The 72,089-nt window shown below is 44.2% G+C and overlaps 1 protein-coding gene across 1 annotated transcript; it reads left to right on the top strand.

Annotated features, from left to right (window-relative positions):
- Positions 1–26,158: 26,158 nt before the first annotated feature.
- On the top strand, positions 26,159–57,527 carry LOC144667946 (BMP and activin membrane-bound inhibitor homolog). The gene is made up of 3 exons (XM_078529581.1): positions 26,159–26,254; positions 32,732–33,016; positions 56,677–57,527. Exons 1-3 carry the CDS (start codon positions 26,164–26,166, stop codon positions 57,093–57,095), a joined length of 795 nt encoding a protein of 264 aa, XP_078385707.1. The 5' UTR covers positions 26,159–26,163; the 3' UTR covers positions 57,096–57,527.
- The last annotated feature ends 14,562 nt before the right edge of the window (positions 57,528–72,089 follow it).

Below are 72,089 nucleotides of genomic sequence, written 5' to 3'. Positions count from 1 at the left end.
CCTCAACAACACTGCAGGTAAGTCAAATATTACGTTAATAAAAGAGTAAGATAGGATTAATTGCCTTTATCTGAGGTAGTGATTTTAAACAGATAGGTGAAATGTCAAACATCTCTGCACAAAACTATGCTACTTTTGTGCAAAAGGTCAACAATATGTTCAAAAGATGGAACAGCTTGTCTTAAAACAGAAATATCATCGTACTAACATGAGTTGGCGTGATCAGCTATCGAAATGGTGTTTCTCTTTTCTGTTTACATATTCATGAAGATCTGGCTGCTGAGGTTTGGGAACAAGGCCCATAGCTGGTGCTTTGGACTGAGGAGAAGAGAGGAGAGGGACACCTCAGTCACAGGAAAGATGGCTGCTTGCACCACAGTAGCTTTGACTTTAGTTGCTTGGTATACAGAACTTGAGTATTGCTGAGAAATGTAGTGTCTGTGGTATATGAAATTTCGTGCTGGTGTAATGCCAGGCACATAGGCCCAATGACTGGCAGATTGTATCCCTTTGGGCTGTTCGCAATAGGCAGAATACTGACCATACTCAACCATCCCATGCTTGTAAAACTCAGAACATAATATCTAACGTTAGATGTGATTCCGCAATTGGACAGCACTTGCTGAAGAATCCTGAGTGTGCTAAGAATTACACTAAGAACCAGTTTAAGATTACCAGTCAGGCTCACAATTTACACTTGCTAGAAGCTACATATATTCATATGCAGGGACCTATACCCTGCAGGCAAAAGGGACATGTCCACACATCGTACCTTCATTGAATTAAACAAAAACCTGGGGTATAAGATTTTCCTGGTGCATTTTCTGTGGCAACACCTCAACCAATGAAAGTTCACTTGCCAACCAATCAGCACCCTTTCCTCATGCAGTACAAATGTTGCTCTCTTTGAAATTTGGCATTCTTGCATTTGTCCTGATGGGTGCGAAACGAAAGCTTCGCCAGCATGTCTCTTTTTTCAGCTTTTACTTTAGTTCAGTGTGATTGACTGCTGACACATGGGCCTTGCACAGTTGACCTTAGCATTAATTTTTGTTTCACTAGCTATGATGAAAACGCTGCCCAGTTTAAAGCGTTTTTAAAGAATAAAAAACACCCCGATCAAATACAACTTTGCGCCGATGACAGAAAATCATCCCAAGGTGCTTTACAGAGGCGGAAGGAAAAAAAAAACAGTTGTATCTCTGAACCGAAACGAGAGTTTGTTCAACAAACCTCAAAACGACCTTCAGCTGCAGACACAAAGTCTCCGTTTCTCAGAAATGACGCGCACTCGAAGCTGCCAAATTCGTCAGTTTAGCAATGGACGATCCAGTGAGCCCTGCTGGAAAGTGAATGCGAATCGGATGTCAAGTACCAACAGGATTCGGCTCAGGTGTGATGCCCCCCGTGACTGAATAGGTTGGCAGTGCTCACAAATGACATGAAACGTTTAATTGGGATCATTCCCTAAAACAAATCAGCACCTTTGGAAGGGATGGATGGGTGGGGGAGGAGCGAAAATTAAAGAAGGGAAAAACTATCTGATCTATTTCTGTAAAACTAGTAAACTTTTAGCTGGTTCGGAAACCGCCAAATTTGTCAGTTTTAACCCCGAGCAGCATTACAAAAAGGATAACTACTTTTGTTTTGGAGTCCTCAGCTCTCTACATTTTTAATAAGTTCTGTAGGTTTCCAAAACTAGGCAACTGTTTAGGGAAAAATCCTCGCAGTCCATTTTCACACAGCAGTTTCAATATTGGGGGAGCTCAGCTGGTGCAGGAGCTGGAAGGGGAGAAGTCTCCGAACCAGCGAAACGATTTTTAGTTTGACAGAAATAGGTTGTCCTTCTCCAATTTTCTCTCCCTCTCCCCATCCCCTCCAAAGGTGCTGATTTGGTTTAGGGAACGATTCCACAAGAATCAGCCAATTAAACGTTCCATGTCTTTTGTGAGCACTGGAAACCTATTCAGTCACGGGGGGCATCACACCTGAGCCGAATCCTAATGGCACTCGACATCCAATTCGCATTCACTTTCCAGCAGGGGTCACTGGATCATCCATAATGGGAGTCCTGGCTGATTACATTTTCGAACCTATTGAGATTTGAGCTGGAAGGCTAATCCATAGAATACTTGGGTGAAATATGGCTATCTTGTTGATGCCAACCAGCCTCCAAACAGAGGCTTCCTCAGGTTTGCTCACAGGGGAACAGGAGCACACTTAAAACCCCTCAATTAAAGGGCATTAAAGGAGAGGTTTATCATGTTTCAGATTGCCAGCATCCGCAGTATCTTAGCGTTTTATCATTGCTCTTTCGTTCATCAAATAACAGCGCTGCCCATTGGAGTAATTCATTGTCTTGAGGAGGGCTTTGGGACCTCCTGAGAGATGTGATGTTGAGATGCCAGTTTGGCGCTAGCTCAGGAGCAGCTCTGTCAAGTTCTCAGCTCGGCCGATCTCTGCAGGGAGGGGGCAGCACTGAGCTTTCAGTGTGAAAGCAGGAAGTCGGGGAGCGACCCCACTCGCTGCTGCTGCTGCAACACGGTCACAAGGACCTGGAAGATGGACTATTTCTAGGTGAATTTCTCTCGACACCATCACTAGCATCATCCGTGGATCTGCTCTGCTCTTGACTGTGAATGCTCTGGCGTGGCAATTAGCCAGACTTTCCGCGGGAGAAACAAAGAGATAATAGAGAGAGAGAGAGAGAGAAAAAGTTGTGACTTGGAGGAGGGAAAAGAAGTTGAGAATAAAAGTGGAGCTGGTGTTTACATGGGTTTCTTGCTGGGTACTAAGGCGCTGCTCCGACTGGATAAAAGTGCTGTGAACTGGGGGCAAAGTGACCTAAACTTAATCAATGGATCGCCATCCAAACTCGATAGCTGTGTGGCTGCAGTTGGAATTATGTGTCATTACCATCCTGTTCACAAAAGGCAAGTAGTCTGACTGTCAAATAGCACTGAAGTATCTAGTCTCTCACACTGAACAGATCGCAGGATACAACCTTTCTAACTTTTTGAAAAAAAAGTTATAAAAATGTATTTTATAAGCTTTAGTTTGAATAATTCTATTACTTTTGGTGTTCAATTTTAATCTATATTCTCTGATATTTGTCTCGTATCGAAATTTCTTAAACTGAAGTGGAAAATACAGCGAATATAGTAGAGGTCCCGCTGTTTTAACGAATAGACCAGCGTTGCCTATACTGTAAAGTGGAACGTGACAATACCCAAGGTTTTTAACTCCAGGTTGTCGGTAGCTGTCCGAGACTTGCGGTGTTTCTCGCTGGTCAGTGATTAAGGAGCAAGGGATGGAATGAGATGTGACAGGGGCTCGCTGTGGAAACTCGCTAATGAATGTTGAGTGAGTTTCCTGGAGTGTGGAACCAAAAAAAACACGATTAGATTATTGACCAAGAAGAGCTTGAACTGCACTAATTGCATGAGAATATCTGTCAAAGGTTCTTGGGGCAAATTAGAACAATAGGGTCCTTTTCAAAATACAGGCACTTTTTTTCCTCTCCTTTTTCCTTTATATTATGTTTTTATTTCTTCATCTTTCCCCCCCTCAAACTGTGAAACTGAAACCCCCACCCTCTTATAAATTTCATTCTTCATTTTATTAACTTCAACTGCTTCTCCAAGGAAATCTGAAAAGGTCCTAATTAGTTACAGATGAAAGCCTCACTAATTCAAACTCTTTCCAATGACCCGAGTTAAGCCAGCCAGGCTGGCAATGATCTGATGAAAGGGGTTGTTTCGGGGTCAGTCATTGTTATAAACATTGATTCAAGTTTACAAAGCGTGTGGACAAAATTGTGTCGAAGACACGAACCATTAACGTTTCCTATTGCAGCTACTTATCCACTAGGTCCTCCTTATCATTATTAATAACAGTCCAGAAATTGCACACTGCGATATCTGCACACTAATGTTTAACACATTTATATGAAATTACCTTCTCCAGATTAATAGAAATATGTTTAGTTTTAAACAGCCCTGCTTAAATGGCAAAGTAACTTCGTAGGAACAAGTTAAGCTTCTGAGACTATTAGCGCTCATTGCAACGTTCAGGCTAATTCTGAACCACAAGTAATTATGGTCCTAAAGTCCCATTGTAGCTTGCAGAACCTCCCTCTCCTCCTTAAAACTCACCTTTTTGATCAAACATTTGGACTCCCCTTACCCCCCATATCTCCTTCTTTGACTTGACACCCGTTGGTTTTCGATTGTGCTCCTGTGAAGCAATGTGCACCATTTTTCTACATTAAAGGCATTATATAAATGCACACTGGAAGCATTTCCTACATCTATAGAATAATATAGTTGAAAATACATTGTTAAATCATAGGTACAACCATGGGTGGTAGGGGGCAGGTTGGGGGCAAAAGGATGTACTCCCATCTTATTTGGGATGGTACATGTTCCCACTCTCTCCCCCATTCCAAACACTATCAATGCCCCAATGTCTTCTCCAATTTGTTAAATGTCATTGTGCCTCTGAATGGAACAATTTGAAAAGGTAGGCTCCATTTCAGTTTATTAAAAAAAAGCTGTAGATTTAGAAGGTGATGTTTAACTTTCCTTGTGAGTTGATTTTACACGGGCTAACAATAAAGTTCAGGTTCCCCATTTTTAGGGCTGTGCAGTCCTTAACTAATTGCACGTTCTTGTATCTGGTCTGCCAATGATTTATCAAGCGTGCCCTCTGTAAATCATGCGCCTGACCATTCAGTAAATGATGAAGATATATAATCAGGAAATTTCAGTAAATGAGATCCTAAACTTCCAATGAACTCAGAGACTGCGGAGAATTGATTGTAATATTTAGTTGAAGAACACTTTATTCAATGTTGGTGAAAATGCTAAAGTTTATTTTCCTAAATAACTTGCATCGTTTTGGAAGAAAAAGCAAAATGACAGTTCCAAGAGGTAGCTCAGTGATTTGCCTTGAGTTCTTGACTCCCAACCAGAAAGCTGCTGATCTTGACTCCCTAAACTGTGGGGACGTCGCTACACTTGTGTGGTCTGGCAACTGTGGAAAAAAACAAAAAAGCAGGCTCTCCTAACACTGACCACCTTTGTCCAGTTTCTGAAAGGCATGTGCAACATCTGGCTGCATTGGGTGTTGCACAAGTTTAAAGCCCACTTTACGGGATCATAACAGCAAAAGGGGCTCTCATTCTGCGCAGCGGTCAACGTGAGTTTGTAACTATGTTTTAATTTAAGCTGTAGAGTTGCACAATAGGCAGCGTGCTTCATTTCCAAAGCTCTGTGTTGCTGGACCAGGATATAACGAAGGATCCAACAGCAAAAATGGCATCTGACCTCTTATCCCCACTCATGTCACATGCAGACTTTGCCCCTCTCGCTTATCTTAACAGCATTGCCCATTCCCAGGTCCCAACAGTTAAAATGTTCCACACAACATCCAATCACTTTGACCTGCATTGATCTATATGACTCTCACCCCTGTTCCTAATCATTCTCTTCAATGTTTCAAAGGTATTAAACAACATTTACTGCTTTAACTAGCAGTCAGTCCCTAATCTCTGTAGGGAAAATTATCCTCCTACTCACTAGTCTCACTTGAGGCTGATTAAAGTTATATTCCTGCCCTTCAGCTCTATCTTCACGGTCCAAGTTAAATAATCTGCTCACATCTATATTATTGCCATTTTAAAAACTTGCACCTTATCCTTGCACCTATAATTAGCCACACATTGACTCCTCCATTTCAATCACGATATGTGGTATGGGGTGGAGGAGCCATGGAATGGAGGTAGGTGCTTTCAAGCAGTGAGGGTTTAATTTGGACAGTCGCAGACACCCATTAACGGAGGAACTCAGAGCTACATTGGCACAAAACTAAGAGCAGGTTGCATACCTGTTCTGTTGTGGACTGCAAGGGAGGGGATTGTGGAGGAAGAGGGTATGGTGCATCAGGTTAAGTGTAGGCAATGCAGTGTGGGGCAGGATAATGCAATGGGGGTGGTGCAGTGTAGGTAAACAGTGCATAAAACCTAAAGGACAGGACTGGATTAAAATATAAAGCAATTGTAAATAAATAGCTCTCTCTTTGTCAGCAGAAGTAATAAATGAGGACAAATCAGGATTATAATACTTGTGTGCTAAAAGCTCTTATGTGATAGAGTCCAGTGGAAAAAGATTTCAATTCACACTCATTAGTTGTTGTCTGATTTATGGGAATAAAGATTGAGTCGTATACTTAAGGGGATAAACCTTACCTTTAATAATAAACAGGAACACATGGTGAATTATTGAATAATTTGGAAATGAGATTTAATTATTGAGTCACGGGTTATGCCCAAGGTATTGTACTTTGGTATAAGCCTAAATTTTTGGAGAAGGAGAGGACAAAACTGTAAATAAAAGTCATGTAAGTGATGTAGAGATTCAATGTGTGAGTATGGCAGGCCATTGGGACAGTGAATGATAGGCCACAGGATTGTAACCATGATTTCCACTCACGGTGACCTCCAGATCTTTGCAGTTGTTCGACAGGGATGTTGAATGTGAGACCCAGCATTTCTCCTCAGAGAAGGGGAACTAAAATGGCTGCTCAATCATGGTGCTCCTCACATACTTCCCACCGCAGATTGGAGAATGGCATTGGCAGACATCTGGGAGGTGATCACTTGCCTTTGTTTGAGCTCAAAAACGGTGGCCAGGATTTTCAGCTTCTGTCCTCACCAGCTCAAGATCTCCTGCCCATTCAGTTTACTAGGTAGATGAGCACAGCATTGGAATATGCCAGGCCATTGTGTGAAACAAGATAGGACATGAGAATGAAAGGGCAAGAAACAAAAGACTTCAAGCTAGAATATTTAATGGGAGTTGAGGTAATGTACCTATTTGTTCCACTCAAGTGGCTGATCATTGCTCAATCAGAGTTTGTTATCTGTGTTTTGCTCAATTGCCTCAGTCATGAGTCACTGTACAGTGATATGTAGCCACTATTGGTAAAATAAGATGAAAAATATCTCCGGGAAATAACTTGTATGACTTTAAAGCCTACAATTCGTGAATTCTTGTGCCCATCAAGGTTAAAGGTTTTAGTGACTGGGGAACTAAAAGTGTTTTCGTTATCTGCATTAGTTGACATGAAGCCCTTTCAAGTCAGGCATAGCATAGGTCAGATATAAAGTTAAGCTCATTGCCAATCACTGGGCCCTAAGACAGCCTCCGAAGGTACGTCCCTTTACATTGGGTTGTGAGTCACGTGATCAATCCATATGTTCCCTGGATCAACTGGTCAGTTTTACCAGTGCACCTTGTGAGGTTGCGCAGAACATACAATATGAGTAGGCATGTGCAGCAGACAGACACCACCATAATGTAATTATCTTGCACCAAGGATATTGGCATTCGTTCTTCAAGTCTTCACCAGGAGATAATTGTACCAAATATACAATTCTGTAGGTCTGGTGCTTGCTGTAAGTTCTCCATACACAGGATTTTGGAACCTGCTGTTTGCTGAAGGAACTTCATATGACCCTAACTGAAATCCGAATGGAGAAATGGGTCAATGATTTCACTGCACTGGGTTTTCTGCAACACAGGGGAAGACCAACCAAAGATGTTTGGATTCCATTCTAGTTTGCTCTTGGCAACCTCGTAGCCTCTTTATTGCCAAGTTACTAGATTGAGCAGGACATTTGGAATGCTCCTTTGTCTAAATGCCAGGGGAATCTGCTAAGATCGCTAACATGGACCCTACTAGGATCCGGAGTGAGACAACTCAAACTCATTTTACTCAGGACCCTTATGGCTGTCTGGAAGAGGAGACTGTTTATTCATCTGGGAAGAAATTAAAATTGGGTCTTAGAGGCAGTGATCTAATTATACTGCACCACCCAGCGCCCTTTGAAAACATGTTTGAAAAGATGTTATCTATTCCAAAGGACTTTACAAGCCAACATAAGAATTTTCAATGCTTACACTATATCATTGCGCTTTAGGTGATGGGATGTGTGGAGTACAAATTTGAAAATGATATTTTTGAAGGATTGTGCCAAATGATTACTGTTACTATTAAATATCCCTTTGGAGTTGCTAAGTTAGCTATGTTTAGCCAAGGCACTTGATTTTCAGGACACCACGCACAAATTGACCTTAACTCACATGGAATAAACGTTTAATATAATTGCCTGTTGCCTGTCCAATAAACAAAAGGTTAAGGATACATCTGTCTGTTTATTTTACTGTTGCAGTGATGCCAGCAGACTTCTGGTTGAACAGAATCTGAATGACTGGTTCAAATGCACGTAAATAACTCCATCATGGCATGGCCAGCTAAGTCAATAAGATAATTAGTCAATTATTGAATCCATTTGTGGGTCCTACGCATCTTCTGGCATTCTCCTGCATAGCTACTTGTGTGACAGCATTTGTTGGCTACCTGCTTGTTAAAATGCCAGCATTTCCACTGCCCTTTGTGAAGAAGTGCTTCCTAACATCACTTTCAATGATCGAGCTCTAATTTTAAGGCTATGCTGTCTTGTTCTGCATCCCTGCACCAGAGGAAGTAGGTTTCTCTCTACCTTCTGTCATAACCCGTTTACCTATCTTGAAAAAAAAACTTGACTAGATCATTCCTTAATCTCCCTATATTCAAGGGAGTATAAAACTAGTCCCCCAAATTTGTTTCATAATTTAACCCTTTTAGCTCTGGTATCATTCTGGTGAATCTGCACTGTACCCATCCATGGTCAAGGCACAGGAACCAATTGTAGCACCCCACTGATACCCTGGCTAGGACCTTGGCAAGACCTGTCAACAGAACTAGAACTTTCTTGGTCTGCAAGATTCATTTCCAGGTACTGTGTTTCCCAACCAAGGCGAGAAGGAGCTTTATTCAGATTTTTGAACGGCAATCCATTATCAAGACAGTGAGAGATAACCCGGAATGGATTTAGTGCCAGCTGAGGTAGACGGCACAGCTGAAGTCAGCTCAAGATACTTTTGGAATTTCAGAGGATTCCTGTTGCTGTCCCTTTCAGTTTCTGAGATAGACATGCAACAAGAAGCAGGAAATAACATTCCTGGGGCTTCTTTCCAATATCAAAGTGGTTTTCCTCTGAGATACAGTTAAGAGAAATCACTCTGCAGGAACATCACTTTTCAGGAAGTTGGATAGCTTTTACGATGAGTTCTCCTCCACATCTTGTGGTGCCCTTGATTATACTCCCTAATGAAGAGAGGCTGTGCGAGGAGTGCATCGATGATTAGAATGAAGTCATGCTGTGGGATATTGGTAACAGATGCATTAATGTATACGTATAAAAACCCACTATTTTAACAAAGGCATTTTAAGCCAGTTAACACTTCTATTAAGGAGCAGAATTTTGTAGCAACTGTTTAACCCATTGTGCACCAACAGCATTGTGGGTGTACCTACGCCCACATGGGCTGTGGTGGTTCTGGAAGACAGCTCACCACCACCTTTTCAAGGCAATTCTCAAAGATGACCAATAAATGCTGGCCTGTGGTGATACTCACATTCCATGAATGAATTAATAATAACTGATATCACTCAACTCAATTCAACCACAAAGTGTGTGGAAAGTCAACAATAAATAGCTATATCACACAAAAAAGCTGAATGGGCTTAGAAAGGATAGACACAGAGTGAAAAAGATACTTGGATTTGTAGTAAGATGTCATCTCCCATGGATCCATATTGGTGTCTATGGTCTAGATCTTTGGCAAGGAGTCTACTGTTAGGAGAGAAGGAGAGAAACTGGGAGAGATAAAAGAAATCCAATATACAGGCCACTTTATATCACCCCATATTTATTTAATTTGCTCAGTTAAGTGCATGAGCTTTGCTGGTTGACTGAGAAGATGCCATTCCCATCCCTAGTTTCTAGTTCAACTTTCAGATCAGTCACAGGGAATCTTTCTTCCTCTTCAATTCTGTCCCCATGTCTTGTTTTAATGGAAAATTAGAATGGAGGGAAACTGGCAGAAAGATATCGCATGAGCAGTCTCAAACAAGCAATAACAATGTGCAAGAATCTCCTTGACTGACATCACAAGAATGCCAGTTACAGTGTTCATTGGGAAAATTAAGATGACCAGGCTCAAAATGGGAAAGGCTCTTTTCAAATGGAACTTGCTCAGGTAGCTCGAAGATAAGTACTTACCGTTTGCAAGATTTGTCTCTTCAGTCATAAAGATCCTGTAACATAGTTGGGGAAGCTTTATTACATTACTTGTAACAGCAACTTTATTTTTTGATTTGACATCAGGATGTAGGCGACACTGGCAGACCAGGATTTATTGCCTATTGTCGTTGCCCTTAGCAGTCAACAGCACAACACAAGTTCGACTGTGCAGAGCTGGATGGGTACTGTCCCTGTAGGACGAGCATAAATCAATTGGCTTTTTATGCCAATTAAAAGGCGGCTTTCATGATCATTTTAACTTGCAATGGTGTACAATAAACTCTTAACCCTAGGGCTACTAGTGCAGCGTTAGAACCATTAGGCTATATTGAGCCATAGTAAACTTACTGTTTGCTGGAAATCATTGCATTTCTTGTGTGTGATGATATTGTGACAGAGAGGATGGCTTTGGATTCCTTCTCCTCCTTCCTATCCTCTCAAGCAATATTTCTCACTCCTCTTTACCTGGACATGTTTCCATTTGTAGTGTGAACTGTAGCTTTGGGGAAATCCTACTACCTCTCCCGAGGAATCAACTAAATTCATAGCATATAAAAGCAGCAGGGGACCCTTACCATCTATTCTGTTGAGAGGTATGTGTCTGTCTCATCTTTTATTAATATGCTGGGTTCTATACTGTTGTGACCATGCTACTTATAAATGTTTTAACCAAAAAGGTTCCTTGAGCATCACTGAGCCCTTGGTTCATGAACATAAGTAGATAAGAAATAGGAGCAGGAGTGGGCCACTTGGCCTCTCGAGCCTGCTCCGCCAGTCAATAAGATCATGGGTGATCTGACTGTGGCCTTACCTCCACTTTCCTGCCCACCCCCTATGATCCTTGACTCCCTTGTCAATCAAAAATCTGTCTAACTCAGTCTTGAACAAGATTCAATGACCCATCTTCCACTGCTCTGTGGAAGGGAATTCCAAACACTCAGGACCATCTGAGGGAAGAAATTCCTCCTCATCTCTGCCTTAAATGAGAGACCCCTTATTTTGAAATTGTGCCCCCTAATTGTAGATTCCCCCACGAGGGGAAACATCCTCTCAGCATCCATCCTGTCAAGCCCCCTCAGAATCTTATTTGTTTCAATAAGATCATCTCTCAATCTTGTAAACTCCAATGAAGAGAGGCCCATCCTGGTGAAACTGTTGGCCAGCCTATTTGTGAGTTATGAATAGTCATCTTATATGTCAATTATCCTTTACTGCATTAACAAAGTTTGGAAATGTTAAACACTGCCCCTCAAAAAAAAAAGAAAAATCCGAATTTTAACCAAAACTCCCAAAAGGAACCATGTATGTTCAGGTTCAATAGCAATTTGCATCCAGCCTGATTTTACTCTCCATTGCAGACATCTGACCTGAACCCACTCTGTTTTTGGTTTGGCTGAACCAGGGTTTGAGGTTGGGTACCCTGGTTTGTGCTGAGTTAGCTTGCCTCAGCTGTTGTGGCATTAGAGTTGGCCTCAGTGCCCATAAAATGAGGAAGAGGGAGAAAAACAATGAGTGTTGTCACTTCTGATCACTGTCCAGTGATCCCAGTTTGAAGTGTGGTGTAGATGGACATCAGTTGAGATCATTTTTGAACATGAATATGATGCCTCATGCTGGTAATATTGTCCAATATAGAGACTAGCCACTTGGATGGGGCACAGGGAGCCTCTGATGCCCTTACATAATTCAATGTTATGGCGAGATGAGAATATTGCAGGGGAATAGGGGAAGCTCTTAATGTTGGCTGGCTTCATGTTGAATGATGAACTTCCGTCGTTGAAAGAGCTATCCAGCTATTCCAAATTAAGGGACCTGAGAAGATTATGAGGAATTACCTGATTGCAGGAATAAAATCAATACTGCACTGTTCATGACAGATAAAAATATAGGTTGAAATATCTAAAATTACATCTTTCTGTCTATCTGGCTATATATCTACAAGTCATTTTAAAACAGGATTTCAATCCAGCAATTGTGGGCTATATCATAAATGATAATAATCACCCTTGGCTCAGTGGTAACAATTTCACCTCCCAGTCAGGAGGTTGAATGTTCATGCTCCTCTCCAGTGACTTGACCGCGTATTCTAGGCTGGCAGTTTTGTGCAGTACTGAAGGAGAGCTGCATTCATTGGTGGAGGTCTTTCAGGAGAGTTGTTAAACTGAGGACCTATAGACTTGTAAATTGGTTATAACCAAAAACCTGGACATTCTCCTGGTTTCTGGACAATGTTTGTTCCTTAGCCAACACCATTAAAGCAGATCATTTGGCCAGTTGTCTCTTTACTAGTCGCAGGGCCTTGGGGTATACAAATTATTTTCTGTGCTTCCCTATGTTACAATTACAATTATTTTAACAGTAATTCAATAGCTGTGTAGAAGCCTGAGATGGCCAGGAGCTGTGAAAGGTGCAATATAGAATGCAGATTCTTTCTTTTATCATATAATATTGAATTAAATGCCTATCTGTCACATTTCACACTTTAAAGTGACAGAAGATGTGACAGATGGCAAACAACCTCAACAAAAGAGAGAACAAAATAAAAACAGAAAATGCTGGAAAAACACAGCAGCTCTGGCAGCATCTGTGGAGAGAGAAACAGAGTTAACGTTTCGGGTTCCAAAGAAGAATCATGTCGGACTTCACTTTTTGTTTAACCCATGTAATAGTGATGCTAAATGAAAATTGTTCCTTTCTGCATCCTTACTGAACACAAAAAAAAACCCTTCAAAATAAATCTAAAGTGAAAATCAGATGAACCCATTATAAGATTGAAGGAATTTTTTGAACTAATGTTTTCATAGAGATTAGGATCATGTTAAAAATATTGGAATGTTTCAGATACATTTATTGAATCCAGGATACACCTTTAAAAATAGTACATAGTGAAAACTTCAATGGAAATCCTCAACATAGGATTGAAATGACATTTTCTCTTAACATAGGGAGGGAAAATTCTTTCAACAATCATCTCTCAAGTGGCCATATTCAACCAGAAATCAATGGCCTGAATCTTCTGGTCGGCGTGCAGGGGTGGGTCCCGCTCGCTGAGGCGTAAAATGACGCGTGGTAAGGTCGGGTGTGCGTCCCGACTTCACCACGCATCATTCTGATCCTCAGTTCGGCGCGCGCGCAGTGCAGTCGGCTGCACATCCGCTGAACTGTCTAAAGCCTATTAAGGCCATTTAAAAACTAATTAAACTAATTAACTGAGCTGCCCGTCCAACCTTAAGGTTGGTGGGGGGCAGGCGAAGAACCCAGGCGGCCTTCACATTTTTCATGGAACCTCATCCATGGGTGGGATGAGGTTTCATGAAGATTTTATAACTTTAATAAAAATTTTTAATGAAATTCATAGACATGTCCCAGCTCATGTGGAATTATCACATGAGGGGACACGTCCGAATAATTTTTTTCAAATTTTTTTTCAGGTTTTCACAATGAAATTAAACTCCCTGAGGCAGCTCTGTGCCTCAGGGAGATTTCTGCGCTTTTTCGCACGCATGCCCCGACTTTCCCTCCTCCCCCCGTCTGCAGAGGGAGCACTGAGTGCCTCCGGGTGCGTGTCACACTAGGCGGGCCGCTAGGCGCACGTAAAATGGCGGTGCGCAGTAGATCGCGGGCGGTGATTGGCTGCGCGCCCGCCTGCGTCCACTCTCACCCAACCCGCGTGACTGGGAGAAAATTCTACCCAATGTTGAAAAAAATCAAGTCAGCTCATCTCCTAAAATTAATAATGTAGATAAGTTTAAATATAACCAGAAAATGTTGGAGAAGTGCAGCAGGTCAATAGCATTTGAAAGGAAAAAGGTTTAGAATGTTGGGTGTAACCATTGAAGATTGATCGCAACCAATATGTTAAGCCATCCCTCTTCTCATATTTTTATGTACTCGTCCAGCATTTTCAGTATTTTTTTTCTCCCAGCAGTTGTGGTTTTCCTTTTTTCCCTCTCCACTTTAAATGTTAAACTGACTGAAATGTTGGCACAGAGCACAGTGCCACAGAGTGCTGAGGCATGCAATGTACCTACGAACCCTCATCTACGAGTTTTTGACTGTCGGCTGTTTAGATACTATGGGAGGCCGCCTCCAGTCCCTGCCGCGTGGGCACAACCATGAAGGTAAATTTGACACTATTTGCTAAGACTATTGCCTGGGCAAATTCTTCCTTTGCTTGGGACCCTGTGGTGTAGGCCTTCAAGGTTCTAGCAGGTAGCTGCACAAGACCTATTCGCTGAGATTTGGTGGCATTAGAATAAAAGCAGTTTTTTTGGCATTATTGAGGCCGAGGATTTCCTCAAAGTGAAGGGATCGTTGTTGGCAATTCACACGGAGCTCATGCAGCTCTCGTGGCCAGTTCAAAGAATGGCGGGCCCCAGGAAGTGGGATATGACAGCAAAAACCCAAAGACAGTAGAATACTACTTCAAATAAAATAAAGAGAAAGTAAGTACTTTTCTTAAGAAAATGTTGCAATGAGTGGCTTACTAATCATTTATTTCCTGAGTTGGAAAAATGGCCAAAAGATAATCAAGAGCATAAGAGAAAATCAAGATAACCAATCAGCCTGACTTAATAAAATTACAGACAAAAGGAACTAAAAAAGAAACAATCCTACCCTTTCATTAGCTCCAGTAATAAAAACGTAGAATTTAGAAAGAATTTCAAAAATCAGTTCTCTTCTCCTCCCAGTGAAAAGTTCAGCAAATTTCAGTCAGATTAGATAGAGTTACATTGAATTTACGACACTGAAACAGACCATTCACTCAACTGGCCTCCCACCCACCTTGCTTCATCTAACCCTGGCAGCATATCTTTCCATTCCTCTCTCCCTCATATGTGAATTTAGCTCCTCCTTAAATGCATCAAATGCTATTAGCTCATTTACTCCATGTGGTAGTGAGTTCCACATTCTAGTTTCCCTAAACTCCCATTTAATCCAGCTTTCAGTTTTACTGCTATGTTCCAGTCATTTGCAAAAGAGTCTGCTCCTCACTTTACATCCAAGTTAAAATTTTACCTTTACATTCTCCCTTGACGCCAGCACACACAGGCATGATTTTGATACTCTAGCCTTAAGTTTTTTTTAAACTGAAAATCTAACATGCACTATACGCTTCTTCTTCACTCTCCTTTCAGGTTTGGGAATGTGCTAGTTTGAACCATGCTACATATCGAAGGCTAAGAATGGTAATGCCTTTCAAATGGTTTCTTGATTTATTCCTTCAATAAGTCTCTGTCGGCACATTATTGTATGATATAATTCCCTTTCTTTAACAGAGACATTGAGCTGGATTTTCACTGAGTCGGATTGGGAGCCCTTTAAAAACGGGAGGTGGATTCTGATTCTGGGATTTCTGACCCCATTCCCAGGGTTTACGATTTTCAGCTCTGCCTTTTAAGGGCCCAGATTGGTTCATGTTGTGAGACCTTATCCTGCACTCCCGGCCTGGTTGGCTCCATTGCAGGGATAGGCATGTACTAGTCCTCTGCAATTTCCATGGAATCGGGCCAGCTTTTCAAAGTGTCATGGTTTACTGCACCTCAGAGGTGTCATGAACCAAATTCTGGGTGAGGGAGTCTTTTAAAAGGCCCTCCTCATGACCCCAAGCCAAGGTATGACCCTCAAACAACCCCTATGGCCCTCATGTTAAGCTATGGCACCACCCAACTCCTATGGTATCTCATCACCACCACACCCACCCATGTCAAAGTATGATCCCCACCCAGCCCCAATGGGGGGCATGAGGTGTCATAAGGGTTTTGGCCCTTTAACATTTCTTTTATTATTGTGGATTATTTTCTGTATTTGGACAATAAACAAGCCCTCATTCGGAGTTGTTTCTCATTGTGATGTATTTAATTGCTGAAATCTTCCTCTTCCATCTTCAGTTGAAATGAAGACTCATTGTACTGCCAGGACATCAGCAATGTCAAATCACTTTAGGTAACCTCTGCCCTTCCTTCCTGCTACAATTTTCAGGCTTTTAAACACCAAATTTAGAGTAATCTAATCACTGACTAACACTTGTTCATCTCCAACTCTCATGAACTTTTGTGAGGTCCCACTTTATCTGACTTAGTTCATCACATGGAATTTTTATTTGAAGAAGCAACCTTGTCAATTAATGTTTTGCTGAAAATTTTCCCGTTTATTTTGAGTGCTCAAGTGAACTGCATGGCGTTCGTTTTCCCCTGTATAATGACTACAGTTTTGTTAGGGTGGAAGATCCCCTCAGGAAGGGAGAGTAGGTGAAGGGTTGAATCCCCTCCAAGATTCTCCTGAACCTCTTGAAGCAAAATTCAAACATTAGAGAAAGTCAACTGCATTTCCAACAGATGAAGAATAATCCATGATGGAAGGAAGGGGTAAAAACAACAGCTAGAGAGAAAGAGAAAATAGAACATGGATAATAATACTTTGGTAGATTAATAAATCATGGTGGGACTGGTATTAACCTGTGTTATTTTTTCACTCTGACGTTCTTTGAATTGTAAAACTCCAGCTTCAATATCTGACCTAATGCAGTCAGCATAGATCCAGCAGATTTGGGCCACATGAGGACATATAGAGGATATCACAAAATCACAGAATGGTTACAGCACAGAAAGAGGCCATTCAGCCCATCATGTCTGTGCTGTCTCTCCGAAGGAGCAATTTATCTACTGCCACTCCCCTGTCTTCTTCCCCTAGAAATGCACCTTCTTCTTTTACAGATAATAATCCAGTTCCCTCATAAATGCCTCCACCACACTCTCAGGCAGTGCATTCCAGATCTTAACCACTCACTGCATGGAAAAGTGTTTCCTCATGTCACCATTGCTTCTTTTGCCGATCACCTTAAACCTGTGCCCTCTTGTTCTCAATCCTTCCACCAATGAGAACAGTTTATCCAAATCTACTCTGTCCAGACCCCTCATGATTTTGTGTACCTCTATCATGGCATACAAGGCTATGAGCCTAGTGCTGGAAAATGGGATTAGAATAGTTAGGTTCTTGTTTGACCGGTGCAGACTCAATGGGCCGAAGGGCCTTTTGCTGTGCTGTAGACCTCTATGACTGTATCAAATCTGCTCCAAACCTTCTCTTCTTTGAGGAAAACTGTCCCAGCCTCTCCAATCTATCTACATAACTGAAGTTCCTCATCCCTGGAACCATTCTCGTGAATCTTTTCTGCACCCTCTCTAATGCCTTCACATCCCTCCTAAAGTGGGGCACCCAGAACTGGATGCAATACTCCAGTTGAGGCACCCATATTGAAGCTGGGGGTGAGTAAGTGCTCCCAGTAATCTATCCATCGTTGCTCAAAGTGATCCTTTGGAAATGGGGAAAAGTTAGATGCAAAGCACGAACGACAAGAAATGAATCCAATGAATTTGTTTGGGCCACTTGTCAATTTTTTTGCTTTTTCTCCTTTCATTTCTGGATCATTCAAAGTGGCTTGGGTCACAGCCAAAACACTGAGTGCCAAATAACTAGATTCTTATATCTTTAATACAATATCTGAAAATGGTGATTTTTCTGTGAATTTCAAATTAATAATTTTCTGAATAAGAGTCGGAGAAATGCACAAAGACAAATCCCCTGTCGACGTTCTTAGATTAAATGGAGAACAAAAATCAGTAACTTCCTTCAGTTTTGATTTTTTAGTGCATTTCCCCAAGGTTTATCATGAGGGCTCCATAACATTTCTTGAAAGCAACTGCTGATTGAAATGTTCAAAGACAGACTAGTTGAGGCGGAACTCCCTGTCTATGTAATGTTTTTATTGGAATCATAATCGTAATAACAGAGTAATTTAAAGACCAGCAAAAGTCATAATACCAGGTAGAATGATAAACCAGGCACATCTGTATGTAACTAATTTGTGCTTCTCTGCTTTGATATCTTCGTCACCAAAGTAGTAAATCAAATACAGTTAAACGACTGACAAATAATAATTTGAAATGAGGCATTTTTTTGGATTCAGATTCTGAGGCACTGAGTGCAATCTTTTGGGCCCACCTCAAGCAGGAAGTTTAACGGGGTCGAGGGAACTTATTAAAGCGGAGGGGCCAAAATCAGTTTCCAGAGGGCGGGATGAACTTTTCCAATTGAGTTCTTGGAGCTTTAAAGGCAGGTCGCACTTCCCGATGAAGAGTGTTGGGAAGCCATTATGCATGTATTTGCATGTCATGCATGCTCATTAAAAGGCCAGCTAGCCAGAATTAAGTCCCCCCTCCAAATTAAGTTCTCCGCCAGTGAGAAATGTTTGTATTCACATTTACAACTGCACATAAGTGGCTTGCACCTGCTGAGGTAGACTCCTTCCATGATTAATGGTGAGCTGCTGCTGCAGTGTCCCCTTTGGAGAGTGTCTGGAAATGCCAGCCTGTTCTTGAGACTGCATGGTGGCAGCGGCAAGTTTCATGGAGGATGACCAAGGAATAGAGGAAGGGAGGCAGGCTTAGCGGGAAAGGGTGGAGCAGTGGCCAGGCAAGGGAGGCAGGGTTAGGTGGGAAGAGTGGAGCAGTGGCAGAGCAAAGGTGGACGAGTTAGCTGGGAAAGGTTGAACAGTGGGCAGGCAAGAGAGGAAAGGTTAGCACAGGCTCTCTGCAGCCAACAGAGCAGACTAATCTGTTCAAGTGAGGATTGGTCATGTTTTTGATTGGGGGATGGGCTGTCTGGACAGTGACGGTGGCAGAGGTGTCTAAATGGTGGGACCATGGATGTCTAGGTTTGGGTCCTGAGGGTTAAGATTAGAGTACTGGGAGGCAGAGGGTAGATTGGCAATGACGGGGCAGTTGGACCTGGTAGGGTGGGAGTGACAGGGTCATGGTCGGGTATGTAATGTTCAGGTGCATTCTCACCTCTATGGTCAAACCCCCAAGACAGTAGCATTCCTCCATAACTCGTGGGTCTCATTTCAGCAACTAGCAGCATAATAAGTATACAATGAGCATAAACACGGGGCAATTATACATAGATTTACAACCATGATTGATATTTACAGTGATCATACAGCTGTGCCTGTGCCACATTTGTGCCCTTAATGTTTTTTTGCCTTTCTTTTCCTAACACTACACTGAGGTGCAACCCTGATACCCACAGCTGAGGTGTAGGCAGCCTGCTGACTGTTAAGCCCTGTAGACTGTGAGGAGTTTGGCAGGTGCCCTCTGGTGGCCTGAGGCCTAGAGGGGCCTGGACTGCTAAGGGTCTCCTGCACAGCTGCAGGTGTAGCCCCTTTGGCTTGACCTGCTGGAGGTGATGGGGTTACTGGCAGAGGGGAGGTTGAGTGACAGGGCACCCTTGGAGTGCTCTGGGATGAAGCCCCCGATGTGCCTGGCTGGTGCTCCCCCTCCCTGTTGGTGCGTGATAGCACCTCCTTGGCTCCTTGAGGAGATGGGGCACCTGGAGGGAGGTTGAGGTGCCTCTTCCCTTTCTCGCCTAGCCATTGCTGCACTGCACTCATAGCTAGAGCGGTGGAGTGCAAGTATGAGTGTATATCTGGCAGCCACTGTGCATTCTGCTGGCCCTGGTCTCCAAGGTGTCGTCATCCTTTCCATGGAGGCAACCAAGTGCTTGCATGCCAGAGCCATGACATTAGGCAGAACGTGAACAGACTCCTTCAGCCTTCAGTCCGGCCTACGCATGGCCGCTGGCATCTCTGCCAGATGTTCCCCTGCCTGTTTCTGCATCTCCAACATGTCCCTTATGGTCCAGAGGCTCGAAATCAGCAGTGGCCTGGTCTCCAACAGCCCTCTGAGTGTTAGAGACCTCAGCTATCACTGCCTCCGCCAGCTGTGGACTCGTATCAGTGAGGTGCTCACCAGATTGTGAACCCCGAGCCTACTCTAGAATGTGTACCTGCCAAGGTGAATGTCTCTGTGCTGGTGGAGGATGCAAGTGAATCCTGTGATGGCGCATCCTCTGAGGACACACTCTCAGAGGTGGGATTGGAGCCGGAGCTGTGGGTGGGCTGGGTTCTTTAGCTCCCCCTTTTCTTGCTGGAGTGGAGAAGAGAAAGATTTAATGAATGTTTAACCAGGCTCCCTTATCTATGTCTCACTCTGTCGATGCATCTGACAACTGCAGACTGGAGCCATCCTCACTGGCTTACTGGGGAGCCCTGTCTCGCCTTCAGCCCAGGCATGGCCCCAGTCCTCCCCGGCTAGTTTGGCGGCTTCCTGTTCAAAGGTGGTGAGGACTCCTGAGGTCTGGCATGCCGCTGCCAGTCTTGGCCTGCTCCCGCTGAATGTGAAGGTTACTATCCTGCAAACAGACAGAAGGCTTGACTGACATCCCAATGGGTGCATGAGCAGTTTAGGAGCATGCATGCCTATGCCAGCTCCTGCACTCTCCCCAGTAACAAGCAACTGGTAGAACAATGAGAGCATTAAGTGGCTGGCACACATTCAGTACATATGCCCCATCTTCTGCTGAGTCCTGCAGCCCAAACTCCTGCCTGATATCCCTGTGCACTCACACACTTACACTGCCTGATGCCCTTATGTGTGTCACTTTGCAACAAGTAGGCAGTGCCACTTCCACTCCTGCCACCCAACTTAACTCCAGAATGGAAGATACCACCTGATGGTAGATTAATGGTTTGTTGACTTGCATAGGGATTGAAAATCAGGGGCAAAAGGAAGAGAGAAACTTAAAACTAGAAAAAAAGCACTAGGGAAACTAATAGGACTAAAGACTGACATGTCTCTTGGACCTGATGCCCTGCATTCTGGGGCCTTAAAGGAAGTGGTTGCAGAGATAGTGGATGCTATCCACTAAATTCCATAGATTCTGGGAAGGTCCCAAAGGATTGGAATGCTGCAAAATAACACTTCTATTCAAGAAAGTAGAAAGATATAAAGCAGAAAACTATAAGCCAGTTAGTCTAACATCTGTCATTGGGAGAATGTTAGAATCCATTATTTAGGAGATATCAGCAGGACATTTAGAAAATCAAATATAATCAGACAAAGTCAACATTGTTTTGGAGAAGGGAAATCTTGTTTAAAAATTTATTAGAGTTCATTGAGAATGTAACAAAAAGGGTGGTTAAAGGGGAACCACTAGACGTAATGTATTTGGATTTCCAAAAGGCATTCAATAAGATGCAACATGGAAGGTTACCGCTCATGGCGTTGGAGGCGATATATTAACACGGATAGAGAATTGGCTAACTAACAGGAAACAGCTGGGATAAATGGGTGATTTTTCAGGTTGGCAAACTAACTAATGGAGTGCCGCAGGGATCAGTGCTGGGTCCTCAACTTTTTACAGTCTATATTGGCCCAAATCCTCTGTTCAGCATCGGGGCCCCTGTGTCTGACACTGATCAGAGAGAAAACTACCCGCTTCCTTTCATGTGACTTTTCAGCCCAAACTTCCAATTGAGCATCTTGCAGAACCCCCTCAGTGCAGGAATCCAGGAAAGACAGCAGTGAGGAGAGTTCGTGCAGAAGCTATGCCCCCATTTTATGACACGAGCTGACATATTCTGCCACGTGTTTAAAGGTCCCGAAGCTTCTTAACATGTTAGTGAATGAGTGTGTGAGTGAATTGTTGAGTGAATGGGTGAGTGTGTAAATGGGTATGTGGGTGAGGTAGGTGGGTAGGGTGGCAGGTGGGTAGGTGGGTTGGGAGTAGGTGGTGTTCAGGGGGTAGTACTCAGGGGGTCGAGGGGGGAGGCGGGGTGAGTGATGGGGATTCCATTATAAAGTTACCCAGGAGCTAGAACAGGATTTCTGTGTCTAACATTTCATGGGTAACCATCCAGGTAAGTAAGTTGGAACCATCTGAAGTCTTGGGCTCGAGCGCAGAGCCAGACACTTTTCCGAGGGTCTCTGGGAGCAGGGGAATTGCCCATTGGAAGTTCAAACTTCCTGGGCAATTCCCATGGATTTAGTGCATCAGGGTCCCGACGTGCATCTTGGGTGTTACGTCTGGCCTCTGACAGTCCAGAGACTGGAGATCTAGGCCATTGATGACTTGGAGAAGGTAGAGACTGTATTGTAGTCAAATTTGCTGATGATACAGGAAAGCAAGTTGTGAGGAGGATTAAAAAGAGTCAGCAAAGGTATATAAATAGGTTAAGTGAGCGGGCAAAAATTTGGCAGATGGAGTATAATGTGGGAAAATGTGAGACTGCCCACTTTTGGCAGAGACTGCAGAATGCTGCGGAGAGGAACCTGGGTGTCCTTGCACATGAATCACAAAAAGTTAGTGCACAGATACAGCAAGTAATTAGGAAAGCAAATTGACTATTCACCTGTATTAAAAGGGAGAAGGAGCATAAAAGTAGGAAAGTCTTGCTACCACTGTACAAGGCATTGGCAAGACCACATCTGGAGTTTAGTGTACAGTTTCTGTCTCCTTACTTAAGGAAGGATATATTTGCATTAGAAGCAGTTCAGAAAATGTTCATTAGGCTGATGGGATGAAGGGTTTGTCTTATCAGGAAAGGTTGAGCAGTTTGGGCCTTTGCTCATTGGAGTTTCGAAGAATGAGAGGTGATCTTACTGAAACATGTAAGATTTTGAGGGGGCTTGACAGGGTAGATGAGAGGATGTTTCCCTTCATGGGAGAATCTAGAACTAGGGGGCACAGCTTAAGAATAATGAATCTCTCATTTAAGGTGGAGATAAGAAGGCATTTATTCTCTCCGAGGGTCTGTGGAATACTCTTCCACAGAAAGCAGTGGAGGATAGGTTATTGAATATATTCAAGGCTGAGTTAGACAGATTTTGATCTGCAAGGGAGTCAAGGTTTATGGGGGACATGCAGGAAAGTGGAGTTAAGGCCACAATCAGATCAGATATGATGTTATTGTATGGTGGAGCAGGCTTGAGGGGCTGAATAGCTGACTCCTGCTCCTATGAACTTATGATCTTACAAAATTGCACAATGAAAGGCCAGTGTACAAATATTTAATGTACTTATCCAAACCTTCTCTTATTGCTCTATTAACAGAAGCTTTATCTTATTTATTTTAATGGAGTTGATGCCAGTGCTAAAATAACAGAGCCAAGAACTTGGACAAACTTGTACTCCAGTATCCACTGGTGCAATATCAGTGCTATTGTGTTATGATGGCTTCATTAGGGGTTGTTCAATATATCTATTTACCAACTTGTCTTGTATTTATGTACAGTGAATCCTCACTTAAAGTTGATGTTGCCTTCCTGAAAATTGCACCTTTAAGTGAAACAACTTTAAATGAATCATGGGTTACCATAGGGATCAATGTTAAAGCTGGAGTTAGGTTCCTTAAGACATTTCTCACCTGTAATAAACAGTGCACAAGCTGAAATACCATACCAGGCATGCACAGCACTATGCATTCCTTGCTCAAATAACTTGCAAAGTAAAATAAGTCACTAAATATAAAAGAAATACTGTATAAATTGAAGGGAGAACATTGTGGGGAAAGAGCTACATGGAGTTGAATAGCTATTTCAAAGAGCCAGCACAGGCATGATAAGCCGAATGGCTTCTTTCTGTACTGTATACTTTGATTATTCTATAATTCCATGATTAGAAGCTGAAGAGAGGTTTTTTTTTAACTTATTCATTCATGAGATTTGGGCATTGCTGGTTAGTTTAGCATTTAATGTAGGAACTTCAACAGCCCAGGTATCAGAGCTGGGGCCTCAACATTTTATAATTTGTCTCAATGATTTGGGTGAAGGGACTAAAGTTTGTTGCTAAATTTGCTGATGACACTATGATAGATAGGAAAGTAAGTTATGAAGAGGAAACAAGGAGGCTGCAAAGGGACATAGGTCAAGCGAGTGGGCAAAGATCTGGCAAGTGGAGTATAATGTGGGCAAATGTGAAATTGTTCATTTTGTCGGGAAGAGTAAATAAAAGAAGCCTATTATCTAAATGGTGAGAGATTGCAGGGCACTGAGATTTAGAGGGATCTGGATGACCGAGTGCATAAATCACAAAAGATTAGTCTGCAGGTACAGCAAATAATTAGGAAAGCTAAGAGAATGTTTTCATTTAGTAGGGAGGTTAAGCTTCAGTTTTAAACGGCATTGGTGAAACCACATGTGGGGTACTGTTTACATCATTGATCACCTTATTTAAGGAAGGATGTGAATGCATTAGAAGTGGTTCAGAGAAGGTTTACTAGACTAATACCTGGAATGGACGGGTTGTTTTATGAAGATAGGTTGGACAGACCAGGCTTGTATCCACTGAAGTTTAGAAGAGTAAGAGGTGACTTGATTGAAACCTTTAAGATCCTGAAGGGTCACTGGGGTCACTGTTTAAAAATAAGGGGTTGCTCATTTAGGACAGAGATGAGGAGAATTTTTTTCTCTCAGAGGGTCATGAGTCTTTGGAATTCTTTTCCTCAAAAGGTGGTGGAAGCAGAGTATTTGAATATTTTTAAGGCGGAGTTAGATAGATTCTTGATAAGCAAGGGAATGAAAGGTTATCAGGGATAAGCAAGAATGTGGAGTTGAGGTTACAATCAGATCAACTATGATCTTATTGAATGGCAGAAGAAGCTCGAGGGGCCAAATGGCCTTTTCCTGCTCCTAATTTGTATGTTTGTACATTCCAAACTTATGACCTCTACCACCTATAAGGACAAGAGCAGCAGCTGCATGGAAACACCATTACCTGTAAGTTCCTCTCCTAGCCACACGCCACCCAGACTTGGAATCATTGTTCCTTCACTGTCGCTGAGTCAAAATCCTGGAACTCCCTCCCTGACAGCACTGTGGGTGTACCTACACCACATGGACTGCAGCAGGTAAAGAAGGCGGCCCACCATCATCTTCTCAAGGGCGATTAGGGATGGGCAATAAATGCTGGCCTAGCCAGCGAAGCCCACATCCCATGAACAAATAAAAAAGGAACACCTACAGTGCTGTTAGGAAGGGAGTTCCAGGATCTTGACCCAGTGACAGTGAAAGAACTGGGATATAGTTCCAAGTCAGGATGGTGAGTTGCTTGGAGGGGGACTTGATTTGGTGGTGTTCCAAGCATCTGCTGCCTGTTCTCCATCTAGGTGGTAGTGTTTATGAGTTTGAAAGGTGCTGTTGAAGAAGCTTTGGTGAGTTTCTGTAGTACATCTTGTAGATGGTACACACTGCTGCAACTGGGCATTGGCAGGGAGGGAGGGAGTGAATGTTTAAGGTGGTGGATGGTCTGCCAATCAAGCAGGCTGCTTTGCTGTAGATGCTGTCCAGCTTCTTGAGTGTTGATGGAGCTGTACCCATCCAGGCAAATGGAGAGTTTTCCATCACACTCCTGACTTGTGCCTTGTAGATGGTGGACAGGCTTTGGGGAGTCAGTAGGTGAGTTACTTGTTGCAGGATTCCTAGCCTCTGACCTGCTCTTGTAGCCATTGTATTTAAATGACTAGTCCAGTCAGTTTCTGGTCAATGGTAACCCCCAGGATGTTGATGGTGGGGGATTCAGTGATGGTAATGTCATTCAATTTCAAGGGGCGATAGTTAGATTCTCTCTTGTTGGAGATGGTCATTGTCTGGCACTTGTGTGGCACGAATGTTACTTGCCACTTGTCAGCCCAAGCCTGGATATTGTCCTGGTCTTGCTGCATTTGGACATGGGACTGAGTTGATCAACCTCCAACAACCACAACTATCTTTCTTTGTGCAAGGCATGACTCCAACCAATGGAGAGTTTTCCCTCTGATTCCCATTGATTTCAGTTTTGCTAGGGTTCCCTGATGCCACACTCTGTCAAATGTTGTCTTGATGTCAAGGGCAGTCACTCTCACCTTCCCTAAGTCCAGAAGTCTGGTCCTTTGACTCTTTCCCTAAACTCCACAGAAAGTCTCTGCCATATTTGCTTCTCTAAAATCTAAACGCTTTCTTCTGCAACTCTTCCAGTCTTACAGCTAAGTGCATTTAAAAAAAAATTTTTTGGTAACCTGGTGACCTTTCAATCATGAAACGCTGCATTATATTTTAACATCTCCTTTTATCTCTGCACATTATGTTTAGTTGGCCCCAATGATTTTCTTCCCGAACATTTATCACCCTTTGAAGAAAACATTTAATCCTGTGTCACAGATCGCTGCCCAAGTCTTTCAATCACCTTCAGGTGGGTTTCCAGCATTCTTTGCCTGAATTTCCATTGATTAATTTCAATCGGATTTCTATTCACTTAATGTATACTGACCTGCGATGATGACATGCAACTCTGGCTCTGCACAATTCTCACTCCAATGGACAGCTCTGGCATTGACACGTAACCCTGATGCCGACACACAACTCCGATGCCAACACTGGTGATGCCACAACTGGAGTATTGTGTGCAGTTCTGGTCACCACATTACAGGAAGGACGTAATAGCTCTGGAGAGAGTGCAGAGGAGGTTTACAAGAATGTTGCCAGGGTTAGAAAAGTGTAGCTATGAGGAGAGATTGGATAGGTTGGGGTTATTTTCCTTAGAAAAAGAAGGCTGAAAGGTGACTTGATTGAGGTGTACAAAATTATGAGGGGAATAGATAGAGTGGACAGGATAAAATTGTTTCCCTTGATGGAGAATTCTAGAACCAGGGGACATAGATTCAAGATAAGTGCCAGAAGGTGTCAGGGGGACATGAGGAAGAACTTTTTTACGCAGAGGGTAGTGGGTGTCTGGAATTCGCTGCCCAAGTTGGTAGTAGAGGCAGAAACTTTAAACTCTTTTTAAAAAGTACCTGGATCTGTACCTTAAGTGCTGTAAGCTGCAGGGCTATGGGCCGGGTGCAGGAAGGTTGGATTAGAAAAGGCACCTGGGTGTCCTTGGGCTGGCATGGACAAGATGGGCTGAATGGCCTCCTTCTGTGCTGTAACTTTTCTATGGTTCTATGGTTCTATGCAACTCTGAAGCCAATAATGCCTACAAATGACATAGAAATGAACGTGACAATGCAAATCAGAAAAGCAGGCCCTAATGAATAAGTGACTTTAAAAAGAAACAATGTTAAGCGGGGCAATTTAAAGCAAGGACTTACAGGACCAACCTTGCTCTAGTGTATTCATCACACTTGAAAATGTCACCTATACAAAGTCTCTTGCTATTGTTTCTGATTGATTCAAATCTCATATCTGTAATATCTCAAAAAATCACAACATAACAGAAACAGGGCCGATCAATGTGTAAGTGCATTTTGAAAAATACTACAACAAAAAGTGAAAGGCCAGTTAATACTGTTTCCTTTTTTCTGACCTGCAATCGGAGATTTACGAGCAGTTGCCAAGCTCCTTCAGTGACAGCAATTCATCTCTAAGTGACCTCAGGGCGTGCCCACTTGTAGCAATTATAAATTGTAGCTTTAAGTATTGCTCTGCATTATCAATAATAAATAGTATGTTACATAGTCTAATGTTTCTGTTTTGAAACAGATTTTTCTTTGACTTGCTGTAATGCCATAAGAGATCCATTAGAGCCATATAATTTTTTTTTTAAATTGCCGAAGGAGCTCTCTGCTTTTCCTTTGACATGTTGAGGTGTTGACATTGCAGTGCAGTGAGAGTTCCAGGACCAGATTCTCAATAAAGATAGATCCTGTTCCCTATTGAATGTCTCTCTCGATTTCCCCCTTACATCTCTTCTACTGAAAGTGAGAACTCATATTTGGGTATTCTTCCAGAGATGCTGATTACCTTTACCCAAGAGCTCATTCTTCTTGTGTGAGCTTGACTGTGAGTGTTGGTAGGCCAGTCAACTTTGAAGATGCAAAAGAATTGCGCCCAATTCTCTCCTTAGCATAGTGTCCACCAATATGCATTTTGCAGGGTGGGTCTTTCCTTGTGCATTTTCCAGAATAGCAACTTCTCCTCCACCTCTAGCCACTGAGCCCAAATGTCATGTCCCTTTTGAAGGGTCATCTGAAATTATCTCATTCAACACAGATGAATGATTTTAACCTTAGATTTTCCAGTTCCAAATAGTTCAGCATCACATCACATGATATACTTACCCACTGAGGTAATGGGGAACCACCTTGGTTTTGTTGGAAGTTATGTTTTCCTTTTTTTTGCCACCTGCAATCTATCCGTGATATACATTTCCTTTAGCTCACAATACAGGTTAGTGATCTGTTTTCGCACCACTGCCAATATTTATTTCCCATCCCTAATTACCCTTGAGAAGAAGATCGTGAGCCACCTTCTTGAACTGCTACAGTCCATGTGGTGCAGGTACACCCACTCTGCTGTTAGCAAGCGAGTACCAGGATTTCGAATCAGTGACAGCGAATGAATGGCGATATAGTTCCAAGTCAGGATGGTGTGTGACTTGGAGGGGGACCTGCAGGTGCTTATGTTCCCATGTGGCTGCTGCCCCTGTCCTTCAAAATGGTAGACCGCAGGTTTAGAAGGTGATGGCAAAGGAGCCTTGGCGAGTCGCTACAGTGCTTCTTGTATATGGTACACACTGCTGCCACTGTGCATTGGTGGATGAGGAAATGAATGTTGAAGGTGGTGGATGGGATGCCAATTAAGCAGGCTGCATTTTCCTGGATGGTTAAGCTTCTTGAGTGTTGTTGGAGCTGCACTCATCCAGGCAAATGAAGAGTATTTCATCACACTCCTGACTTGTGCCTTGTGGATGGGGTTTGGGGAGTCAGGAGGCAGTTATTCAACACAGAATTCCTAACACCTGACCTGCCCTTGTAGCCAAAGTATCTATAAGGCTGGTCTAGTTAAGTTACTGCATCACTGGTTGCTGGGAGGTGCATGATAGTGGTGAAGAGAATTCTCGGTCCAATCTTCCCTCCCTCCCTTCAAAGATGTACCTCATTGCAACAACATAACTGGACTCAGGGACTTACCCTGTGAGGAATAACATGTGCAAAACCACATCAGACTACATTGTGGCATAGTGTTTGGACCATCGCCCAGCAATTAGATTTGAAGAGATTCAGCGCTTAGCAGAAATCACAGCCTCTTTGAATATATATGAAATAAGGCAACACACCTTCATGCCACGGAACTTGCTTCCACATATGGCAATTGAAGCTCGATCAATTATTAATAGTAAAACTGAGATTGATCATTTTTTCCAAGCCAAAGGTATTAAGGGGATGGGAGGTGGGTGTGCAGATGGGTTCATGGCATGAGGTCACACATCAGCCACAGTTTAATTGAACGGCAGAACAGGCTTAAGGTGCAAAATGTCCTATTCCTGTTCCTATGTTTGATGGAAGCTCTGCAAAGGAAAATATAGCCAGTATCAGCCAGACGGTTCATGGTGAATTCAGGTGCAAGGATCAACAATTTTATTGATCAGGAACATAACTTATAATTGACACACACTTGATGTGAAAGTGAGCCTTAAACTACTCACCTGAGTTACATCACATTGTTCATGTTGATGCAAGGCCAAAATCACTTTCCTTCAATGCAAATAATGTGGTGTGACTGGCCTATTGTATCGTAAGAGTATATTATTCAACAACTTATTTGGAACTTAATTTCTTTCCATTTGTTGCACACCTCAACACAAATGTAAAGATTTTTCACGCTGGTGCATTTGTGCTATATGTTTAGCATTTTTCAAACTATTTAATGAAATATTTGGGATCCCAAGGCTTCTAACCATAAAAATCTTGCACTTACTGTTTAAAAATAACCTGACAGTTTAAGATACAGCAGCATATCTGAAAGTTGACTACATTGCTGAATATTGTCCCTGGCCTGGCTCCCAAACTAATCAAATATAGAAATGATGGCAATTATAAAAACAGTAAAAATGCATTCAAACACATGTTTAAAACTGGTTGCTACATTCCTGTGTTGAATACTGGGCATTTTTCCATTTGAGGTACCCACACTAGTATTCGGTACAGTATTTGATGGTGTCTGGCTTGTTAGCAACTGAGAGTTGCCAGCCTCAGACTAACAGACTGGATATCCCTGACTGACCACAGGGCCTTGGAGAATGTTCGAGTATTGGTAAAGAGACATCTGAGTTTACAATAGGAGTTCATAGAATGGACAGTGCAGAAACAAGTCATTTGAAAAAACTGTCCATCCTGATGTTTATGCCCCACAATTCTCCCACCCTACGTCATCTAACCTTCACAGCCTATAACCTTCTACTCCACTCTCCCTCATTTTTTTATCTCACATCCGTATAAGAGCTTCTATGCTATTTGCTTCAAACATTGTGGTAACATTATCAACATTCTAACAACTCACTGGGTAAAGAGGTTTCTCCTGAATTTTGGATTGATGCCCACTGTTGTTGTAGAAAGGACTTCGGCTGTATTTCCAACCAAGTTTAATGAATTTAGGAGCGTGCAATATATTTGCTATATATGGGGGAAAATACAGATAAATATAACTGAGCTCTCCCAATGTTTAATTGGGTAAATGCACTACAGTACCTGGTGATCTGTGCAGAGCCAGAGGGCTCCAGGTTTGAAACACGGTCCTTGCTGAATTAGGCGATCTCTGCCAGGGTGACATTGCAAACGTCGATGTTGCTCTGAGCATCCCCAAGCTAGTCAGGCAGAGCTCCTGATTCTGATTGCTATTCAGTCAGCAAACCCGAGATTGTGGATGTTGGTGAGGACAGGGTGAGGTTCAGCTGGATGCTCCGGACAGCCTTATGGTCTGCCGACATTTACAGTCCAGACCTCCACACCAAGAATCACCATTTGGCTGAAATCCAGGAAGGCTCCTTGGGCTGGTAAAACCAAACCCAAACATCAATCAGTGACTTCAGTATAAGGAAAACTGTTGTTTGATATGCAATTCTTCTGGATTCAGTTATGACATTGGTGGTTTATCTGTACTATGTATTGTAATTTGCACATATGTTTATTGTCCAACCCATTAGTTTGGGTAGGGAGTTGATAGGAGGTTGGAGACAGAGGGAGGGGATCATAGACATGTACTGAAATTGGCAATATAGTGGTGCCTACAGAGATTTGTTCTGGGGCCTCACCTTCTCACGATATTTACAAATGTCTTGAATGAAGGAATGGGGGGCTGTATATCTAAGCATGTTGATGTTACTAAATTAGGTGGCATATAGCATAACTAGGAACAGAAAGTTGCAAAGGGTTATTGAAAGATTAAGTGAATGAGCAGCGCTGTGGCAGTTTGAACTCAATGTGGAAAGACAAATCAGAGTATTTTCTAAATGGTGAGAAGCTAGGAACTGTGGATAAGTAGAGAGATTTAGGGATCGCAGTACAAAAGTCACTAAAATCTAGTGGGCAGGAACAAAAATGGATTTGATCTCAAGGTGGCTGGGACACAAAGGGCTGGAAGTTATGTTACAACTGTACAGAATATTGGTTAGACCCTATCTGGAGTATTATTTTGACACCACACCTCAGGAAGTATATTTAAGCCTTAGAGGGGGCAGAGTGCAGATTTGTCAGGGTAAAACCAGGACTAAAAAGTTAAATTATGTGGACAGCTCATATAAACTCAGCTTAATTCCTGTGAATGTAGAAGATTAAGGGGTGATCTAATTGAGGTGTTTAAGATGAGGAAAGTATTTGATAAGGCAAATAGAGAGAAATGATTTCTTCTGGTAGGGGAAGCCAGGACAAGGGGACATAACCTTTAAAATTAGAGCTAGGTTGTTCAGAGGTGATGTCAAATAGCATCGGTCACAGGGGGAGAGGAGCAGTGATGGAAGCCGGACCAAAAGGTAAGTGGGGAATATTTGCCGGAGCCAGTCAGTCAGTCAGGCAGGCAGGCACTGGCAATTGGGGTGGGGGGGCCACAATCAGGAGGCCAGGGGGTGGAACAGGAGGGAGTGCCAATCACCACTGGGGTAGGATGAGGAGTGTGGGGGGCATCCGTTGGGCACAGGGTGCAGGAGGGGACCGCCCCCTGAGATAAGCTTTTACCTGGCGGCCTCACCATGTGCACCCTTCGGCTGCTGCCGGTAGAATACCAGAGAGGTGGGTAGGCAATAGGCACAGTGCACCTTGTCATGCCACCCGATTTTACACCTCCCCCCACCTGCCAACCCCCTTCCTAAGTTCCAATTGTGGCATTCTGGTTTCTCTAAAGTATTAGTAAATACCTTTTGCCATTTTTTAATATTACCAATTTTGCCCTTGTTACCTCAGTTTGCTCCTTCAGGCCAGAGCATTCAAAGGTTTCAGTGTGAATAGCTCCATTGCTATCAACACCATTGCTCCAAACCAACTGTCGGGGAGATTGCACCTTTTATGGTAGTAATGATCTCTGTCAAACTCTTCCCCCAGCTCAGTTTTCCTTTCCACATTAACACAAGGGCCCTGGCAGCTCCCCATGAGTTGGTGAATCCTGAGGATGAAGGGGAGCTCAACTAGAATGGGAGCCAAATCCTGAACTGAAATCCTGAATCATTGCAGTGGTCCAAAGTAGAAATGTATTCCATCATATAGAAATTGTTAATATTTCACTGTCCTTCAAGAGATAAAAATAACATTCCAAATGATCTGAAAATCTTATTCAATGGTTCTGTGTCTTGAACCTTCAACTAACAAGGTTAGTGATGGTTCCAACTTACTTGTTGTTTATGGCTTTTGATTTCCCTCACCAAATGCTCTCACTAATCAGAACTTCTTGTCTTTTTCAGGTGAAATCAGATGCTATTGTGATGGGCCACAGTGTGTAGCAACAGGTTACATGTGCAAGTCCCAGCTCTCTGCCTGCTTTACCAGACTGCTGGACCCTCAGAATGTCAATTCCCCCTTACTGCATGGCTGCATGGACACTTTCTCCAATACAACAGAAATCTGCCATTCACAAAGATCCTACCACCATAAAGGACACTGGTCACTCTTAGAGTGCTGCTGGGAAGATATGTGTAATTATAAAGGGCTACAGGAAGTGTTGCTGCATTCTGGGAGTAGCATGTCAGGTAATGAATCTTAAAGCACTATTAGATCATAAGACATAGGAGCAGAAATTAGGCCAATCGGCCCATCAAGTCTGCTCCACCATTCAATCATGGCTGATAAGTTTCTCAACCCCATTCTCCTGCCTTCTCCCTGTAACCTTTGATCCCCTTACCAATCAAGAACCTATCTATCTTGGTCTTAAATACACAATCTGCCATGGTAGGATTTGAACCAAGGTCCCCAGTGCATTACCCTGGGTCTCTGGATTACCAGCCGTGACAATGCCACTGCCTCCCCAAGTTGCGTTGTTCATTTGAGAATAGCTTCAATAGGGTTTGTCACCTCATGCAAAGAGTGAGTAAGGGATCACACTCCACTGGTCTGGCACATAGGGCAGTATCACAATGTACTGGGACACTGAACATTCCCAATTGAATTTTTCCAAACATTTTCCTTTTTTTTGGTTACATTTTCAAGTTTTGTCTCATATTTTTCCTCACCATGTTTTATTGTCAACCTTTTTTATGAATTTAAAAACATAAATCATTCCTTAATTCATAGGTGGCACAAAGCTTGACGTAGTTTTGGTGCGTCAGAGTGAAGTTAGGAATTCTGGAATGGGCTTTCATTTACAGCCATAAAGATGTAGTGATTTGGAATGGGAAAAGAACATTTTGTCCGTTAGGGGATGTCATTCCACCCCCTAAGTTCCATTCTCGATCCAATTGGGTCATTTGTCATCCAATCCCTTGTTCTCTGTTGCCACTGAAATGGGGATTGATACAATTCCAATTTGACTATTTTAATCAAGTCAACACACATTATTAGGAGCCAGTCTAACATCATCAATCAGTCAAGTTGTGAAAAGACTATTCCACTTAGGTGTGTCCTCTTTAGGTTAGAAGCTGGCTCTATTGTTAATGTTGCAGAATCATAGGTGCAACTATCAGGATGGGATTGGGATGAATTGGAGATGGGTTTTCCCTTCCTTCAAATACTTTGACATTGCTTTTGTCTCCCTCTCCCCCTTGCCTCAAATTAAACTTAGTGCTCCCCCAAACAGCTTTCAATGTGTTGTACCTCTATTCACAAAGTGCCTTTACACTTACATCATCAATGCATTTCAAGATATTAGGTAGGGTTGCCAACCTCCAGGAGTCTCCAGGAATTGAAGATCAATCTCTAGGACATTGCTATGTGCTTTGTGAGAAAAATCATCAGGACGTTAAAAAAGATTGTTTATTTTGTCATTTTCTTTGAAAATTTTGCTTTACCAGGTATAGAAATATTGAAAAAAGGTTGTGTGACTGACAGCCAAGCATTGTCCAATTGGGTAATGAGTCTTTTTGCTTTCCAGTAGGTGTAGGAAGGTAGTGCATCACAAGGATGGATGTGTTGGCCGACTAATGGCCTGGTGTGGGGGCAAGTCATGTGATGAAGCCTCCAGAAATACATTTAATAACACTTGGCAACCCTAATTACAGTCTAGAATTCTGTTTCCTACTAGCCTATATTCTCTGATGAGAACAGATTTAATTTCTTTAGTTTATGTTCATAGCTCAACGATGTAAAACTGGAAATTATCCGTTTAATTTCATTTCCACTGCCTCTATATCCTTATATAAGAACAGTGACCACAGCTGTACACAATACTCCATGTGTGGTCTTGCTAATGCTTCATAATGATCTAAGTGTTGTACTCCTGCTGCAGGAGCAACATTCCATGGTTCCCACAGCTGAGTGGGAATGGTTTATAGAGTTATTATTTTCTGTTGTGCTCCACAAAAAAAAAAAATCTCTTCATGGGAAACAATTGTGGCTTCATTAGATTCTATTTAGAAATTAGAGACAAACCTCTCTTAATGCTCTGAAAGTGCTTCTCCAAAGCAAATTCTTATGAGGTGACACCAATGCTGTGGAGGATACAAAGACCACTTCATTAAGTTGGTGTCTATGTAGCCTTCAGAGGAAAATCAATGGCAAATGTAAACCTATGCCTCCGCTCCAGGGGCTACCATTTTGTTTTCATATCTCTGACCTATATGCACCTTTCCCTAATCCGGAGAAGGTCTAAGTCTAGAAAGAAGAACACAAGTCTTGCATTTATTTAGCGTTTTTCATGATCTCAGGACATCTAAAAATGAATTGTAGTGAATTAATTATTTTTTAAGGATAAGAACTGTTGTAATGTAAGAAACCTGGTGGGCAATTTGTGCACAGCAAGGTGCCACAAACAGAAATGTGACAATGACCAGGTAATTTGTTTTAGTGATCTTGGTTGAGGGATTAATATTGGCCAGCACAATGGGATAACCTTCAAAACCAGCATGACATCTTTTACATCTACCTGAGAGCGCAGCCTTGGTTTATTGTCTCATCTGAAGACAGTATCTCCAACACTGCAGCACTCCTTCAGTACTGGACTGGAGTGCCCACTTAGGATTTTTGCTTAAGGCTCTGGAGTAGGACCTGAATCTACCAGCTTCTGATGCAGAAGCAAGAGTGCTACCGAACTGAGTCATGGCTAACAGTTAGAAAATACAGGTTGCGATTACAACCTTTGAACAATTGCGTAACACTGCACTATCTTGCACATATGCATGAGTGTCACTGCCACCTCTTTATGTCCACTTCAGGAAATAAACAGGGTGAATTCAGAGCACTCGTTGGTGAACAGCTTCCACAAGAAGTAATGAGCATCTTGACCATCCAGTGCCCCAACAAATTGAACTTTTGTCCTGTGTCCATTGATGGCATGAGTCACTAGTTTAGATGTTCTAGATGCCAGCCAAAATACCATTAATATGCCCTATTTAACCGAATCACAAACAGGTAACACCCCGTAACAGTTCATTGTTCATGTAAAAGCACCAGGGAAAATGCCCTTTCATCTTGTTTATGTCGGTGGTTCACAAACTTTGTTCATTGAAGGACCCCTTTTCAAGAAGAGTAATAGTCACAGACCCTCATTTAAAATATTGTATTATATAACACTCAGTATGAAAGTGCGGATTATAATGAGTGTTTTAACAATGCTTTTAAGCAAACAGGAAATTACTTAGAGTAGCAATTCGAGGATAATTTCACTGATGTAGACAGTGATGAGACAAACCAGACAAGACAGAGATAAAGGGTAAGTGTGACTCGGCTAACATTCTAGTGCGTGCCAACAAAACTGCTTTAATGTGGCTGATGATTGGGTATGTCTGCCATTAACAGGCAATCAGTTCACAGATCTCATCCAATACCAACAGTATTGGCCAAATCAGTATTAACAGCAGTTTCGCCCTATTTGGTTGTTTTAACTTCTGCAGGTAACTGTTTTTAAAAAAAAAAAATCCCATAAATTTACAAATTTCATTACCTACAGTTCTATCAGAGTACTCAGTTGAACGTGACATTCACAGGAATATTTTACAGGCCTGAGCAAACCCAGGCCAGTTTCTCAGTGTTATTTAATCATGCACAGAATTCACATTATTGCAACATGGTGGAATATTTAAGTAAGCTGAGAGCTTTTCCCCAATTACAAGGATCAAACCAACAATATAAATAGAAAATACTGGAAATACTCAGTGGGCCAAGCAGCATTATGATAGCATTCTCCCTCTGCCTGGGTGGAATCCTGTGCCCTCTCTCATGGCGGGTTTGGTGGCAGGAGGGGGCATTTAATCAGGCACAAAGGTGGGGACCCCGCCATCTTCCCTCCTCCACCCTGATTAAGTCCACGATGAGAAGGCCTGTGGACAGTCTTCCCATCCCACTGCCAATTGAGGCCCTTAAGTGGGCAATTAATACTTTCATCCTGCCGCTGCTGCTAAAAAACCCAACGGCGGGGTGGGGAGCAGCCATGTGGGGAGCATGGCAAGCAAACCCTTGTGGGGTTGCCTGCAGGGTCCCTGGGGAGGGGGAATCCCTTGTTCAAAGGCACTCAGTGCCTGATTGAGGGGCCCGTCAATGGGAATGTGGCCCACTGAAGGCCACCCAACTGCTCTTGCTGCCGACCCAACTCACCCCTGTGACCCCCACACCGCAACCTCCTTCCTTCCATCACTTAACTGTGCTGGGTCCCTCCTCGGTGCAAGGCCTTGGGTGGGTGTAGTACCAGCAGCAGCCACCACCACCCCTGTGGTGCTGCTGAGTACAGAAAATTGGCCAGCAGGTCTTGGCAGTCAGGACTCCCGCCCCCGGGGTCCTTGATCCCAAGGGAAGGCCTGCCGCTTATAAATTTGAGTGAGTACATTGAAAGTCGGGTCTTTGTGCAGCATTTTTCTTTTCCAATACAGATTGTTATACATTGGAATCTTGCCCTTCTTCACAGTGATGGGCAACCATGGGTTGCCATGTTTTTCAGCAGTGAGTCTCACATTTCCTTTCAGTAAGAGGGAAGGTGGGAGGCTAGCTGCTGCCTTGATAGTTGGGTACATTTAATTTCAACTCATGGGGTGGAATATTGTGCAGATGATGAGGTGCTGGCTGGAGAGTCACCTCCTTTCAGGAAGGCCTGCCATATTTTGTGCCACTCAGGCACTTGAAAGGCCAGTGGAATATACATTGCAATCTAGGGTGGACATCTTGCCAGCTACTTGTGCGAGACTAACACTAACTATTTTTAATTTATTCAAATTTTACAAAATCCACAGACCCATTTGAGAACCACTGGCTTAGATGGAGGATATTTAGTTGTCAAAATCAGGGCCTGACTGACATGAAAATAGAGATGAGGCTACCCAAATGTTGACTTGAGTGCCTCCGAACCCAAGATAAAGTAGAAAAGTAAATAAAAAGCTGGAAACAGAGAAATGTTACTAGCTGGTGAATAGTACTACACAGTGCAAGATGTCAAATAGTGAACCTTCATAACAAAATTGGAAGCAATATTTAGCGACATAAGGGAGGAAGTCTATTAAAGGAAAATTGCCAATTTCTCTGTTGGCTTGTTTTTCAAACCCCTTCTGCCTTTCCTCCCTGTCTCTCCTCTCCTCTATAAAGTATTATGATGTTCCTCTCAGAATGAGGAAATTATGCATCTCAATGTAGTACCCTATATGTGCAAATGTTACCTCTATGTGATGTCCCCATATTGGATTTTAACAAATTTGAGTGAGTACAGGGCTGGTTTACGTCACAAACAAGCAGGAAAGTCGGGTCTTTGTGCAGCATTTTTCTTTTCCAATACAGATTGTTATACATTGGAATCTTTTGAAAATTATTCATAAGAATTGTTTATGTAAGCAGAAAAAGCTGGAAAATCACAAGTAATGCATTGTCAGAACCCTGACTTAATTGATTACGTTCTGCTGTTCATAAAATGTAAGTCATCCAGAGTACTGTGGCTTGAGTCTTCACTCATTCTAAAGCCTGTCCTCATCTCCTCCCCTCTTCCTCATCACCCCTTCCTTATCAACTTCCACAGACTTCCCAAAACCCAGAAAAGCAACTTTATGCAGTGGCAACATGAGTGGTATTCACCACTAACAGGATGCTGCCGTCAAGCCAAAAAGACATTCTGCCTTTCACACAAGTGAGTAATGTGGTATATGAAATTCAGTGCCAGTGTGATGCTACGTATGTAGGCCATACGTCCCAAAGACTGGCGGATCACACCGAACAGCATCTCTCAGCTGCTGTTCGCAACAGGCAGGGTACAGACCGAACCCAACCAGCCCGTGCTTGCAAAACTCAAAACACAGTGTCCAACATGAGATGTGATTCTGTGATTGGACAACATTTGCTAAATAATCCTTAGTGCGCGAAGAATTACGCTGACAATCAATTTAAGATTGTCAGTCAGGCTTGCAGTGTGGTGCATTTGCATGTACTGGAAGCTACATATATTCATACACAAGGCCCTGTTCTTTGCAGACAGGAAGAAAATGCACACACATTGTGCCTGTTTCAGCTAAACAAGATGTGACAGCCATTCGCTGACTAATTCTTCACGGCAATGCGCCTTGATCAATCAGGGTCAAGCTGCTTGGTTTAAATTTCAAACAATGCTTGGCAGTTAACTGTCAGTCACCATCACTGGTGCATTCTCCATGGCGACACCACTTGCCAACCAATCAGCACTCTCATCACATACAGTATAAATTGTTGTTTTTCCCCTTATATTTGTATTCTTGCAAAGTGTCCTGGTGAGTGCAAGACGAAAAGCTTAGACGTGTCTCTTTTTCAGCAAGACTTTTAAGATTCTTGTCCTCAACTTCAAAATTTTTTATTGCCAATTTTCCCCCAGTCTTCATGATGCTCTCCACTCCCGTGTCCCTTTGCATGTCTTTTAGTCCTCCAGTACTTCTGCTTCCTCAATCTCTCTACTCCTGTATTAGTGGTCTATCCTTTAACTAACTTCCTTTCCCCCTCTGAGCCTCTTTCCCCAGTATCCCTGCCTTAACAAATGGGCAATTTGGATTCAGCCAACAATTATGTGTAGCTCCTTGATAGGAGCATTGACATATGTTGACCACATTCCTAAAGGTTACATTACATGACCTCCTGCCGCCAACCATTTCAACTATCCCACCCCCTCCCCACACCACACTCCCACCCTCGGTTGCCCAACATGTCTATCCTTGCAGTGCCATTCTTTCCAATGGCCAATCAGAAAGTGAATAGACTCCTTGTTACCCAATTGGATGATCCTTCATGTCAGTCAAGCAGTCTTTAATCGCATGTATTAAACAGAAGTGTTCAAAGAAATCATATCACAGAATGACAGAATCTTTACGGTGCAGAAGGAGGACATTCGGCCCATCGTGTCTGCACCAGCTCTCCAAATGAGCATCATGACCTAGTGCCATTCTCCTGCTTTTTCCCTGTATCCTTGCATATTGTTTCTATTCAAATAATCATCTAATGCCCTCTTGAATGCCTCGATTGAACCTGCTTCCACCAAATTTCCAGGCAGTGCATTCCAGACTCGAACCATTCAGAAAACACAAGATTTTTCTGAGTTCCTTACAGCAATGTCCTGGAGATTAATATTTAATTCCTGAAGATGGAAGGTTGGAAATGCTATTCCCTGATTTTCATTTCTATTCACTTCCATTGGGGGAGACAAACAACAAACAAATGGATTGATATCACCATTTTACATTATCACCAAAATCAAAATTATCAGTGCAAATGGTATGTTGGCCTTCATCACAAGGGGATTTGAGTACAGGAGTAAAGATGTCTTGCTCCAATTGTATATAGCCTTGGTGAGACTGCACCTGGAGTATTGTGTACTTGGTCTTGGTCTCCTTATCTAAGGAAGGATATACTTGCCATAGAGGCAGTGCAATGGAGTTTCACCAGACTAATCCCAGGGATGGTGGGTTTGTCTTATGAGGATAGATTGAGGAAACTGGGCCTGAATTCTCTAGAGTTTTGAAGAATGAGAGGCGATCTCATTGAAACTTACAAAATTCTGACAGGCGTGACAGGGTAGCTGTTGTTGGCTGCTTCCCCTGGCTGGTGAATCTAGAACCAGGGAACAATGTCTCAGAATAAAGGTCAGGCCATTTAAGACTGAGATGAGGAGGAATTTCTTCACTCAGAGGATGGTGAATATTTGGGATTCTTTACCCCAGAGGGCTGTGGAAGCTCAATCATTGAGCATGTTTAAGACAGATAGATTTCTGGATACTAATGATATTAAGGGATATGGGGACAGTGGGGGAAAATGGCGTAAGAGATAGATGATCAGCCATGACCTGTTTGCATGGCGGAGCAGGCTCGACAGGCCAAATGGCCCACTCCTATCTTCTATGTTCCTAACTCTATACCTCAAGATAGAAGAAGGTACTTTTCACTACAAAAACAAAACAACCTTAAACTATCACTCTTGAAACAGAATCATTGAACAGAATCGATAAGAAAACGACTAATTTTTGTATAATATTAATTATGCCAGCTGGTTGGTGGCAGGTAACCGAATTCAAGGCCTTGCTTCAGCCTCGAGTTCTGACATAAGGAGGGAGAGGAATCTCTTGAACGATCCTACGCTTTGTGTAGGTGTCCTGTTGTTCGAGTGAACATCAGTGTAACGGTGATGATAATTGGGCCCTGATCTGATTGTTGAGCGCAATAGAATCAAGCCATCCTACATTTATTTAGATTTGCACTGTGTGGAGTATAACTCCTGTCTGATATGCAGAGCCCGCTGTGTATGGGTAGCTGGCAGAGTAAGAGCCGGAACCAGCCACAGCCCACAGTGTAGCTTCAAACTGGCCAAATTGTTTCTTGCACTCTGCAGACACCGGTAGTGTAGCACTGATACAGCCTTAGAATAGAAAGCAATCTAATGGGTCTTGAGTTCAACTCTGAGAGAATGCAGGAAGAACATGCAAGGCTTTCTAATCAGAGTGTGCGAATGCATGCATGTGTTGCATGTATGTGCAATTTATATGAATGCGCACACATGTGTGTACAACATTTATCACATTCCAATTTTAAAATTTAAAGGCTATACCTGTAATCTTAAACATCTGTGGGTTCCAGAGACTAGCAGAGGGGATTCAACAAGGAGAGGGTTAATGTGTTACCAACTGTAATAGTTTAAAGATGGGTCGTTGATATTGAACACAAACATCCTGTCATTTTTATTTTAAATACTAAGCTTTATGTCGTTTTTCTGAAGAAATACGATTTTACAAATATAAATCTTTACAAACGGAGTCTGTTTAAAGTAATGAATAACAGTAATTTGAATGCTAACCATCAACTTTAAACTGTAACAATTAGAAACCACTGATTTATAGGCCATGGTGAACCAATTATAGGGCTTTAATTACTTCACCCTGATCCTCCTTCTGTTTAAAAGATCTTTAACTGCTACAGAAATCATTTTACCAATTGTTCTGCCTCTTAAAGAAGAACTTGCCCTGTTTAAATTGTGCAGTCACCGTCTCCACGGAGCTTCAGATTGTGGACTAGCTGCCTCCATGTTTCACAACCATGGCCTAAGCTACTGGTGTGAGGCTGCACTCTCAAGCTGAGTCGCCTAGTATGGAAGAGTTGGTGGGCCTGATTGTGTTCCCGATCACAAGAACGTTGCAGTGCTAAAACTCATTGGCGCTCTGACACCCTGAACAGAATGGCATTACTGTGCGATGAAGCTCTGGTTCCCTTATGGTGAGTTCCTGACCCTCAGCTGCACTGTATTTGGGGCAAGGGCTAGAACTGAGTCGAAGGGAGACGCTTGCACAAAGAAAGAGGGAAAAACAATCGGAGACTGAGTCATCCCAGGCCATCAGCATTCAGTTACGAGTGGCAGTGATAGAGACTTTCATAGTAGTCTTAATCTCCACTATCCCTTTCAGGGATCTGCCCATGTTGCAGAAAGTCCTAAAGAAAGAGAGTGAGAGGGAAATAAAAATAACATAGACCAGCTTTACAAAAAATCTGGGATAGATTCTGACTGGGAGCAGGTTTTGAGTGGCTAGCTGATGTATTGCGACCATCAGCCATCTGGTAGCCCTGACAACAGCAAAAACAATTCATATTTATATAGGGTCTTTAACATGATAAAAAGCCTCAAGATGCTTCACAGGAGGGTGATAAAGACATAAGACATTATTAGGGCTGCTGGCCAAAAGCTTGGTCAAAAAGGTATGTTTTAAGGAACAACTTAAAAGAGGAGAGAGAGTTAGAGAGGTTTAGGTTGGGAATTTGGGAGCTTAGTGCCCAGGCAGCTGAAGGCACGGCCACCAATGGTGGTGCAACTAAAATTGGAGATGCTCAAAAGAGCAGGATTGGAGGAGCGCGGGTATCTCAGAGGATTGTGGAGCTGGAGAAGATTACAGAAATAGGAAAGGATGAAGCCATGGAGGGATTTGAAAACAAGGATGAGTATTTTAAAATTGAGGTGTTAGTTAACTAGGAGCAGTTATAAGTCAGTAAATTCAGGGGTGATGAGTGAACGGGACTTAGTGCAAGTAAGGACATGGGCAGCAGAGTTTTGGATGGCCTTAAGTTTACGGAGGGTAGAATGTGAGAGGTTGGCCCACAGTAAGTGGAAATAGCCAAATTTAGAGGCAACAAAGGAGCTAGCGAGGGTTTCAGCAGCAGGAGAGCCAAGGCAGGGACAGATTCAGGCAATATTACAGAGATGGAAATTAGCTATCATAGTGATGGCACGAATATGTGGTCAGGAGCTCAGACTTGAGGTCAAATATGACATCAGGGTTGCGAACAGTTCAGCTTTAGACAGCTGCTAGGGAGGGGATGGATGGCTAGGGAACTGAGTTTGTCATGGGGACCATAGATAATGGCTTTGGTCTTCCTAAAATTTAATTGGAGGGAATTTCTGCTCATCCAGTACTGGATGTGGGATAAGCAATCTGATAATTTAGCAGCAGTTGAGGAGTTGAGAGGGGTGGTGGTGAGGTACAGCTGGGTGTCATCAGCGTACACGTGAAAACTGACTGTGTTTTGAGATGACGTCGCCGAGTGGCAGCATGTACATTGGGAAATAGGAAGGGGGCCAAGGATAGACCCTTGGGGGCTACCAGAAGTAATGGTGCAGGAGCAGGGTGCAAAGCCATTGCAGTTGATAGTCTGATTACAATTAGATAGGCAAGAATGGAATCAGGTGAGAGCAGTCTCAGCTGGACACTGGTGGAAAGGCCTTAATTGGAGGAGGCTGGCGTGATCAATCATATTGAAGCCTACGGACAGGTTAAGAAGGATGATTTACCTCTGTCAGATTCACATAGGATGACATTTGTGACTTCAATAAGAGTCGATTTAGTATAGTAGGAAGGTGAGTGAAGGGCCAAAGGCTAAACAGTTGGGATTTTGAAAATGCAGTTGCAAGTGAATTGGAGGAAGGTTTGTTTTCCAGGTGCGAATACAGAAGGAAGTAGGATTGGGATGGGAAGGGGGACCTGGGTGGAAAATGATACAAGAGATACAAAGGTGGCCTTAACTGTGATTGGTGCAAAGTCACTTGAGATGGCAAGGTCAAGGTGGAGACCAGAAACATGAATCGGGGCAGTCAACTCAGAGGGGAGATTGCATAATGAGTTGAGATAGACATCATTGAGGGTGAGAAGTTGCTCAGTGCAGAGGCTGAGGGAGAAAAGCAGTGAAGATAACTCAGTGGTGGGAGGACCTGTCTGTTTTGAGTGCCAGATCTCATTAGCATAGGGTTGGCCTTCTGCCCTCAATGGAAAATGAGCACCCAGAGGTACTAACCCACTGGCTCTGGGCTACAACATCAGGAACGCTGGAAGGTCAGGAGGGGTTCTGTTCTCCGAGGGCAGGGGGGAGATCAGGAAAACCCTGTGAGCACTTTCGGTGTGGCAGCTTGATTGTTTTGGATCCTGGAGAAGTTTCTGACTCCTTTTCACCTGGATGGGCAGCTAATACCATGTGGAGCATGCAAAGGGGAAACTGTTTGAAATGTCGTTAAACCTTGCTTAGCATCTGGGAGAACCAAACGTCTGACGCAAATAGATGTTGTGATAATGGGAAAGTAGGCCCTGGGGTGAATAGGTCTGTAACACTGTTGGCAGGGCGAGGGCAGTAATTCATTCCCACCATTTTCAGAGTACTCCACTCCTCCATGTTTCCTCAAAATCTGCCCCACAGTTTGCGACCTTCTTTGTACTTTCTTCCCTAATGTGCTCTTGCGAGGGCGGGACTCTTGTGGTTTGGTTCACTGAGTGCTGGCAGCCATTTGGTCCCTGGTTCATTGCCTGAAAAGGCAATCTTCGTTTGTGAGTCTGCACAGTCCACACTGGCAGGCAAGTTGACTAGAGGGTGGGGGGAGAAAATAACAGCCAAGTCCAATCCTGTCCTGATCCAATGCCCATAAACGCTCACTTTCCAGGAGATCAGGGGCAGGAACTTGGGATCATTTTTCCTCTCTGGGGCTTCTTAAGATGGTCGATTGTAACATCCCCATTTGCTGTTAAGGCGGAAATTAGCCAATTTAGCAGACCAGGGATCAAAATTGGGTTCTTCCTAGTTAGTTCCATGCTTTACAGCATTTGGTCATTAGACGGAAGCATACAATTTGCTAAGCACGATTAATTTTCCCTCATTCAGGCCCATTATCACTACAGACTTGAGTTAAAAGACTAAGGGCGGAATTTTCTGTGCCTGCTGGCGTCGGGCGTGTTTGGTGGCATGAGCGGACAGTATGGCATGAAAGCCAAAAATCGATTTCACGATGTCGTAAAACCAATCTGCAGTTGTCCGCTCAGCCCGTCGACGGTGGGCTGTGTTCCCCATCATCGGACATCGGGAGCCTCATTGTAGTACATCAGCATATCATTATAAGGCCATCCCACTGGATTCATTTCCTCCTCCCCCCCCCCCCCCCAAACCAAGCTGGATCATCCGCCTAAACCAGCGGGAAAACACTCCGGTGCAGAACACGTCTGGACAAGTGTGACGTGCAGAGGTCGGGACTTACCACCAGGGCCTTGCTCACATCGTGGGCATCTGAGGAGCAGAAGATGCTGGAGCCCAACAGCAATGGGATCCTGGAGGAACGTGCATGGCATGCTGGATGGATTCTCACGGACATGGCTCTGCTGGGAAGCAGCTCACGGAAGTTGGAAAGTCACTGTTGATGTTCACAATGGATGATGGTCGAGGGGGCAGGAGAGGAAGGTCTAGGATCAAATGGGAGAGGAAGACGTGTTGGGGGGTGGAGAGGTTGAGAGGGGGGAATTGAAGGTGTCAGGGGGTAAGGTTGGGAGGGGGGAATTGAAGGTGTCAGTGGGTGAGGTTGGGAGGGGGTGAATGAGGGTGCCGAGAGGATAAGGTTGGGAGGTGGAGCAAAGTTAATGTGAAACTGAATCATCATCATCCTGTCCAAATCGAAAGTGAAACGAGATTTGTGGTGGGCGAGATCAAGGGCTGCAAGGGAGTGTGATCAGTGCATGGGTGGAGATGCTCAGATGGACAACTGAAAGTTAACCCCAGCAGGCAGCATTGAAAATCCTCAGGATATTGAGGTGAGTTGATGCAGGAAGGATCTGCATGCATCAGAGAGTGATTGCACGAGGCTCCGAAAGACCTTGCCACATACACACTTGTCCCTCCAGGATCACTCGTGGGCCGGCTGCTCCCTCAGCAGTGACAGAGGACGAGGTTGAGGGGCTCACAGGCAAAGGGGACTCGGAGTGGACAGCCTCTGAGATTCCTGTGTGGATGATCCAGGGATGCCCAGCTGCATCTCCTCCTCCCCGAGGGCCCTGGCCTGACTAACTGAGGGGAAGGAGCACCTGGAGGGACATCGAGGTGCCCCGTTACCCTCGTGCATTGCCACTGCAGGAACTCACCCATGGCTCCCGCGATGGAGTGCAAGCTTGTGCGCAACTTCGCGTTCTGCTGGACCAGGGTCTCCATAGCGTCCGCCATCTTTCCCATGAGACCTCCATACACGCACATGTGGATACCCCTTCATCAGAGAGCAGGTGGAAGCACTCCTCCGACTTGCGAGGCATTCTGTTGAGGGCCTCCAACAGCTCTGCATGATGTTCCCATGCCTTCTGCTGACTCTCCACGATGGGTTGGAAGTTCTCCGAGTACCAGGGTGCTTGGCTGAACCTGCCTCCTCCTGTTGCGGACGTGTGTCCGTGTGGTGACCATCAGATTGTGAACCCGAGCCTGTTCTAGATCCCACCGAGGTGTGTGTCTCTGTTGCAGGTGCAGGGTGTGGGTAAGCGTTGTGACGGGTCTTCCAGGCTGCTTATTTCCAGTTCTTCAATGGAGGAGGTGTCCTCTTGGCTGGAGTTGAGGACCTGGATGGAGCTGAGGGACTGGTTGGCTGAGGGTGTTGGTCGCTTGGCAGAGCTCCCTGTGAACCAAAGCAGAGATAATTAATGCATGGCAGCAGAGTCAAAAGCAGGAGAGAGAACACTTACAGTTCCGCTGAGAGAGGGTTGATGTGGTGCAGGATCCTCATGAGGGTGTTCACTGCTGATCTCACCGTCGCTGCAGGCATGGTTCACGTCCTCAACAGTCAGCGTGATGGCACACTCCTCAAAGTGAGTGAGGGCCCTAATGTGGGCCACGCCACCCCTGGTCTGGGTCCACTCCCTGCTGTTGTGAACCAGCTTCTCCTGCATGAAAACAGATGGAGAGTGTGAGCAGGATGCATGGCACTGTGTGGAATATTTGTGTGGTGAGCGGAGCAGTGGATGGGATGAGGATGTGAGCCCGAGAGGATATGAGTCTGATGGAGATGTGAGGGTGTGTGTCAGAGTTAGTGGGGTTGTCCCTTGAGGTGTGAAATCCCTGTGGATGTGTGATGGGCTTGTGGGTTTGTGAGTTGAGAGTGATGAGAAGAGCGACTTAGCTTGGCTTCATGTGGGAAACCGGGAACATTTCCAATGCCTGGGACCAGCATGTGTGCAGGAAGTGTGTCCAGCTGCAGCTCCTGGAAGCTCGGGTTTCAGAGCTGGGACGGCGGCTGGGGACACTGTGGCGCATCCGCGAGTCTGAGAGCATCGTGGATAGCACGTTTAGAGAGGTGATCACACCACAGCTGAAGGGACTTGAGGAAGGAAGGGAATGGGTGACCACCAGGCAGTCCAAGAGAAACAGGCAGGTAGTTCAGGAGTCCCCTGGGGTCCCACTCGCAAATCGGTATTCCATTTTGGAGGCTGATGAGGGCGCTGGTTCCTCCATGGAGTGCGGACAGAGCCAAGCGTCTGGCACCACAAGCTGCCTGTCTGTACAGGGGAGGGGAGGAAGGGAGGAAGAGCAATAGTAATAGGGGATTCTATAGTCAGGGGAACAGATAGGCACTACTGTGGCCGTCAACATGACTCCAGGATGGTATGTTGCCTCCCTGGTGTCAGGGTCCGGGATGTCACTGAACGGCTGCAGGGCATCCTGAAGGGGGAGGGTGATAAGGCAGAGGTCATGGTACATGTTGGTACCAATGACATAGGTAGAAAGAGGGATCAGTTCTTGCATCAAGAATTCAGGGAGTTAGGCAGTAGACTAAGAAGCAAGACCACTCGGGTTGTTATCCCTGGATTACTCCCAGTGCCACGTGCTAGCAAGCACAGAGATAGGAGAATAGCCCAGATGAATACGTGGCTTAAGAGTTGGTTCAGGAGGGAGGGCTTTTGATTCCTGGATCCCTGGGACCGTTTCTGGGGAAGGTGGGACCCATACAAGCGGGACGGTTTACATCTGAACCAGAGCGGGACTAACATCCTTGTAGGTGGGTTTGCTAGTGCTGTTGGGAGGAGTTTAAACTAATTCGGCAGGGGGAGGGGACACATAATGTTAGCAGAATAGGGACACATCATACTACACTAAAACAATCAAGTCTGAGGGAGTACAACTCCATTAAGTTTCAAGGGAGTAAGGCAAGGCTGGATGGCCTCTACTTTAATGCCAGGAGTATTACAGGTAAAACGGATGAGTTAAGGGTGAGGATTGACACGTGGAATTGTGATATAGTAGCCATCACTGAGACGTGGTTGAGGGAGGGGCAGGATTGGCAGCTCAACATTCCAGGATATAGAATCTTCAGGCGAGACAGGGGAGAGGGCAAAAGAAGAGGAGGCATTGCATTATTAGTTAAGGAGTCAGTTACTGCAGTAAGGAGAGATGAAGCTTTGTGGGTAGAGCTTAGGAATAAAAAAGGAGCAGCCACATTGTTAGGTGTTTATTATAGACCCCCAGATAGTCAGCGGGAAATTGAGGAGCAAATATGTGCACAATTTGCAGAGGTGTGTAAAATCAATAACAATAAGGTAATTATATTAGGTGATTTCAACTTTCCCAGCATTAATTGGAATAGACATAGTGTTAAGGGCTTGGATGGAGTGGATTTCTTGAAATGTGTACAGGAGAACTTTTTAGGTCAATATGTAGAGGGTCCAACAAGGGACGGCGCATTGCTGAACCTAATTCTGGGGAATAAAGCCGGACAGGTGGCTGAGGTGGTGGTGGGGAAGCATTTTAGTGAGAGCGACCACAGAATTGTATAATTTAAGCTTGTTATGGACTAAGAAATGGACAAGTTGCAAAAAAATGTTTTGGATGGGGGTGGAGTGGACTTTAGTAAAATGAGGCAGGATCTGGCCAAGGTAGACTGGGAACAGCTACTTGTGGGGGAATCTACAGAGGAATTGTGGGGGCTGTTCAAAAAGGAAATGTGGAGGGTACAGGCTCAACATGTTCCCGCTAGGGTGATAGGAAGGAGTAACAAGCCCAGAGAACCATGGATGACTAGAGATATTCAGGATACGATGAGAAGGAAAAGAGAGGCTTTTAGCATGTACAAGGGAAGCAAATCAGCAGAGGCATTAGTGGAATACAGAAAGTGCAGGGTGGAGCTTAAGAAAGCAAATGGAGAGCAAAGAGGGGATATGAGAAAACTCTGGCTGGTAAAAGTAGGGAAAATCCCAAGATATTCTATAAGTATATCAATGGGAAGAGGATAACCGGGGAGAGTGTAGGGACCAAGGGGGCAACCTATGGGTGGAGCCAGAGGACATTGGTAGAGTGTTGAATGAATGCTTCACATCCGTCTTCACCCAAGAGAATGAGGATGAAAGTATCAAACTCGGGGAGAGAGACTGCGAGGTTCTTGGGCAAATTGATATAGGGAGTGACAAGGTTTTGGAGCTGTTGTCAGGCTTAAAAGTGGACAAATCTCCAGGTCCGGATGATTTGTGTCCCAGACTGCTGAGGAGGCAAAGGAGGAGATCGCAGGGGCTCTGACCCAAATTTTTAATTCCTCTCTGGTCACGGGAGAGGTGCCAGAGAACTGGAGAACAGCTAATGTGGTTCTGCTATTTAAGAAGGGCTGTGGAGATAAGCCAGGGAACTATAGGCCAGTGAGTCTCACATCAGTGGTAGGGAAACTATTGGAAAAAATTCTGAAGGAGAGAATCTATCTCCAATTGGAGAGGCAAGGTTTGATCAGGGATAGTCAGCATGGCTTTGTCAGAGGGAGGTATGCCTAATAAATTTGATTGAATTTTTTGAGGAGGTGACCAGGTGTGTAGATGAAGGTAGTGCAGTTGTTGTAGTTTATATGGATTTCAGCAAAGTCTTTGACAAGGTCCACATGGGAGACTTATAAAGAAGGCAAATGCATATGGGATACAGGGTAATTTGATAAGGTGGATTCAAAATTGGCTTAGTTGTCGGAGACAGAGGGTGATGACAGAAGGATGCTTTAGTGACTGGAAGCCAGTGTCCAGTGGCTTACCATAGGGATCTGTGCTAGGTCCCCTATTATTCGTCATTTATATAAATGACATAGATGACTATGTGGGGGGCAGGATTAGTAAGTTTGCGGATGACACAAAGATTGGCCGGGTGGTTAACAGTGAGGTTGAGAGTCTTGGGCCACAGGAAGATACAGATGGGATGGTCAAATGGGCAGATAAATGGCAGATGGAATTTAACCCTGAAAAGTGTGAGGTGATACACTTTGGAAGGAATAATTTGACAAGGAAATATTCAATGAACGGCATGACACTAGGAAGTTCTGAGGAACAAAGGGACCTTGGCGTGTGTGTCCATAGATCTCTGAAGACGGAGGGGCATGTTAGTGTGGTGGTGAAAAAGGCACATGGGACACTTGCCTTTGTCAATCGAGGCGTAGATTCCAAAAGTAGGGAGGTCATGTTGGAGTTGTATAGAACCTTGGTGAGGCCACAGCTGGAGTACTGTGTGCAGTCTGGTCACCACATTATAGGAAGGATGTGATTGCACTGGAGCGGGTGCAGAGGAGATTCACCAGGATGTTGCCTGGGATGAAACATTTAAGAGATTGGATAGACTTGGGTTGTTTTTGTTGGAGCAGAGAAGACTGAGGGGCGACCTGATCGAGGTGTACAAGATTATGAGGGACATGGACAGGGTGGATAGGGAGCAGCTGTTTCCCTTAGTTGAAGGGTCAGTCACGAGGGGACATAAGTTCAAGGTGAGGGGCAGGAGGTTTAGGGGGATGTGAGGAAAAACCTTTTTACCCAGAGGGTGGTGACGGTTTGGAATGCACTACCTGGGAGGGTCGTGGAGGCGGGTTGCCTCACATCCTTTAAAAAGTACCTGGATGAGCACTTGGCTCGTCATAACATTCAAGGCTATGGGCCAAGTGCTGGTAAATGGGATTAGGTAGGTAGGTCAGATGTTTCTCACGTGTCAGTGCAGACTCGATGGGCCGAAGGGCCTCTTCTGCACTGAGATTCTGTGAACGGATGAGACCATTCATCCTTTCGTGGCACTGGGTGGCTGTCCTCTTTTGCAGGGCATTGGCACTGACCGCCGCTGCCACCGCCTCCCATGCTGGATTGATGATGCCACTGCCCCTCCTGCAGCCAGAATAGGGGTAGAGGACATTACGGTGGGCCTCCATGGCATCTAAAAGGAGCTCGAGGGACGCATCACTATAGCTTTTTGGCTTTTGGCACCACTGAGAGGTGTGTCTGCGGCTGGACTTTAAATATGGCGCCCGGCGTGATAAAGCGGCAAGGTGATGGCATGGTGGGTGAATGAGACCCCGCCTGCCATTGAAAGGGCGTGTTTCCCAGGAATGTATAATTAATGCGGCGGGTTTGGGATAATACAGTGGGAAAAGCCGCTATGGTGGCCGGTGGGTAAATCCCGCCCGTCACCGCATTTAGTGGAAATCTGGGATGATTCCGCTCCAAATCTCACTCCTCTCTGCCTGTTACTCTTAGCAATAGGATGAAGAAAAAATCCAACTTGCAATATTGCACTGGACGGAAGCTTCCAGTTAAACTGCATTGTGCAGTATGTCACACAACTCTCCATTAACTTGGGATGAGTACATTAAATATACTCAAATAAAATTGAGAAAAATCTCTTCTGTAGACCAAACTAGCTACCCTTGTAACCTTAGAAACCTTAGTAACCTTAGAAACCAGGAGCATTTCAGTTAACCTGGAAGTTTAGGTCTTTTAAACTTTATCACTCATGACCAACGATTGACAAAGGTAATCAAGAAAATTGTGCTGACTATGATGAAGAGTCCAAAGCTCAGGGGACATAATTTTAAAAATTCGGAGGCTAAGGGTCTCATGGTAAGGTAAGGTAAGCTTACATGGAACTTTTTCACCCAAATAATATTGTTTTGAAAGTAAATCACAGAGCGAAAGCCACTGAAGTATAAATGTCTTCATAAGATAACTGGATGTGTATTTGGAAAGAGTAGTAATCGAGAGGTGAGATAAGAAGCATTAGTGGGGTTGGCTTATTGAGAAATGATAGCCTTGTTGTATCAAATGACCTTTTCCTGTGCCTAACAATTCCTATGTTGAATCCAGTCAATGGCCGGGATTTTCTGTGCCCGCCAGCGTTGGGCGTGTTTGGTGGTGTGAGCGGACAATATGGCGTGATTGGTTTCACAACGGTGTGAAACCAGTTTGTGATCATCTGCTCAGCCCGCCGATGGCAGGCCGCATTTCCCGCCATCAGGTGTCAGGGACCTTGTTGTAATACATCTGCATATCATTATTAGGCCAGCCTGTCGGAATCCTTCCACCCCACTGGATCGTCCGCCCACATTGGAGGGAAGACACGCCAACGTATTTCATAACAGCACATAAACGACGTGCACTTGGTGGGCTGCACTTCGCTCAGGACTTCAAGGTTTTCTGCCTACCTTCCTTTGGTCAGCACTCGCAGTCATCGGTGCCAGGCTTCACAGAGGGCACCACATCACTTTTAGGGGGGCACACGGCAGGTCTCTACCTACCAGATCTGCCATATGTGGGTGGCTTTTCAATGGCTGCAGGACTAGGGCTTGCTTGGCGAAGGGGGAGAAATGGCCTCAAGCAAGGGAAGAGGCTTTAGAATGAGGGCTGTACTGGGGAAGGAGGGTAACCCATGGCGTGTGTGGGGGCACATGTTGATCTGTGCAAGTGGCCTCAAGATGGTGAGGGCTGAGGAGGCAGTGTCCAGAGGAGATGAAACCAGATGGAGATGTGAGGGTGTGTGTGTGAGAATGGGTGGTGATGTCCCTTGAGTTGGCAGTGAGTGAGATGCCAGTGAATGTGTTGCGAGCTTGAGTGTGTGAGTTTAGAGTGATGAGATGGTTGCCCTACCCTGGCTGCAGGGATGAGATTATTCATCCTCTATCTGCATTGGATGGCCAACCTCTTCTGTGCAGCATTGGCACTAGTCACCATTGCCACTGCCTCCCAAGCCTGGTTGGTCACGCCGCTGCCCATTCTGCGGTCAGAGTGGACATAGGGGACATCACCGTGGGCCTCCACGGCGTCCAAAAGGCATTCCTGTGACACGTCACTAAACCTAGGGGCTGCAGTCTTTTTGCCTTTTGTGGACATCTTACCTGCAGTAGTTGTGAGCTGGAAGCACTGAGAGGTGTGCGCGTGGCTCGATGAAGCGGCAAGGTGATGGCGTGGCGGGCGAATGAGAGCCCGCCCACCATCAAAATGGCATGTTTCCCGGGAATGCGTAACTAATGCAGTGGGTTTGGGACGATACAGCATGAAAACTCACAATTGCAGCTGGTGTTTTACCTGCCTGCTACTGCACTTAATGCAAATACGGGATGATTCCACCCAGTGAGTTCAGCCTCAGCTGCAATGATTGGATTTTGGTAGCATGTTGACAGGAGAAAGCTTGTGAAGCAGAGAATGAGTTAAGTGATGTTGCACAAGGAGAAGCTGATCCCTTGACCCGAGTGCTTGGTGTTTGTTTATAAGTATATCTGGTTATTAAGCAGTTGTGTAACTAGATGCTACTATTTCTGTGTGAATTGGTGGGAAAATAATTGTTTATGAATCTAACATAAAGGGAATGCCTTCCAAATGTAAGGAAAATATGAATTCCCTGATCAGATACAGACTAAATACTCTTATTAACAGAAAAGAAATTATGTCAATAGCTCATTAAATAATAAATATTTTGACATGTAACTTCATGATTCATCATTTGGTTTCAAAACATGTACCATTTTACTATAGTTTCACAGAATGCACGATATAAGGATCCAGGACAGGAGTTCCACGATATTAAATTCCTCCTTGAATAGAAACTGTTTAGAATAATCCTGTTTGATTGTTTGATTTGAAGAAATCCAATGTAATCAGTCATCTTTCACTGACTCCATGCATTGCCTTGCAAGATACAGCTTGTAGGATCTCTCCAGCTTGGAGGATGTACATTGACCTGGCCAGACTACATCTGGAGTACAGCGTCCAGCTTTAGCCAGTGAGACACAAAAGAGAAACACTCAAGCTTCGGGGACAGTGCAGAGAGGAGATATGTGGTCGTCTACGGGCTGAGTCATGAGGAAAAGCTGGAGAAAATAAGATTCTTCAACCTTGAATGGGAGTGGGGAAATGACAGTGTACCTCATAAATAAGATAGTAAAAAGAATAGATCACTTCAGAACATGAATTACAATTAAATCGCACCGTTAGATTAGGGGTAGAATCTTGTGCCTTCCCCCTGTGGCTAGTTTGGCGGCAGGGGGCATTTAATCTGGCGGGAGGGTGGCAGGTGGGGAGCCCGCCTGCAACCTGGTTAAGGCTGTGGCGGGGAGACTCGTGAACAGCCTTCCTGCCCTGCTGCCAATTGAGGCCCTCTAAGTGGCCAATTATTGCCCACTTAAGGGCCTCACCTTGTCGCCGCTGGTACCAGCCCAGTGGCGGGCAGGAGGGTTCGCCAGCAAATCTGTGCAGGGTTGCTCGCAAGCTCCCAGAGATCTGTACAGATGCCTGATCACTCAGTGCCTGATAAAGGGACTTGGCATTGGGAAAGGGGGGGGAGTGGGTGGTGCAGTTGATCCCCACCTCGCGACCCACTTCCCACCATCACTCGTCCGTGTCCTGGGTCGTGCAATGATCCTGGATTTTGGGAGGGTGTCATACCAGCAGCAGCCACTGCCTCCCTGGTGGCGCTGCTGTTCAATAGAGCTGCCGGCCTCTGATTGGCACTTCTTGAACTTTGATCCTGGGGGAAGCCCACAGCTGGCCTGCCCATGCGCCTGACTGGCCCAAGATGTGGCAGGCCTTCCCGAAAAGAGGCAATGAGGGGCTTAAGAGGGCTTTTATTCTCTCAATAATATGTAATATAACTAATGAGATTAGTGTGAGGTCAGGCTTTGGCTTCAGATATTGGATCAATTAGGTGTTCCAATACAACTGCAGCCTCACATTAGTCAGTTTGTGTGTTAAGCCAACTTTTTAATCATTTCAAGTTAGATTTTAAGGATTTTCCAAGTGACTTCCTTGAAGTGTCTTCAAGTTATTATGCTATTAAATTAGGAAATGTTGACAGCACTATGCTGCTGGTTGTGGAAATAACATACAGTCAAGTATCCATGTACCATACAGTGCTTTCCTTTGTAGAATGTACCTTAGCTCAGTGCCATACCATTCTGAAGGCAAATACCGCTCTCAAATGCTACATGATGCACAGCAGTGGCTCTATCTGAGAGAAAAAAAATTGGTTCTTTTGAAAACTAATGTTACAGCGAGGGGTATTGCAAGCAGTCTTAACTTTAATCCTTGCATGTTTAGACCAAAGATCCTTCGAAATGGAATTGTGTTGGAGAGTGTTCAGAGATGAGAGAGCAGGATGTTCTGCAACTCAGCACTCTAGAAGCCCAATTATACTGGTAAACCTCTTTCTACAGTGCCTGTTCTTGGTGCTGTGGAAACTATAGCATTTATACTAAAGGGCTGTTTCTACAGCAATGGATCAACTGTTTAATTCTCTGCCAAATTTCTCCCTCCAGTGGCTCATCTGAAGGTGTTGACTCCATGCCAAAATAGTCATTATTCATATGAAAAGACAGAAGACTTGCATTCATATAGCACCTTTCATGACTGCCAGGTGCCCTGAAGTGCTTTATGACCAATTTAGTACTTCTTGGATGTGCAGTCACTGTTATAATATATAAAACACAAAAGTCAAGTTGCACACAGCAAGCTCCCACAACCAGCAATGTGACAATGACCAGATAATCTGTTTTTGTAATGTTAATTGAGGGATAAAAATCGGCCAAAACACCAGAACTATGTCTCCTGCTGTCCTTCAAAATTGTGGCATGGGATTTTTACATCTACCTGAGAGAGAAGGCAGGGCTTCAGTTCAACATTGCACCCAAACGACAGCTCATCTAAGAGTGCAACAGTGGCTGACCGCTGCACTAGACTGTTAGTCTTGTATTTTGCCCTGAAACTCTGGAGTAGGATATGAACCCAGAACCTTCTAACTCAGAAACAACAGTGCTACCTACTGAGCCATAGCTGACACTCTGATAGCTGAGGCTGTGGTTCTCAACCATGGTGGGCATCGCAGCTGAGGCCAATCTTCTCCTCATCCTGGCATCCACGCAAGCATATTCCCAACAAGAATTGCTCAATTTAAGTCAGGAGCCAATAAGCAAAAACCAAAATCAAAACACTTAAATTACTGAGTGCACGGATTTTTGCTGCTCCTCTGCTGTGCAATTCATCCCACAGAACAAGAGCCGATATGGATAGGATGAGCCAAATGGCCTTCTCCTTGTGTCTTTTGATTCTATGATTTTAAGAAATGTTGCAGTTTACAACACTACGCTATATTAATGTTGTACAGTGAAAGGCACAGAATTGTGAATTGGTGTATGTTTTCATCTTTTTCGTTGGAATAGTCAAACGTCTACACTGATTAGAAATAAACTTGAGTTACAATAAATTGCTAACATGGCCTCTCGATCCGATTTCAGACCAACGAGCCAAGAAGCAGCAGGCCTCTGGGAATCGGAACCTGGCCCACCAGCAAGAGGCCAATGCCAAGGAGATCTGGTTCAGGGCAGCCGTGATAGCTGTATGCATTGCGGGCGCCTTCATCTTGGTGCTGCTGGTCATGTTAGCCCTGCGAATGCTGCGGAGTGAAAACAGGCGCCTGCAGCGCCAGCATCAGCAGATGGTCTCGCGGCTGCATTATAGCTTTCAGAAGCCTCCCGTAGAAAAATTCCTGGTGGGAAACTTGGACCTTGAAGCCACGACGATGACTGCCAGAGACCATGAAAACTACTGCATGGTGCATAATAAGCAACAGCACTTGGACCCGTACAGTGAAAAACTCGGCTCGTTTTTTCCTTGGGATGTACACAATGTCCACAAGAAGCCAACCTTGGTGTGATTAGGGGTATTTCTGCTTAACTATTAACTTGCCTGGTAAATCCCAAGGCTCACAGTTAATCATGCAAGTTTAAAATTGGCCTCTTATTTCTATGAAAATACAGTCATGATTAATAATGAACCAATTGGCAATGCTATTTTGTAGTTTTTGACTTGGTTTGATGCCAGTTTCTGGGTTTCTATTCTTGATGCCCTGGCACAGTTTTACTTGCCAATGTCATGTGATCTCTTGTAGGGGGAAAGGAGGGTGAGATATAGAGTCCAGTGCTTTTCTCTGATGTAATTGCCAGACTGTAAACTCCAATGAGACCCTGCTGAATAAGAATTTCAAATACTGATGGATGATGGATGTCAGGCTTATTTGATACACACCATCTGAATGATAATTGTATCATAATGTACATTATAATTACAAATTTTGTTAACATGGTAATCTTTTTGGTACCTTTATCTGATTTTGTTTCATATATTCTGCCTACAGGACAAACTTCACCTCATTCTCTTATCCTATGGCAATGACATTTTGTAAAACAATGGAGGGTGGTGGCACATGGGACTGAATTTCACTAGCCTTTTTGGGCATGAGTTGGGAGGTGGGAATGCTGGCAAAATGGCATCGGAAGGCAGTGGGTGGTGTGCCCATCATCTTCCTGCCGCCATGCCATTTTGACAGCAATGCGAAAGGTGGCAGGTGGCCCACTTACTTGGAGTTCAATTGAGCCAATTCTGTGGCCAATTAAAGGCTTCTCCCTGCCCATCACTGATATTTTACCAGTGGTAGGGGTGGCCCTCTGCTGTATGATGAGATTGCCAGGTAAACCCTGGTGGCCTCCCAGTGGGCTCTATTTCGAGAGGTGGGGTGGTGTGTGGTATGTCCTCATTTTTGGGCGCTCCTTGGCTCATGAACAGAAGGGCCCCTTGACAGCAAGGTCTGTCTCCATGGAAATGGCACTGCCTGCCCTGAGTGACACCTCACTGCCCCCCCACACCTGCTACCCTTCCTGGAGCCTGCCTGGCTGACCCTGGCACCCTCATGGCTCCACTTACCTGATTGTGAGGGTGCATGACCATCAATGCACCCTCACCCTGCAGATGCAGTCCCTGTAGTGGGGGTGGGTGGGGGGGAGGTCCCGCCATCGAAGCTGAAATTTGGCAGGGGGGTGGTGGGCGAGGGGACACATTTTGTCAGCAACATTCAATTAAATGGCTACCACCCCTATTAAGGGCAGTGGCTCATTCCCAAGAGCTGCTGGCCACTGCTAGGGGTGGCATTGCTGGGATTGTTGAGCTTGGGCAAGATGGTGGCATAGTGGCGATGTCACTGGACTACAAGTCCACAGTCCCAGGCTAATGGTCTGGGGAGACAGGTTCAAATCCCACCACAGCAGTTAGTGGCACTTAAATTCAATTAATAAAAAAATCTCAAATTGAAAACTGTTCTCAATGATAACTATAATTGATTGTTCTGAAAAAACATCTGGTTCACTAATGTCCTTGAGGGAAGGAAACATGCCATCCTGACTTGGTCTGATCTACATGTAACTCCAGACCCACAGCAATCTGGTTGTCTCTTAATTGCCCTCTGAAATGGCCTAGCAAGCCACACAGCTCAAGGGCAATTAGGCATGGGCAACAAATGCTGGCCTTGCCAGTGCCACCCACATCCATGAAAGAATAAAAAGCTGCCAGCAGCTCTTGGGAATGAGCCACTGCCCTTAATAAGGGTGGTAGCCATCTAATTGAATGTTGCTGACAAAATGTGGCCCCTCGCCCACCACCACACCCCCCCACCCCCCCGCCCCCCTGCAAATTTCAGCTTCGATGGCGGGACCTCCCCTCCTCCCCTCCACCCACCCCCTACGTAAAATTTAGCCCATAGCAACAAAACTTGGGAGGAACAGGGCAGGCAGCGAATGCAAAGCCATCAGGGAAAGATATAAACCAATATGGTGAAATACAAAACTGGGTGTGAACCACAGGAATTGCTAGGCTGAGAAAGACCAAGATTCATCCAGCTCACCTTCCACCATCCTGGCAGCTGCATGATCCAACGGTAGTGGAGTTGATACAGAGTAAAGCTCCCTGTGCTCTGCCTAAACAATTTGCCTGAGCCCTGCTCTCAGAAGCTTATCTCCACAGCACCTATGCAACGTTCCCTTCAGCCGTTGTAAGTAGTTCTTGGGCCCTTTCATGTGAGTTGGCCAGTTTAGTGCTATATTAGGAGTGGTTTTGTGCTGTTGACTCATGCCCGCTGGGGAATTGGCTGAGGCTGCCTGAGTTGCCTTCTTGCATACAACAGAGAATTGAGGGTTCATCCCTTCTAACAGAGCTCTATTCCAGTTAAGGGTTCAGGTGAAAAGATGTTGTGATGCCCACTGTACTATTTCAACCACTTGTCTATGAACAAAAAAGGCTGTGTGTGACTGGACTTCACTATAATGGTGATTTATTTTAAGATTTATTTAGAAGCCAGGAGGAGTTCACATCCCTTCTCATTCCTTGTTGCTGTTAGATCCCTGTCTCATGTTTAAACAGAGCCAAACAGTTAGAGGTTCCTGGGATGTTCATTGAAAATACCACGGAATATTACAAAGCTTTTAGTTAACCACGGAAATACTATCAGCATAATCGATGACAACGCATCTGGACTCCACAGACAAAAATATGAGTTTTCAGAATTGGTCCTGAATCAAAGGAAACTCTTTTGATCGGAATCGAATTACCAGCAATTTTTTTTAATCACAAGATTCTTACGGGGGGATTTTTAATTAGTTCTTTTTAAGTTAAAGAACCAAGATGAGTCTGTGGAATTAAAATACAAATTAACAATGAACCAATCGAATGGCGGAACAGGCTCAAGGTACTGAAGTGCCTATTCCTGTTCCTATGTTCTTAAAAGGTACCCAAACTCTGAGTGTGCATTACAGCCTTACACTTATCTATAGTTGAAGAAATAATATATATATTATAGACACATGCAGAGTCTTAAAGAAACTGGGCAAAATTTACACACCTTGGGAGCAGGCTGGGAGATGGGGAAGCATGGAATTGGGAGGGAAGGGGGGAGTTGAATTCCCATCATCTTCCCAAACTGCCCTCCGACTAAGTCACAAGTGAAGAAGGTCAAGGATGGCCTTCTGGCCCAGAGGCCATAAGAGGCCCTTAAGTGGTCAATTGGTTATATTTTAACAGCAAGGGGGCAAGGGGGTTGTTGGTGGGGTGGGGGGTAATTGTACACCACGTGGGCAGCGCGCCCAATAAAAGCTGGCGGCCTCCCTGTGAGCCTGAGGGGGGTCTCTTGATTGGACACCCATGGAGGGGGCACGGTGGCAAGAACCTCTTCTGCTGAAAGACAACCCCTGCCCTCAGGTCAGGCCACCACACCCTCACACCCACCGCGCTTTCTGCACATGTTGGAGTTCAAGAAGCTCCTGTCATTAAACCAAGCTTCAGGATTTCATGAAGAGAATTAGCATAGAGACTGAAAGTGCCTCAATGTTGCAACAGAATCCACTTTTTTGAGGACGGTGTTGTCAGTAAAATGCTATGTGTGTCAGATCAGGAATAATTTGGGATCTGGTGTTGCTCAACTGACCGGATATGAAGCAACAATAAACAAGGGCATCAATTTGCTGCATTCACAGAAAAATGGACAGAACCACAAAACATGTTTGTGAAAACACTATTTAAAAATCTCCAAATCCAAAGCAATAAAAGCAGAATTTGTCTTATTCAGTCACTTTTAATCTATAGTACAAAAGATGAGTAGAATGACAACTGTAACTGTAATGGTTGTAAGTTTACTTTAGCCCAGGTTGTTGTGATGCTTTGTTCACCTCTGTAAGATGTTTGGTAAGTAAATCTATGGGTGGAATTTTCTGCTCTTTAAAAATATGTAGGTGTGGGGCCATATCTGAGATAGAATTTTCGTTTGGCATGTGGGCCTGCGCCCAACCTGCTCGAGCGTGAAATAGGGTGTTGGACGAGCATCATTGCACACTTGCGCGATATTTCGGTTGGCGGGCACGCGAGAAAGCCGGAAGCGCGATTTTCCATTGCCCGTCCACTGTTACAGTTGGCGAGCAGGCGAATCAGCCAGGCAGCCTTTGCATTTTTCCAGAAACCTTATTGCATTTAAATCCTTCAGTTCCCTGAGGCAGCTCTCTGCCTTCAGGGAGCTTTCATTCTGCGCTTCTCCACGTCCGCGCTGATTTCAGTGCTCATCCTCCTCCTGACCCCCACCCCAGCAGCGCTGAGCATTTAAGCGCGCGCTCAGGGGCTGATCGCAGGCTGCTCCCGGGCCTACCAATCACACCCGCACACCGACCTAAAAAACCCTGCTCCTCCTGGGCGCCGAACCCACTGACGTCTGCAGTCCTCCCTCCTGAGTGAATTTCCTGGAGGCGGCCAATTAGCAGGCTGCCTCTGCGGTTTTGATGCAGTTTAGGGGTGCTGGGTGGGCTGCGCAGGCAGGAAGGTCAATCGGATTGCCCAGGGTGAAGGACAGATACAGTAGTGGAGGCTGTGTGCTACTGATCTGAATGGAGTAGGAGATTGTAATACAGGATGGAAGTGCAGTTCTCATATGAGACTGCCAGCCTATCCCTCCCAGCCAGTGCTGTCCGGTGGAACCATCTGCAGTGAGGCAAATCCACTTGCAAGTCTTCGTGGGCAGGAGGCCTGGGGATTGCTAGTTTTTATATTAACGTTATAACTCCATGCTGATCTCATGGCACCCTGACCTCCCGCTCTGCCCTCGCCAAAACCGCAGACTCTTCAATAAGTGGCTTAGTAGTTCAATTAGTTCCTCAATTACCTACCCGCTGCTGGTGGGCGCTTTCCGCCATCATTTTGACCCCGCCTCTGGCAAGATCACTCGGAGGAAGGAGCGCGTCGACGAGCTGATCAGACATATGACTTTCTAACATTGCCCCCAGGCTTTGCCTCCACAGGACTGGGAAAATCCCGCCCTATGGACCTGGAGCCTAATTATAAAACCAGAAGGGAATGGCGGAGATTGGATTGCTATCTGGTTGTTATATTATGTTAAATACGTTCTATTCCATTGAGTTTAATTTAAAGCTGTAAATATTATCTGTGCAGCTTGTGTAGTAATGAAACTTCAACATGTCAAACTAAATGTCTCCCTTGTCTAATTTTCCCAATTAAGGAAGGCCCCCATATAGTTGCCAATATTCAAAGCACATAAAGTTTAACCTGTTATTGAGTAACAGATTTCATCTGGGGACAAGCGAGGCAGGAAAGTGTATTGAACTAAAGTGGAACATTACTTCTCTGGGTGCAGGTGCAGGTGTGTTGTATGGAAAGAGTTGGAGGCTGTGCAAAATCCACTCAAACATCGAGCTGACTGACAAATGACCAGCAATCCCTGCATTCTAAGTGCCTGTAGTGGAATCCTGTCCTGCTCAATGAGTTAAACCAGGCGAGAATGGGGACTGTAACCAGATTGCACCTGAAATCAGTGAATACCGTATGGGCAGAATTTTGCCCTCGTCAGGAAGGCGTGGCAGGCGGGCACGGGGGCAGCTGTGAAAGTGACGGCCACCTGCAATCAGGGCCCCACCGCAATTTAAACGCTGGCCGGCCCATTAAGGCCCGTCCAGCATGAAACGAGCGCTGCAGCGCTGCCTGTGTGGGCGGGGGTGGGGAGGAGGAGGGCGAGCGGGGAACTTCACACACGTGGGCGGGTGCGCGCAGGAAAAGCTCCCTGAGGCACTGGGCTGCCTCAGGGAGATGAAGATTTTTGAAAATAAAAAAGAAACATTTTAAAAACGTTAATAACATGTCCCCTCATGGGGACTCTGTTACATGAGCGGGGACACGTTAGAAATGAGTTTGAAAATTTAACTTTTTTTTTAATGACTGATTGAAACCCAATCCAGCCCGAGAATGAGGTTTCGCAAAAAATCCAATGGCCGCTTAGACCATAGGACATAGGAGTGGAAGTAGGCCATTCAGCCCATCAAATCTGTTCTGCCATTCAATGAGATCATGGCTGATCTGATAATCCTCAACTCCACTTCCCTGCCTTTTCCCCATAGTCCTTGATTCTCATACTGATAAAAAATCTGTCTATTTTAGCCTTGAATATACTTAATGACCCAGCCTCTACAGCTCTCTGCAGTACAGATCAACTATCCTCTGAGAGAAGAAATTCCTCCTTATCTCTGGTTTAAATGGGTGGCCCCTTACTCTCCTCTGGTCCTAGAGTCTCCCACAAGGGGAAACAACCTCTCAGCATCTACTCTGTCAAGCTCTCCTCATAAGAAAATCCCTCCATACCCGGGATCAACCTAATGAACTTTCTCTGGACTGCCTCCAGTGCCAGTATATCTTTCTTTAGATAAGGGGACCAAAACTGTTCACAGTATTCCAGGTATGGTCTAAGTAGTGCCTTGTATAGCTTTAGCAAGACTTCCTTATTTTTATACTCCATTCCCTTTGAAATAAAGGCCAACATTCCATTTGCCTTCCCTATTACCTGTTGAACTTGTACGTTAGCTTTTTGGGATTCATCCACAGGACTCCCAAATCCCTCTGTGCTGCAGCCTTCTGCAGTCTTTCTCCATTTAAATAATATTCAGCTCCTCTATTCTTCCTGCCAAAGAGCATAACCTCACATTTTCTCACATTATATTCCACCTGCCACTTTCTTGCCAACTCACTTAACCTGTCTATATCCCTCTGCAGACTCCTTGCGTCATCCTCACCACTTGCCTTCCCACCTATTTTTGTATCATCCACAAATTTGGTGACAGTACATTCACTTCCCTCATCTAAGTCATTAATATATATTGTAAACAATTGAGGCCCCAGCACTGATCCCTGTGGCACTCCACTAGTTACAGGTTGTCATCCTGAAAATAACCCCCTTATCCCAATTTTCTGTCTTCTATCAGTCATCCAATTGTCTATGCATGCTAATATACTATCCCCAACACCACGGGCTCTTATTAAGTAGCCTTAGCTTGGCCTTTTCACCTGCCCGGCAACCATAAGGTTGGATGGGCAGTGCAAAATTTCATTTAATTAGATCTTTGATGGCCTTAATAGGCCTGTCAATTGTTACCAGCTGCACACAGGAGTCAGCAATGCGCCCGCCGACAATTAACAGGCCTATTATCACGTGAGCACACGCCCACCCGACAAGTGCAATATTCTGCCCTATATTATTGTTAAGGAGATCAAACACTGGAACAGAACAGTGTTGGACACAGCTAAACTTCATTACCTGTGGTTTTCTCACAAGTGATCAACCCACAATGGGCCTATGGGAGAACTATGGAAGACGTGGATAAATGAACCAGAAAATCTAACATAAACTGTATCTATGAAACTGCAAACATATTTCCCATTAGGCTGTAGGTACTGTTGTTTATGTGCCAGAGACTTGAGCACAAAGATCTAGGCTGACACTCCAGTGCAGTACTGTGATGAGCTACTATGTTGGGCATGCCATCTTTCAAATGAGTCAAGTCATTAAAGTGACACACTGTCTGCCCTCTCAGGTGAATATAATCACTGCACTATTTCGAATAAAAACAGGGGAGTTATCCCCAGCGATCTGGTTGATAACTATTCCTCAATCAACACTACAAAAACAGATTATTTGGTCATTATCATATTGCTGTTTGTGGGAGTTTGCTGTGACTACACTTCAAAAGTACTTCATTGACTGTAAAGCACGTTGGGAGGTCTTGAAGTAACACGATAACTTAATGTCCCTTGCTTACTAATGCATGTATTACATGCTGGAGCTTCCTTCTAACAACACCGTGGATATACCTTTCAGATGAACTGCAACGGTTCAAGAAGGTGACTGACCACCATCTTCTCAGGAGCAATTAGGGATGAGCAACAAATACTGGCCTTGCCAGCAACACATCTCATAAATGAATTAAAAAAAGGTTGAGCAGTGGCACCTTGAGTTATAAAGATCTGTCAGGCATACAGTGCAGAGAACTAAAACTGGGTACCCTGCCAACAGATTTTACCTGTTCGATACTTGTAAAATTGCAACATAAAAAGTAATAAATGTGGCTGCAAATTTGTTAAAAGCTAATAGAGAAACTGAGAAATTGGGCTCAGTAGTGCCCTTTTTTTGGTATCCTGAAAGCCATTAGGGATCCAAAATGGCTTCCACAATGTGTGAAGCACCCAGATGCCATTTTGGTAAAGGTGTTAACACACAGTTAACATCTGACAGAAGTATGAAGCAGGAAGACCATGACATCAATCAGCATGCAACTCTGATAGAACGTCAGCACTGCCACCTTGGAGCTTCACAGTCGTGCCAATGGCATCATTTAACATTAAGCAGCAGGAGGAACCTCCAGCAGTGCAGTTTAAAGGGATCGTCAACTACTTACAGGTTAGTTGCTGGTTGATTTCCTCTGGCTATTGCTAGGTTCATAAATGTTTTTGGTGCTTTTCATAGCTATTTCAGTCTCAAAGGTCTGCAGAGTAGTGTGGCAAGTGCTGAAATATCTATTGCTGACTCCAAGGTTTCTGCACAAACCAGTTGCTCCCAGACATGAGTGCACACGTAGACCTTCCTTTTGGGATGGATCATAACTGGGAGAATGAGCAGAGGCCATGCAAGGCAGGTGAAGTAGCTAGAAGAGGGAGGAAGAGGGGGAAAAGACCTCCAAGCAGGAGGCCTATCCATTCAGCATGTTCAGACGCCAATTCTACCTGAACTTCAGCGATGACTAATACTTGGAGACATCTTCACTTCACTAAGAAGGCCCTTAGTGAAATCTGCCAACTGCTGTAGGTACAACTTCAACCTTACAACCGGCAAGGACTGTAAAAGTGACCAGATGAATGAAATTTTATGCATCTGGCTCCTTCCCAGGCTGTTTTTGAAGAAATTAGCAACATCTTGCAGTTTGTAGTCCATAAGGGAGAACATTGAGAATTTCTATTAAAACAGAAAGAACTTCATTTCATTACCTATTGTCAGGGAGTGAAGTAGGCAGAGTGATCGATGAATTGCCTAGTTTACCTGCTTTTCTGTGAGACAGTATGACATTTATGACACGCACATTGCTTTGCGGATACCACATGTTAACTCTGCCATGCATCACTCCCTTTGTGTGCAGCTGGTGTGTGACCATAGCCAGTGCATCATGCAGACCGATGCCCTGGCAGCAGTAGTGATGCACTCATTCTGTGGCAATTGTCTGAGCCAGCCACCAGGGCAAGCCAAAGAGTGACAAGGGCTACCCACTGACAACATGGATTGAATTTTACACACACAGTGCTGTTAGGAGGGGAGTTCCAGGATTTTGACCCAGCGACAGTGAAGGAACAGCGATATATTTCCAAGTCTTGGAAGAGTGACTTGGAGGGGAACTTCCAGTTGGTGGTGTTCCCATCTATCTGATGCCCTTGTCCTTCTAGATGGTAGTGGTTGTGGGTTTGGAAGGTACTGTCTAAGCAGCCTTAACGAAATCCTGCAGTGTATCTTGTCGAATGGTACACACTGCTGCTACTGTGCGTTGGTAGTGGAGGGAGTGAATGTTTGTGGATGTGGTGCCAATCAAATGGACTGCTTTGTCCTGGACGGTGTCAAGCTTCTTGAGTACTGTGGGAGCTGCACTCATCCAGGCAAGTGGGGAGTATTCCATCACACTCCTGACTTGGGTTGGGCTAGTTTGATCCACAAGTATCATCCCCCCGCTAAACCAGGAAAGACAGTCCCTGAAGGGCTGGCTGGGAAATGGGCGGCAAGCAGACTACAATCCCCAGAGGACACTGTGGTCAGGGGCAGGGGCATGAGTGGGGAAAGCGGTAATGTGACTTGTCAAAATAAACACCAGAGTTAAGATGTTGGGTGAGAGTAGCGGCTAGACACGTCTGTGACAGAGGGTAAGTAGCTCAGTTGAGATTGAGATTTTCTTGTTGCTGATATTTCCAGTATCTCTCCCCCCGCCACCAATTATTGTGTACAAACAGCAGAAAGAGGATGTGGGACAGGATTTGCATTTATGTATCTATGCTCATAGTGAACTCATAGAAGCTCTGAAGAAGAGTCATACGGACTCGAAAAGTTAACTCTATTTCTCTCTCCACAGATGCTGTCAGACCTGCTGAGTTTTTCTTGCATTTCCTGTTTTTATTATCATAGGATATGATTACTACACCATGCCGCTGGATTCAGTGGTATCACTTCCGCCGACGTCACCCAGAATATGCCCAGCCAGACTTGGCAACCCTATCAGCCATTCTTCTCTCTCAGGTCAGATTTGACTTTAGCACCAGCTCCAACCCAAATACACCTCGCCTTTAAGAGGTGCAGGCTAGTACAAGAGCCAATCAAACAGTATACATACTATGTACACACAGTCAATCAACTGTTGGCGCTGGCTGCACCCAGAATCGGGTATTGCTTCTTCATAGGAAAGAAAAATGTAAAATAATTTGGTCAGGTAAATGTATCTTCAAAAGATCCATTTTAGTTTAATTTTAAAAAATGAATTTGACCTTAAATATCCACTTCAGCAACGTTACTTTGGGAGTCACCATAATGAGCAGACAGCAAGAGGATGCCGCCCTGTTGGCATTAAATTGAATGGGGTACAGGGTAATTACCCATCTCAATTCTTGTGCTTAGGGGCTATCCAATTTAGCCCCCAAAAATCTCTTCTTATTCCCCCAAACTGTAGTGGAAATAAATCTTATTAACGTAAGCCCATTTAGATACATTTCAAATCAAATAGCATATGAAAAATTATCTCCTGTAAAGAATACCTTCCGTGAACCAAATTCTGCTCAATGGTGCCTGTGAACATGGCTGCATGTGATTAGTACATGGCATGTGTGTGATATGTCCAGTGAATGAAGGCCAATTCAAAAGGTGCAATTATCCAAGAAATATCCAACATCTAATAATGGTATTATAACACAAGGTGATAGTTTTCTCTTCTGTAATTATAATAAAATTGTTGGGGCCCAGGAATCGAGCATTGCTTGTCCACAGGAAAGAAAAATGTAAAATAATTTGGTCAGGCAAATGTATCTTCAAAAGGTCCATTTTAGCTTAATTTTAAAAAATGTATTTGACCTTAAATATCTACTTCAGCAATGTTATTTTGGGAGTCACAGCTTCCTCTGGACACAAGTCTGGCATGTTTGAATAAAACAATTACTCTGCTGTATGTTACAATAGGAATGGTGATTATTCATCTACAAAATAGCCCAGAGGATGCCAAGACTCACAGGACTGAAAATTAGTTTGTGCATGATTCCACTGAGCAATACAGACTGCGTTGATTCTCCAGGAACAGACAGCGCTGCGGGCATCTACCTACATAAACCGAGCAGGTTTTTCCATTGGTATCTTTGAAGAAACACACATGGGCCACACAGGTAATGGCCGGTAATGTTGTCTGTCTCCAGGGATTGGACATTGTCCACATAGCACTGCTTTGAACTGGTGCCATGAAAGCAAATTTTTAGTTCACAGAGCCAGGATAGAACTTTGTGTCAGCCTGGATCGCCAACTCCTCTTGGACGTGTTCCTGGAGATTTATCATTGCTGCCATTTGTCGCCAAATGCATCCTTGTTTGCGGCTTCCCACCTTCCCATGGCCAATCTGAAAGTGAATGGACTCCTCATTAACATTGGCCCACAATCATGCAGCATTATCCTCTCCATGTTACATAGGAACATACAAATTAGGAGCAGGGGTAGGAGAGAAATAAAATGTCTCCTCATCTCTGTCTTAAATGGGTGACCCCTTATTTTAAACAGTGACCCCTAGTTTTAGATTCTCCCACAAGAGGAAACATCCTGTGTACATCCACCCTGTCAAGATCCTTCGTATTTGTTTCCTAATTAATAAAGTATTCAAAGATTTCCTCTGAAATGCTCCTATGATTTTTCTCCTGGGTGTTGCTTGCAGCAATGTCCTGGAGATTAATCTATTATCCCTGGAGACTCCAGGGCAATCCTGGAGGGTTGGCAATCTTGGTCAGCATTGTTAAGTAGGGCTGAATGTTACTAGTACTATTTTCACAACGTTAAGGTAAGGAATTGCGTGTCAAGATGAATTAGCCCAATGGCTTTTCACCATACAAACCTGGCAGAACAAGTGTGGTGATAGAGTTACAGATACCTCACCTTGTCTCTCAAAGCGATTTCACAGCACTTCACAGATAGTGAATTATACTGACTCATACATAGACAGGCCAGAAAATATCCACAAGCAATTTAACAAATAACCAATTGATCTGTTTTTGATTTACTTATTGACTGGGCGAACTCCCTGTTCTGCTTCAAAAAGTGCCTTTGAATCTTTAACATCCTCCTGAGCCATGGTTTGTTGTGTTGCCCAAAGGATAGGAGCTCCAGCACTCTCTCACTATTACACTAGAATCAGCCTCGATCAGGGGTCAGCAGCTTTAGGAGCCACATGCAGCTCATTAAGGGCTTGTGCTGCTCTCAACATTAATCGATCAAACCCATTTTGATAATATCTAAATGGCTTGTTTCGCTTTTTAAAACCTTTGTTAACATTGTACTTGTGAGAAAGTATTCAATTAGCAACTTCTGCGTAAAAATATCTTTACAATAATGTTGAAATGTGTCTCAGGCTTGTTTTCATTATTTTTGGCATTTGAGGAACAGGATTGTGGCTTTTAAGATATTGCATTTTGGACTAAATTTAAAATGGCTCTTCTTGTTATTAAGGTTTCCAACCATTGGCTTTGATCTTGGAATAGGACTTGAAGCTGCCTTATGATTCAAAGACGAGAGTGCTACAAATAGTTCCCTTCATTGTAGGGAATAAGGATAAACCTCTAATTTACTCTCTAGCACAAAGTTTTGCAATACAGGGGCACATTTTAGGAATCTTGGCACTAAGATTAGTAAGCCTGATTCATAAGCTACCTCATTTTTCCATTTAATCATAAAAAAGTTTCACCATGGGCCCTAATGTGTTGATTGCCATATCGACTGTGTTATGTTATCACTCCCAGGATAGGGAGTATAAGAAATTAGGGTCTTGAATAAACATATATTTTCTGCATAATATAACACCCCCTAAAAAGCTTTCTAAAAAGGCAGCAATTTTTGAACAGTCTGTGGAAACAGGCAAGCCCACTTAGCTCATGTTGCCATTCCTAAGTTAAGATGGCGTCTTCTATACCCCCTTATCTATGCAATTGTTTAAAAATCACCAGGCTATATATGACCCTCAGCAAGATGTAAACTAAAAAGCTGACCTCGAGTAGAGTGGGGCACAAGGTGGGTGGTAATCACCCTGACACTTTGAGTACCTGTCCTAAATCCATTGGTCAGAATAGTTAGATAGATGATTGACACTGGGTAGGCTACCAGCCCCCCAAAAAGGGTGTATAGATTGGTGTCATACAGGTGGTAGTGATCTGAGGTGCTGCTGAGGCGCTGGTGAGGTAGCAGTGCTTGTTGGGCAGCTGCCTTCTTCAAATGGAAGACGGACCAGAGGAAGAGGAGGAAGATCGAGCGATTGAGGGAAGAGTTTCCTAACACTTCGACTAGAGACCGGAATGCTGTTATCATAAGCTGTTATGGGTCATATACTTTTTTTTGCTGGCTAATTAGTTAATGTATCATATCTAAACTGTTGTTTCTTAATAAACTCAATAAACTATCTTAATATTACATACAAATAGTCGACTGCCTATTTAGGTATGTGTGGGCCCAAATCTAGAAGTCTTACAGGAGGCCCATTAAGGAGGCAGCTCCACCACCCCTCTTGCCCACCAGCAGCCCACACAGTGAAAGCTGCTGGGCTGGACGATTGGCATGGACCTCCCCAGTGCTGGTTGAATCCCGGCGGCAGTGGTATGAGGGCCTTAGGTGAACATTAATTGGCCATTTAAGTGCCTGAATTGGCCAATGGGTGGGCCACCTGACGTCACCCCCCCCACTGCCAGTAAAACTGTGGTGGAGGTAAGGGCGGATGGATAGGCAATGGGCAGGGTGTCCATGGGATTTTACAGGCCCTCCCCACCTGCAAACCCACTGCCAGTGTGCCATGAAATCAAGTCCCACTTGAAAAAAATCTTTGTGTAAAATGGTGTAAAACAGTTCAATGCTAACTTCCCTGGAAGCTGTCCAATATCTTTATTTAAAGGCTATCATCTTCTTTACAGTTACTTCAAGTAAAATGGAGAGCTCCAGGGAAATGAAGTTTACCCAGTGTGACATTGGTTTTTGACAGTCATGTGTCAATTCAGGCAGAAACAGCAGATCTGAAAAGAGGCTCATGCTTCACCCAGAATGGTTGAACAGACCACTGATAGCTTAAAGCAGCCCTTCACCTATCTGGTGCCATATGACATAACTGTACAGCCAAAATCTCCCGAGGCTTTAAGAGAATACTGGTTATCTGCAGCACCTGATAGGGTGTCTTGACAAACATCTCGGTGACCAGGATGGCAAAGTCATGGTTGCAGCAAGGGGATGAAAATGCCAAAGAGGAATTAGCAGCTATTCCAGTAATTGCCCCAAGCATTGCTTCTGAATTCCATTAAAGGGAAAAATCACATCTGCTAAATCGGTAAATCACCTTGCCCACAAATTCATTCTCAATCCTTCAAACATCATCTATTGGTATCTTAAGTCTTCTACATTATAATCAATGACAAATATATATTCAATACAATGACCAAGTTGGGCGCACAGGGTTTATTCCTCCTAATCTTGGTAGTGTGAACTGATACAGTGCTCTCCCTCAGTTTTTGTCCTTCATTTCAAATGTGTGACACTTTACTTCTAACCCCTTTCAAGTGATCCTGCTGTGGGATGTGTGCGTGTGTGTGTGAGTGTGTGCATGTGTGTGAGTGCGTGTGTGTCCTTGTGTGTGTGTGCGTGTGTGCATTTGTGTTGGCTTGTCATACACTTACAAAGATAGGTTTCTGGGATTCCCGCGATCCTAAATGTCCCGAAGCTTCACACTGTAAGGCACAGCATTAGCCACAG

This window comes from Cetorhinus maximus, chromosome 25 (genome assembly GCF_964194155.1).
Source record: "Cetorhinus maximus chromosome 25, sCetMax3.hap1.1, whole genome shotgun sequence".
NCBI lineage: Eukaryota > Metazoa > Chordata > Chondrichthyes > Lamniformes > Cetorhinidae > Cetorhinus > Cetorhinus maximus.
This window is presented reverse-complemented; position numbering and strand designations above follow the sequence as displayed.

Coding starts and splice junctions, on each gene's coding strand:
- LOC144667946 (XM_078529581.1), top strand. CDS start 26,164: ATGATTTTCTTCCCGAACATTTATCACCCTTTGAAGAAAACATTTAAT. Junction 26,255..32,731: donor AGTCTTTCAATCACCTTCAG/GTGGGTTTCCAG, acceptor TGTCTTTTTCAG/GTGAAATCAGATGCTATTGT. Junction 33,017..56,676: donor TTCTGGGAGTAGCATGTCAG/GTAATGAATCTT, acceptor ATCCGATTTCAG/ACCAACGAGCCAAGAAGCAG.